The 52,986-nt window shown below is 34.7% G+C and overlaps 1 protein-coding gene across 1 annotated transcript; it reads right to left on the reverse strand.

Annotated features, from left to right (window-relative positions):
* Positions 1 to 3,818: 3,818 nt before the first annotated feature.
* Positions 3,819 to 52,403, reverse strand: LOC144282982 (transmembrane protease serine 11G-like). Its single transcript, XM_077846634.1, has 10 exons — positions 52,295 to 52,403; positions 32,677 to 32,798; positions 31,220 to 31,338; positions 28,087 to 28,154; positions 27,309 to 27,469; positions 12,283 to 12,321; positions 10,929 to 11,100; positions 9,464 to 9,723; positions 7,854 to 7,996; positions 3,819 to 5,740 (listed from the first exon to the last, which is right to left on the reverse strand). The coding sequence occupies exons 1-10, from the start codon at positions 52,303 to 52,305 to the stop codon at positions 5,579 to 5,581; spliced, it is 1,257 nt and encodes a 418-aa protein (XP_077702760.1). The 5' UTR covers positions 52,306 to 52,403; the 3' UTR covers positions 3,819 to 5,578.
* Between the last annotated feature and the right edge of the window lie 583 nt (positions 52,404 to 52,986).

The following is a 52,986-nucleotide window of genomic DNA, read 5'->3' on the forward strand; positions in this document are numbered from 1 at the left end:
TAGTGCCAGGAGAGCATTCACTACAAGGGAGTTTTGGAGATGATGAAAGTGTTTTATGTTTGTGGGGTGGTTCTAAGGCTGTATATATTTGTCAAAATTTACTCAACTACTCACTGTAGAGGGTGTATTTTACTGAATATAAATTATGCTTCAATACAAATCTATGATCAAAATAGTAAAACCATTTAGTTAGACTATAATAATTATAAATCAACAGTACTTGTCAAAAGCCGGACATTATCATCAATGTTTAATGTTTAACAACTCTCCTTTGGGGTACAGATGAAACCCATTTTACAGAAATAGAAACTGAAGCTCATAGATGTTAAATAATTTGCCTAATCTCTCCTTTGAATGTGGTAAAGATGGCATTTCCCCCTTCAGGTGTCTCTGATTCAAAAAGGCCCTGATCTCTATCAGTTAGATCTACTATATGAATGGCTCTTGATACAAATCTGGCCCTTAAAAATAGATTTCAGTAATTCACTATGTCAAAAAATTGTATACAGTTGTTCATGCCCAAACCTATACTTTTAAAGTTAGAATTTGGGATGCTTGGGTGGCTCAGCAGCTGAGCGACTGCCTTCAGCTCAGGGCGTGATCCTGGCATCCTGGGATCAAGTCCCACATCGGGATCCCCACAGGGAGCCTGCTTCTCCCTCTGCCTGTGTCTCTGCCTCTCTCTGTGTGTCTCTCATGAATAAATAACATCTTTAAAAAAATAAAGTTGGGATTTGTCACAAAATATTCTTACTAAAAAAAGGTTGTCAATGTAATTTAAATTGGCATGCTACTGCTCTCCTAGTGTCTCCTATTGTGCTATTACGTGATAAAAGCTCTTATAGCACATGAGGACTATATAAGGAGGCAATAGCAATATGCCTGCCTTGAGTGAATATTTTTCTTCGATTGATATTTTTGTCCTTTTTGTGCTCAGGGGAAATTACAAAACTGATCCCACTTTTTCTAGAGATCTCTCCTCTTAGTAAGTGCTTGCCCTGATACTCTCAAAATTGATAGTCTGGATTGCTGTGATTAGTTTCTGGAATGAAAGGCAGGTGAATGTGGGGCACCTGGGTGGCTCAGTCATGATCTCAAGATCCTTCTGCTCAGGTCATGATTCCAGGGTCCTGAGAGGGAATTGAGGGTGGCATTGGGGTCCCTCCTCAGCGGGGAGCCTGCTTTTCCCTTTTCCCCTCTCTTCCACGACCCCATGCTTTCTCTCTCTCTCTCTCTCTCTCTAAAGAAAGGCAAGTGAATGCATTGTTTTTAAAAGGTTTTTATTTGATTTTTTAAAAAGATATGTATTTATTTATTAATTTATTTTTATTTATTTATTTATGATAGAATGAGCGCAAGCAGAGGGTGGGGGAGTGGCAGAGGGAGAAGAAGAAGCAGACTCCTCACTGAGCAGGGATCCCAATGCGGGGCTTGATCCCAGGACCCCAAAATCATGACCTGAGCCAAAGGCAGATGCTTAACTGACTGAGCCACCCAGGCGCCCAAGTGAATGCATTGTTAAGGCAGTACAGGGCAGGCAGGGTGGTTGGGGGCCGCAAGACTATAACTTAAAACATGTTTTTCAACTATTCTCTCATTCCACTCTGAGACACCTATGCTCCCTCCATAATTCAATTCAAGAGGGCCCAGTGTCCTAGCCTCTTACTTTTATTATTATTTCCTGGCCAGGAATCCATGTTTGCCTCTTTCTTCTAAAGCTTATCTGATCTGGTTGATTTGGAAGGAATAAGTATCCTATGCTAGTTTATTGTTTTGGTGGAAACAAAAGCTCCGATACTATATATTTTTTTCCTCTTTTTGAGGAAATGAATATGTTTGTGCGTATATGTATATATGTAGTGCATGTAAATATATGCAAATATATGTGTGTGCATATTAAATGACACAATGGTTTTTTAAAAAGTGGGTAGGCCCTTTATAAGTGAATAAACATATTTCTTTATATTTGTAGAAATAGAACAATATTATAGGATATACAAAAATTTAAATTTCTATTACCTCGGGAGAAAATTGGGGAGAGATTGCCAGATTTTTCTATATTCTACTCTATGTTGGAAAATAGCTTGTGTAACTTTAGAGCTTGAATTGCAATTACAATAAAGTATATTTAAAAATTATGTAGACCAGGAGATGGCAGCATAGTAACACATTTGATCTATGTTTCTTTGTGCCTTACAGTGTTTTTAATAAACAGGGATTTGGATCATAGTGATCTGTTGTTTCTACATTTCTTGGATTTATCTACAATGAAACAATACTGACAGATTGTGCAATCCAGTCCCGTTTTACTTGGGTTGGCTTCTTGCTTAACATATTTTTTCCATTTTTAATCTGTGTGACTAAGTTACTTACTTACTTTTGTGTAATAAGCTATCTGTGTGACTAAGTTACTTACTTTTAATCTGTGTGACTAAGTTACTTACTCTGATGCTCCTCTATTATTTGCTACTCTTTTGTTTGGTTACCATTAATACAGTTTCCTGGGTAATAAGAAATTCTCTGTTGACTTAAAAAGCACCAGAAAACTATTTTTGATTCTTTAATATACCATTGCTTGAGGAAGTGCTGGGATCCTTGTCTAAGGAAGGTTAAAAGCCCATACCCATTTGTGACCACTTCAGTCTACCTGTGGGTCTCTGGTGGGCCTGATATAGCTTATACAGAGAACACTCTCTACTAGTGAGCCAATGACACTGGAAGAAGAGTCTAGAAGTCATCATGCTGTACATGGCCAGCCATACTCCCCAAAGGCTTTGCTATTTTCAAGAGCCATTACCAAAGATACTTTTACCTCTTTATATGGTCTTGAGAACAGGACTTTGTTTTATTTTTTTTAAAGATTTTATTTATTTATTCACGAGAGACATATAGAGAGAGAGGCAGAGACACAGGCAGAGGGAGAAGAAGGCTCCATGCAGGGAACCTGACGTGGGACTCGATCCCTGGTCCCCAGGATCATGCCCTGGGCAGAAGGCGGCGCTAAACCACTAAGCCACCCAGGCTGCTCAGAACTTAGTTTTATATACAATTGCATACCCAATGTCTAGAATATCCAATGTCTGACACAAGAGGTTCCAGAAATGTTTGTTAGATGAATGAGTATGTGGTTTATGTGTTTATACAGTGCTCTAGGCCAGTGATGTCCATAGAACTTTGATGATGATGGAAATAATGTATATCGGTGCTGCCCAATATGGTAGCCATTAGCCTCATGGGGCTATTTTATATTAGAAATGATATTAGTATGACTGAGGAAATGAACTTTAATTGTATTTAATTTTAATGAATTTAAATCTAAATAGTCCCTTGGCTGGTGACTACCATATCGGATAGTTCAGTTTTTAGTGGATGTGATGCCATCCACTTCCTATTCTCCACTCTGCAGTGCTAGTGGAGGACTGACTGAGCCATTCTGCCTTAGCTGAATATGTAAATCTCTTTCCCGGCAGTATCTATTTATACATTCTGAGAATATTAAATAGAATATACATGGTATGATTATGCAGGATTTAGATATTTGACAAATCTCTAGAGAGAAATTTATATAGATTCCTATATATCCATACACATCAATTGAGATCTACCTATAGATAGATTTCTATCTCAATAGATCTGTATAAACAGCCTCCCAAACAGGTTCAGTTTCCAAATGATCTTAATTTGGCTAGGATTGTTTAGATATAAGTGTGATCATGATGGACGATCTTTTAGAACTCTCAACACATCAACATTATAAAAAAAGGTGGGGGGAGAAGAAAGATATTCTCAGACATTCCATGTAAGGAAATTGTGGTTGTAAGGTTTTTAATAATGATTTTTTCCTCTGACTGTTGATACAATGGCAGTGGTTCTTAGGGGGTGATTTTGCCCCCCTGGTAGACATTTGACAATATCTGGATACGTTTATGGTTGTTACAACTTGGTGGGGATTACTACTGGCACAGTGTATAGCCGTAAGGAATGTAGCTAAATATTCTATGATTCACAGGATAGCTGCCACATTCCCTCACAATAAAGAATTATCTTTGACTAATGTCAGTAGGGCAAAAGTTGAAAAAGTATAATGCAATATAGTCATGATTCAAAGAAAATTAGTTTGAGTTTATTATTATAAATATATTTTAATGTATACAATATAATATTATGTATGTGGGACAAGAGAGACTCTCAGCTGATATAAAACTCAGAAGAAAATCTTAGCGCAGCAGTTATTTCATTAGCCAAATTAATCATGATGGAGAGGGGGGAGCAAGGATTTAGAAGCACAGAAGAGGTTTGAGTTTTGTTCCATACTAGTCCATAGTCATATACAGTGTCACAAAATATACACTTAAATACATATGAAAATGACTGTTTTATCATACAAGTTAAATCTCTCCAGAGACTTTCTAAATTATTTGAATATTCTCTAAAAATACCATACGTCAAAGAATGCCAGCACTTTCTTAATAGGAAATTTAAATATTAGACAATAAGGTCTTTTTCAAAATCTTGTATCAAATTGTTTGTGGATGTCTAATTTTATACTGGCTTCTCAAGTTATTTACAAATATGTAATTTATACTGATTTCTAATTCTGTGGGTTCCTTACGTGTTCTGAAGTTGTTTGAAAATAAAACCATTTAGAAAATAAAATGCATTAAGATATAATAAAACAGAAGTGGAAAGTAAATTTACATTAGGTTTGGAACTTCTCTCATTTTTAGAGATGGAAAGTAGCTCCTTCTCGAGGAGTCCTTTTTCTCTTCTTGTTTCCACCTAACAATAAGGACAAGAAATTTTGTTTTTTTTTTTTCCCCTAAATATCAAAAAAGCATTTTGGGGTAGCATCGAACAGAACCCTGTGCTAGGCATTGTTTCCAGTTTTGCTGTCTGGTCTACAGATGTATTCATTGTTTCAAGGTATATATTAGGTAGTAGTTTAAAGAGTTTAAAATCTGTACTATTGGGTGTAAATGTAAAAGTCAATGTTCTTCATGTTTCAAAGAGAGGTACGTGTGCATCTGAGGACTAAAGGGAAGGACTCATAGTAGTGCCATCTTGTAAGTCCCAGGTTCCCATCTAGTGCCCCACCACATTTGTGTTAGCATTTGCCAAAACGAATTACCTTGATTTGTCTAGTACCATGAGCCTACAGATTCTTAATGAGGATTATTTAGTGGAGAAGTTAAAAACTGTGGAGTCAGGGAAGGGTAACATGCCCCGTCAGGGAGAAAAATAGAGAATGTTTAGCCAGTGGGTATTTGTCTGATTAAATGGGATTATTCTAAAAAAAGAAGTATGTAGTAGGAACAGGAAGATGAGCAAGGAGATAATGAGAGACACTTAGCAGCAGTGGGCAGATATTTGTGGAGTTGACAGTATCTTGTACGCTCATGGTTAGCAAAACACTTCAAATGATGTAAAAGAATGTCTGCTTTTCTCATGTTTAAGAGGCGTGTTGTCAGATTACGCTTATTTGCATCTTGAACTCAATGACAGTATACATGGCAACACATACTAAACACAATTTCCTAGAGACCTCATTTACACTGCGGATGTAGAGGTGATTGTTGCATTAGATGTTGGTTTTAGATTTAATCCAGTCCCGATAACGAGTTACTCTGGTGTAAAGTCCAGGCTTGTTCTTTTTTCCACAGTCTATTCCCCAGCTTACTATTCCAATAAGATACCAGATGCTTCTATCACGAGCTATAACAAGAGGTCCTCCAGAATCACCCTAGAGAAGAAGAAATGTACACAATGTAATAAATTAAGAGGAGTAAAAAATGCAAATTAATGAGCCTGTGAATATCTACTAAATTAATATTTTAAATTGAATGTATAAAATGAATTCTATTTTTACTTGCCATCAATATTAATGTAACAATAGAGTATATCACTTACAACTCTTTTTTTATCTTAGTACTTTTGCTTATCTGTGTTGATGTCTTCATTTGGAGGGTAGTGTGAATAAAGTTAAGTTTTCTCTTTGTGTAGATTTTAGTTTTGCTCTTTCTAAACAGGAAGCACAAACTGAACCTAAGTCCAGGTATACAATTCTTACATAAATGACTTCAAGGCTCAACTATATGTCACCTCCTGTCCTGTTAGCTAGATATAATCACTTGCTTTAAATTTGAACTGCACGCTATTCCATTCACACTAGTCGATAGGAAACTGTCCTGGATGTTATACTGTTGTTCAGCAATAGGTTTGAAAGGAGAAAGATAAATGCAAAAGGCATCCCAGGCAAAGTGCATTATTTATTACAGACAGGCTTTTGTTTCCAAATGAAGACTTAATCCCTAGCCCTAGAGAACTGGTTTGAAGTGTGTGAATCTTGAGGACTTCCCTGATATCTTTAACCTAAGGTTTAGATTAATAATTTTTGAAATTATTTTTTAGCAATGAACCTATTCATTCGAATGAAGCATCATATGGAAGCCCCTTATAGACTTATTTTATATTTAAAAAAATGATCCTGTTTTTTATTTTTTAAAAATGATCCTGTTTGAAGCAGGCCGGGGGTCCTAGAGTCTTGTGCCTTTAGGTCTCTTCCCTTCCCTTTCCATGCTTCTTAGTACACTTTAGAGCTCAGGGGACAGAGTATGAAAACTCTGGTCTACTGAACACAATGCTCTTCAGCTCCTTTCCTGTAGGATGACATCTCATTTAGGTCCTCAGTATTTTACTTTGCTACTGATGAAGGAAGCAAGGAAGCACAGACCAATGGAAGAGAACATCTGCTCTTGTGTAAATTTATATTCCTGCTCAGATGTAATGTGATCCAGTTGTATCATGGACCACCCTGTTGTTTCTGCTTTTCCTCAGGAAGTAAAGTGAGTGGAAGGAGATCTGATATTCTAGAATATGTAGCCAAATCCTAGGTTTTTGTTCTTTTTGTTACTTGTGTGCTACATACTAGAATGTAAATCCATTGTGAATTCAACATAGGTTTTTTTTTTATGTTTATGTTTCCTTCAGTAATTGCCACATTACCTTGCAACTTACAAAAAAATAAAAAAAAAACCCTGAATGAATAAGTGAATGAATGTTTATTATATCGCATTACAGACAGCCAATGGCAGATCAATAGTGCCACCTACACATTTAGGAAACACAGGTGTACGTATCAAATTGTCAAACATTTCCTAATCTTTTAAGAACTGCTAAACGGTTGGACCCCAAGTCAAAATCTTTAGTATTTTAGTTACTTATTTTTAGTCTTTTAAGTGTCCTGACTTTAAAACTGATATTCTCCTTAAATGCTGAATACTTAAAATTAATGTTTTGTATGGTTTGGGAAAATGCTATTTATTTAGTTAATTTTAAGATATAATTTGTGAAGTGACACTTTAATATGAGTGAGTGTAGATAAATATATTTTTCCCTAATAGTGTAATTCTATCTGAATGTACACTGCTAAAGCCCAAAGGATTAAGCACTGGTAAGATGATGGTGGTCTATTGGCCATGGAGATATCTGCAGACCCCATTCCATAGTGCCTTACATGTAGTAGGGATTAGATACCCAATTGTTATCACTGTGACTTGAAGCAATGATTGTGTGCCTTTCTGGCTTGGTTTATACTATCTGCTTCTAGGATTTTTTTTCCCTCTAATCAAAGCCCTAATTTGCAACTGATGGTCATTTTTTACATATGGTTCTGAACAATAATAGGATGTTAAATGAGGAGCATTTCTTATAGGTCTCCCATTCCCTCTCTTTACATTCTCCTATCTCCTCCACAACTTAATTATATGGAGTCATATGAAGTGACATTGGCCTATGGTCAGTAACGCCACCTCTATTCAACAAATGCACTTTTGTGGATTTGCGTCTATTCTTACCTCACAGGCATCTCGTTTTCCTGTTAAAAATCCAGCACATATCATTCCTGATGATACGGCACCACCATATACATGAACTTGATTACATATATCGTTACTTATGATCTCTACTTCGACTTGTCGCAGAGCATTGGGAAAGGGACCTAAAGAAGAAAAAAGTAGATGAAGAATTTTCATGTTATTGCTTATGATAATTGTTGTATCTTACAAATGATGGATCAGTGATAAGGCATATGTCTTGAAGTTGTAGGACTCTGAGCTTAATGACAATGCTAAGGTTAAAGTTATATTTCTTGTATGCCTTCTATGTGCTAGGTACCATTTTGGCACATTTACTTCCACTGTCTTACTTAATCCTTGCAATAACCAACAAAGTTAGATACGAATATCCTCTTTTTCAGATGAGAAAAACAAAATTTACCCAGTTATGACTCATTGATCACATAGCTAAATGGGAGATGACATTAAATTTAAGCTCAGGGCTTTTCTCACCACCTGGAATAATCTGTGATAGTTCACCTTACCTTACCTGCAAATCTACCACATTACTCTAAAAAGAACACAACTATACTGGGAATTGAGAATCCTTTAGGAAGAGCAGTATAGAGCAAGGTTGTATCGTAGAAAGTCATTGTAATGCTGAATAAATGGAATACGCTTGCTTCATCAGAAGAACCATGTCTACTTTGATCTCAAATGCCTATCCAGAACTAATTCCAGGGTAAGTAATAAATACCAAGATAAGGAACAGATCATGTTTTATTAATGACCCACACATTTATTGACTTGTTATATATGAAAAATACTTTTCATTGCATATTTATGTTTTTATCATTCTGTTCTCCTCATTACCTCTTAACAGCTTTTATTTTAAAGACTGTATTAGTTCTTCATATGGAGATGGGTATTCTGTTTACAACAGGTTCAAAGACAATTGAGAAGAGGAAGAAAGGCTGTTAATAAAACATGATCTGTTTCTTAGGTAAACAATTTACATATAGTTTCATCTGCCTCTGAATTTCTGATTCTTGTTCCAGACTCTTACTAAAATGTAGTCTTATTTATGTACTTGATCTACCAAGTCTTTGCCATTTCATTTTTATAGGAATCTGCTTCCCTTCAATAGGTACTGTCGAATCCCAAAGGATTTGATTCCCGTTTGTACTCATTACCATTCCCTATAGAACAAAACAGACTCCCAGAGACAAGGAAAAGAATTCTCAGATTATGACAGTATAACAACCTGCACCCAATGTCAGAATTTTGAAGTACATACTGTTTCAGAAAGAAAGCAACAGAAAAGAAAGGATGTGAAGAAACATGCTTTAATAATTTTTGAAAAGAGAGTTATAACTAGTTTCCAAAATAGCCCATAAAGAAGACATTAAACATAGATACTGTGTAACAGCTATAGCCAGAGTTTTCATAAGTCACCATATCTGGGTTTTTCTGTTTGTTGTTTTGTGATACTTTTCATAGGACATCTTGATTTCATCTCTTATTTTCAATATGTGATTTTGAATCTTACTTTATGTCTCCATTCAAATGGAAGATGGGTTTGCATTTTTTGCTTAGGCTTTTTTTTTTTTTTTTTTTATTGAGATACTCACCATTAGCTTTTAATGCTCCCCATCCAGTGACAAACACTGGACTCTGAGACAAGACTTCAAAAGTAGCATCTGGGAGGCAGACTCTGCCCACATCACTGGAAAATAGGACTGGGGTGGAGAGCTTCACCACAGCGATGTCATCGTCATGATTATGGGCAGCATAGTTTTCGTGAATGATAATTGATTGTATCTTTCTTCTCATCAATGGAGGGCTGAGAGTTGTTCCAAAACTAGCCGTCCAGAGTTTGGGGTTTTTGTAACTGATCACAGATGAAAAGGATTAGGGTTGATTCACTGCTGATTCAAAGTTGCCCAGGACTCTGAATCAGCATGGGACATAGGGGCAGTAGAAGGACAAATTGTTTAAGGTGATAGTTGATGGGTCTTCCCACTTTATTTGAGGCTTCTCCCCCCAGGACTGCTTTGCTTTATTTAGCAGATACAAATACCCCCATTCTAAGGTAGCTTCAATTACTCCTCTTGAGGAGGAGTTTGTATTTTCTAAAGGAAACAATATTATTGTTATTTTGATTATAAAAGTAATACAGATTAGTTGAAGATAAATAAATAAAATTAGACATAGGTATCCACATATGTACATGCCCACACACATATATACCCTCATACGCATGCAGTAATATAAACATCTGTATAGCTATGGAGGGAGAAAGAGAGAGGGAATGAAGAGAAAAGGAGAGGGAGAGGTGTCACATTGGAGCCATACATTATATATTGTTTTCTCATCCTTTCTTTTTAGTTAACATTTTACCTAGAATATTTCCCATATTATATGAATTTCACTAGAGCTATTATCTCTTTATTATCTCCACATATGCCTTATGTTAAATCTTCAAAAAAGATATAATAATAACAGTGCAGCACTAAATATATTCATATGGGATAATCTGATGTAAGTTTGTGGGTCAGGATACTATATTAGAAGAGTTTTTTTTTTTAATCTACAATATATCTTAGGAAAACTGGTGACTGTGTTTAACTTTTGACAGTGTTGACTTGTTCTTAAAGTTAGGATTGCTGGAGAATATATTTTCAGTTGGAGCTGAAGATTCTCTAACTTTTCTGCTACTCTTTAGTATCTGTCATTTGTCCCTAAACCTGCTTCACAGTCATGAGTTCCAGTGGGAGGCCTAGATGCTCATAAAAGAATGAAAAAAGTAGAGGTACCTGGCTAGCTAAAAATTGGTTAAGCATCTGCCTTTGCCTCAGATCATGATCTCAGGGTCCAGGGGTTCCTGAGATTGAGACCCTCATCCATCCCCTTGTTGAGTGGGGTGTCTGCCCCTCCCCCTGCTTATGCTCGCGCTCTCTCTCATCTCTCTTTCTCAAATAAATTAAAAATCTTTAAAAACAAAAAACGAATGAAAAGGGGATGACAGTTATAGGAAATGGAGGTGAGAAAAGGAAGTGAAATTGGTGATCCTGTTGATACAGACTGAGGACTTACATATCAAAGCAATGAGCAGCAGTCAGGAGCCACTCCTCACTGATCAAAGAAGCTCCACAGAAATGAATGCCATCTATTTGCAGGCTGGCTTGCCATGGCCAATCAGCTTTTTTTGCAGGATAACCCTCAGCAATTCTTTCCATGGAAGGAAACTCCTTCCCTCTTCCACAACCTGTCAGAAGGAAATAAGATAGTTATTTATATATTTTATTTTATTCATTTATTTTAGTTGACACACAATGTTACATTAGTTTTAGGTGTACAACATAGAGATTCAACCTCTCTATACATTATGCTACGCTTGCAACAAGTGTAGCTATAGGATGGTTATTTTTAAACAGAGTTATAAACGTGTAGGCATATTTGACACAGAGTTAAAGATGGAAACATTTGTAGGTTTGCCTTGCCTTTGAAAAATTAATCAAAATTATATAATAGAATGATTATTCAAATTGAAAAATGATTAATTTTTTAAAATAAACTATGTAATATTCTCCTTGGTACATTTAAAGCCGCTTCAGCTTAAGATTTGTTTTTTCATATATTTTAGGTTATTTTATTATTTACGGCAAATTATTCCAGGAATATCTGACAATTTTGAATGTCAAATGTACACTATTAATTGCAGAAAAATATCATTTGTACACTTAAAATACTTGTCTAATATTATAACCATTATCCTACTATACTTTGTCAAAATTCACATAATTAAAATTAGTGGGTGTCATTTAATTTTTTTTTAAAGATTTCTTTTTATTTATTTATGATAGAGAGAGAGAGAGAGAGAGAGGAGAGGGAGAAGCAGGCTCCACGCAGGGATCCCCGGTGTCATTTAATTCTAAGCAGAATTTTCTACTTTAACAAAGTGAACCAAATAAAAATAAATATGATAAGATGATAAGGGAGATGGCCTGGGTAGCTCAGTGGTTGAGCGTCTGCCTTTGGCTTAGGGCGTGATCCTGGAGTCCCCAGGTCAAGTCCCACATCAGGCTCCCTGCGTGAAGGTTGCTTCTCCCTCTGCCTATGTCTCTGCCTCTCTCTCTCTCAGTGTCTCTCAAGAATAAATAATTAAAATCTTAAATAAAATCTTAATAAAATAAAATAATGATAAGGAATTGTTAAAAGAAGTAATCAATGAAACTTACTATCAGGAATAACAAGTTATTTCTAAGGAGCCCATGTACATATTCCCAATTATTAATAGTATTTTTTTCCTTATAAAAAATTAGGTCATGTATCTATTCAGAAATATATATTTTTGTAAAATAGTAAACATGGAAATAGAGAAACTCTAGCATTATTTTGAGTTTTAGCATTTGATCTACAAACATTACACTGATATTCTCGAACTTACAGCTGTTCAGAATGTGCTCTGCTTGTGCTTCATTCATATCTGGAAAAAACAAGAGGACTGCTCATCAGAGGAACAATTATAATTTAAAAATATTATGCCTGCATACATGAATGTTTCTGTTTGGAATGAAATGAATTATTTAGGAATTTCTTAATTTAAAGGCAATATAATAAAATCTTACAAAAAGGAGAGGCCTGTATATAAATCAAAGCCTCCTTCTAACTATCTGTGGACTCTAGGAAAATCCTGGTTTATTATTTTAAAATCATTGGCATAGAGAAAGATATTACTTGTCACAAAAGAGGACTACATCTAATTAATTTATCCATGACAATTTATTAAAATGCAAGTTAAGCAGAGGAGTCTAGGACTACTTTCATGTATGTATTATTTTATGGTGGACACTATTTCCTTCTGTCCTCATTCATACATTAGTAATATGATAAAGATACCCAAAGCATCTTAGATGCTTGACATCTCCATGGAGGCTCCCAGTGAAATCCACCAATGTACTAACAAATCTTCAAAACATGTTAGTCATTTTATCATAAACTAAAATAGAAGAAAATATGATCAGTGACTATTCCCCAAAATTATATGAATTGTTTCTTATGCCAGATACTATAATGAGCAACCCAGATCCACATTTTTGTTAAGATAAAAACCAGTATAGAGTTTTGGTAAGCCTGCAAATTAATGAATCTATCAGTCAGACTCTATAGAGGAACATTGTGTTCATCAGCAGGGAACTATGCTTATGTTTATTATTATATTTATTAGAATAAATCTCTTAGAATTAGGTTTTTCCAATAATAACAATTCTCTAGTGGCTTCCCTGATATTTGTAATGAATCCACCTGGACTTTCTGTTTCTTGACTGTGCCAAGGTGCTCTTATAGTCTTTATTCCAGTTGTCCCTTCTGGGAGAAATGCTCTCCCTTGACCGTTCTCGTGGTTGGTTCCTTGTTAACATTAAGATCTTAGCTTAAAAATCCTCTCCTCAGAGAGGCTTTCCATGACAACTCAAAGTAGCCTTCCACTCTCTATTCTTTGTATGTAAATTCATATTATTCGATATTACTTTGTTTATTTACTTATTTAGTAGACCATTATCTTTTTATTCCAGTTGAAATGTTCTATAATTTCACTGGCACAACTAGGTTCTCAAAATATTTGCTTAATGAATAATGAGCAGTAGTGATAATTGATAATTTACTAAGTCCTATATACCAGGGACTGTACCAAATATTGCTATATCCTCACAATAATATTATGAAGCAAGGCTGTTAAGGACATGATTTAAATATTTCTTAAGGTAAAATCTTATCATACAATCCTTTCACTGTAAGGTCAATTAAAGTCTAATGTCACATTCTGTAGGTTATGGATCAGTGAGAGGGGTGGAGTTATGGTTACTTCACAGGTAACTTTAGCCTAGTCTCATTTCTATCTGTAGAAACTGATGATGAACTTCCATGGTGATGCTATATCCCATATTTGTTTGAGTGTGTCTGTCGATTCTTCCAAGTGTGATCCATAGGTAATACTGTTCTAGATGCATAGGAGAGAAGCTAATTGCTTACATATAGTGAATGCCCCGGGCATCTGATAAATGATGGGAGATAATAAATTATAAGGACTTGAGCTATGAGCAATGGTAGTATTAATAAAGGACAATATGGTGAGTTTCCTAGTTTTCTTTTCATCTCACACATACTCTGAACTGGGGACAAAGAAAGTCCTGCAATCTAAAACCATCAATAGGCATAAACAAGAAATCCTGAGAAAAGTCTGTTCTGTCTCTCCAAATACTGGGAACAAAGCAAAACAAAGGCCTAGTGAGGAGCCGAAACCTTCTGCTTCACAACACAGGGCTGGCTATCCATTGTGCCAGTAGCAGTGACAGCAAGAAAATCTTGGTCATCCCAAACCCCACTTCCCAACCAGGGCACCAGCTTGTACACTGACACCTAGAGGGACAACATCAAACTTTATATACCTAGTGACATTAATAGGTTCAGGCCCACTACACCCCTCCACAGAGGAAGGCCCAGGAATACAAAGCAGCCTAGAAAAGCCTATTCTACTCTCACATGGGAGATAAGAGGAAGCAGAAGTTGAAAGGAAACTCCAGAAGACTAGAATAGTGGTACAAGGACCTTGAAAACTAACTTTTTATTGAAACATTGAGAGTTGGTGAGAATCTATGCTCCAAACCTAAATAATTAAACTACCTGCTAGAATAAAAGAATAAACATGATCAAGAGTCTCCTAATATGATAACCAAATGTGTAGAATACAACAAAAATTATTTACCATACCAAACCCCAGGAAAACCAGAATCTATATGAGAAAAGACAATCAACTGATGCCAATACTGAGATGAATACAATGTTGGAAGTATCTGATGTGGATTTTAAAGCAGATGCTAGAAAAATAATTTAGCAATCAATTTCAAATTCTCTTGAAACAAGTGAAAAAATAGAAAATCTAAGCAAAGATATAGAAGTTATAGAAATCAAATGGAAGGGCGCCTCAGACTGTTAAGCATCCAACACTTAATCTCAACTCAGGTCTTGATCTTAGGGTTATGAGTTCAAATCCCATGTTGGGCTCCATGCTGGGTGTGGAGCCTACTTTACAAAAAGGAAAAATATAGGACTGAAAAATATAATAATAAGAGTAATAAAACAAATGCTGCTAAGTGGTCTTAACAATAGAGTGGAGATGGGGATAGAATCAGTAAACTTGGATGAAATTAAATAGTATTTATTCAGAAGAACAGAGAGAAAAGAGACTGAAAAAAATTAGAAAATCTGAGATTTGTGTGATAATAACAAAAGACTTAACATTGTATATTATCAGAATTCCAGAAGGAGAAGAAAAAGAGTGTGAGACTGAAAAAGTATTCAAGGAAATAATGGTTGGAAACTCCCCAAATTTGGATAAAGACAGAGGTCTATGGATTCAAGAAGCTGAGAAAATCTCAAATAAGAAAAACTCAAATCTACCCCAAGACCTATTGTAATTGTTACTAAAAACTAAAGACAATGAAAAAAACCTTAAAAACAGAAAAAGTGATACATTACCTATAAAGTAACACCAATTCAAATAACAGCAGAGTTCTCATCTGAAACCGTGGAGGACAAAAGGAAGTGGCATAGCATTTTTCAAGTTCTGAAAGAAAAAACTATCAACCATGAATCCTATATCCATTGAAACTATATTTAGAAATAAATGTATTCTAGGATGAAGAGAAATGAAAAGAATTAGTTTCTAACAGAGCTACTCTTGGATAATGGCTAGAGGAAGCTCTCCAAACAAAAAGTAAATGATAATAGGAGAAGGCTAGTACCTTCAGAAAGGAAAGAGACAGAATGTGTAAGAACAGAAATAAGCATAATAGACTATTTTTCACCTTATAGGTTTCTTTAAATATATTTTATGGTTGAAACAAAAGATGCAGTGCCATCTGATGTGAATATATAGAGAGGAAATACTTAAGAAAAATGTTTCTAAAAAATGGGGGGGGGGGGGCAAAGAGACCAAAATGGAAGTGATACAATGTTGACACCAGTAGTCTATGATGTTATGTATGTTAATATCTAGAACAGCCACTAGGGGAGCTATACCTCGTGATAAACTCAAAAGCATTACAAATAAATAAAAATGGAACCCTAAAACAAATGTTCCTGCTACCGACAGGGAGGGAGGAAAAAAGAAACAGAGGAACAAGACACAGCACAAAAGAAATCAAATAATAAAATGACTTAAGCTCTAACATATCAATATTTAATATGTGAATGGTTTAAGTACCTCAATTAAAAGACAGAATAGCAGAGTATAATTAAGAAAACATGATTCAGCTATTTGTTTTTTACACTGAAATTTCCAAATTGAAAGTAAAAGGATGCAAAAAAATAGATCATACAAATATGAATCCAGAAAAAAAAAAAAAGCAGTGGTGGCTCTATTAATATCAAATAAAGTGCTCTTTGGAGAAAATAAATTACTGGGGACATAGAAGGACATTACTTGATGATAAAAGGATCGATCTACTATGAATATTTAATCATTTTAAATGCATGTTTACAAATAGCAGAGCTTCAAAATACATCAAGCAATAACTAAGCGAGCTGAAAGAAGGAATAGACAAATTCACAATTATGATTGGGGACTTAGAATCAACAAATTGATAGCATTACTAGGCATAAAATCAGCAAGGATATATAATTAACGCTACCAACAAGACCTAATTGACGTTTATAAACCACTCCACCCAACAATAACATAAAGCACATTCTTTATAAACACCTATGGAACATTCATTAAAAATGACCATATCTTGTGTCATATTTAAAAGAATTGAACTCAGAATATGTTTTCTGTTCATAGTGGGGTCAAATTAGAAATCAATAAAGAAAGGTAAGGAGGATCTGCCCCCGGGCCCAGCGGTTTAGCTCCACCTTCAGCCCAGGGCGTGATCCTGGAGACCCAGGATCGAGCCCCACGTCAGGCTCCATACCTGGAGCCTGCTTCTCCTTCTGCCTGTGTCTCTGCCTCTCTCTCTCTCTCTCTCTCTCTCTCTCATGAATAAATAAAAATAAAATCTTTAAAAAGAAAAGAAAGGTAAGGAGAAAAATCTCCGAACACTTGGGAATTAAACAACAGACTACTAAATAATACATGGGCCCAAAAAGAAGTACCAAAGAAGTAAAAAATTACATAGAATTGAATCAATACAAGTGTACAAACATAGCAAATATCATGAGATGCAGGTAAAGTATTACAGAGAGGAAAATTATAGCACTAAATGTTTATCTTAGAAAAGAAAAGATATTCTTGAGTTCCTAACTAAAAAAAAAAAAAAAAAGAAAGAAAGAAAGAAAGAGAAAAAGAAAACTAGAAAAAGAAGAGCAAAGTGAGCCTAAAGCAAGGAAGAGGAAGGAAATAGTAAAGAAAAAATCAATAAAGATCAAAATTTCAATCAAAATTAGAAACAGAAAGATAATATAGAACAATCAATGGGACAAAAAACATTCATTGTAAGAAAAAGTCAATAGAATTGATAAACTTTTGGAAGATTGACAAAGATAAAAAGATAAACTTCTAGAAGATTGACAAAGACACAAATCACCAATGTCAGCAATTAAATGAGGGGATATCACAAAAGAACCTGAATAAAGAAGAGATGATATATATACAATGGAATATTGCTCAACCATCAGAAAGAATTAAATCTTGCCATTTGCAATGACAAGGATGGAACTAGAGGGTATTATGCTAAGCAAAATGAGTCAGAGAAAGACAAATACCAAAATACCATATGATTTCACTCATATGTGGAATTTAACAAACAAAATGGATGAACATAGGGGAAAGGAAGGAAAAATAAAATAAGATGAAAGTTGAGAGGGAGGCAAACCATAAAGGACATTGAACTCTAGGAAACAAATTGAGAATTGCTGAAGGGGAGGAGGTGGGGGAAGGGATAATTGGGTGATGGGCATTAAGGAAGGCACTTGATGTAATGAGCACTTGGTGTTATATGCAACTGATGAATCACTCAATTCTACCTCTGAAACTAAAACAAACAACAACAAAAAAAAAACCCAAAAACCCAAAAAACAAAACAAAAGTTATAGGATTACCATACTGTCCTGTGAGTATATGCATACGATGATTTAAAATAAGTGTTCACACGAAAACTTTTTAAAAAGTAAGAAATACTTTGAACAACTTTACATTCATAAATTTGACAATTTAAAGAGGACAAATCCCTTAAAAACCATAAACTACCAAAACTCAACAAAGATGATATAGATAACTTGAACATTCCTACTATTAAAGAAATTGAATAAAAGATTAAAAAAAAAAATCCTTAGGCCTAAATGGATTCACTGGAGACTTTGGCAAAACATTCAAAGAATTAACAGTACTTTTATACAATCTCTTCTAGGAATTATAAGAAAGCATTTCCTAGTTCATTTGATGTGGCCAGCATTTTCCTGCTATTGAAACTAGATTAACAAAGAAACAGACTAATATCTATCATGAATTTAGATGCAAAATTCTCAACAAAATTTTAACCAATTGAATCCAACAATATATATAAAGAATAATACAGTGATGAAATGGGTTTATTTCAGGTATGGAAGGTTCAATGTTTGTAAATCAATTAGTATAATCTACCATGTCAATAGGCTATAGGAAAAAATTATATGATTATGTCAATTGATACAGAAATACATTCAGCAAAATTTGGCACCTATCACACCACCACACAGACCTATTACACTCACAAAAAAAAAAAAAAAAAAAAAAAAAAAAGTAAAGGAAAGGGCAGCCCCTGTGGCGCAGCTGTTTGGCACCGCCTGCAGCCTGGGGTGTGATCCTGGAGACCCGGGATCGAGTCCCACGTCGGGCTTCCTGTATGGAGCCTGCTTCTCCCTCTGCCTGTGTCTCTGCCTCTCTCTGTCTCTATGAATAAATAAAATCTTAAAAAAAAAAAAGAAGGAAAGGAAAATAACAAGTATTGATGAGAATTGGGAGACATTAGAACCCTTTTACACTGCTAATGAGAATATAAAATGATGTAGCTACTGTGGAAAACAGTCTACTAGTCCTTAACAAGTTAAACATAGTGACCATATCGCCCAGCAATCCCACTCCTGGGTATATATCCAACAGTATTGAAAATTGGTATTCAAATAAATACTATATGCCAATATTTATAGCAGTACTATTCACAATAGCCAAATAATGGAAACAGCACAAATGTCCATCAGCTGATGACTAGGTAAACAAAATGCAATATATCTATAAAGTGAAATATTATTCAGCCTTAAAAGGAATGAAGTATTGATACATCCTAAAACATGAATTCTGAAAGATTATGCTAAGTGAAAGAAACCAGACACAAAAGTCACAGATTACATGGTCCCATTTATATGAAATATACAGAATAGGTAAAACCATAGAGACAGAAGGGAGAATGACTTTTTAATTGATATACGATTTCCTTTGAGGCCATGAAAATATCTTGAAACTAGGTAGAGGTGATGGTTGCACAACATTAGGACCTAAATGCCAGCAAATTGCACACTTTCAAATGGCTAGTGGTTAATTTTATGTTATGTGAATTTTACCTCAAAAAGTACTCAACATACTAAAGATGTCAATTCTCCTCAAACTGACCTATAGTCTAGCGAAATTTCTATAAAAATCTATTAGCTTTTTTGTAGACATAGACAAAATTATTCTAAAATTTTAGAAAGAAACTAGAGTATTTAATATAACTTTGATAAAGAAGAGTAAAGTGGGAGACCCATTCTTCCCCAATGTTAGACTTGCTATAGAGCTGCAGTAATCAAGAGAATATGATCCTGGTGGAAGGATAGACACATAAATCAATGGGATAGAATGTAGAACCTAAAAATAGATCCACATAAAAATGCCCAGTTAATTTTTGACAAAGGAGCAAAAGTAAATTCAGTGGAAGGTGGGCAGCCTTTCCAATTAACAGTGTTGGAGCAATTGAATATCTATTAACAATAACAACAATAAAAAGTCTCACAGCTTATGCAAAAATGAGCTTGAAATGGATTTTAGGCTTTAATGTGATATGAAGCCATAAAACTTACAGAAATAAGTATAAAATGTTAAAAAATATAATATGTACAAGTATAAAATTTACAGAAAAGAACATAGGAGATCATTATCAGGGACTCAGGGCTAGAGGAAGAGTTAGATTTATTACCAACAAGATGATCCATAAAAATGAAAGTTCATTTGAGTGCATCTCATCAAATTTAAAACTTTTCCTATCTGAAAGACTCTCTTTATGGGTTGAAAAGGCGAACTTCAGACTAGTGGGAATTACTGCAAACTGCACATCTGACAAAGGCTTCATACATAGAACATATAAAGAGTTCTCCGTATTCAGCATTTAAGAAGAAAAAAATCAACTCAATTAGAAAACACGGACACATATATTTTGCCATAGAGGATGTATAGATGGCAAACACATAAAAGGATGTTTGATGTTATTAGAAATTGGAGAAAATAAAATTAAAGCCATAATGAGATAACACTATACAGCTATCAGAAAAGCCACATGAAAAATAGTGATAACACCAATTGTTGGCAAAGGTGGAGAGAAACTAAATCACTCATACATTGCTGATGGGAATGCAAAATGTACAGCCACTCTGGAAAGTAGTTTGGTAGTTCCTTTCAAAACCCAAAGTCTAAAGAAAACCCAAAAATGACCCAAAATCGTTTTATCAACCCAGCAATTGTACTCTTAGATATGTCCCAGAGAAATAGAAACATATTTTCTTATAGGAACATAAAATGAATATGCATAGAAGCTTCACTGTAATAGCCAAAACCTTGAAACTATCAAATGTTCTTCAAGGGATGAGTGGTTAAACAAACAGTGGAATACTATAGACTACTACTCAGCAATGAAAAAGATCAAACTATTGATGCACACATCAACATGGATGAACCTCATGGAAATTATGTTGAGGGGAAAAGGTCAATTTCAAAAGGGTACAAAATGTATGATTTACATGACATTCATGAAATGATATAATTATAGGAATGGAGAATGGATAAGTGGTTGCCAGAGGCTACAGATGAGTAGAAGAGATGGGTGTAGTTATAAAGAGGTAACACAGGGGAATCTTGATATGGTACAATTGAATATATTGATTGTGGTAGTAGTTATGAAAGGTTACATATGTGATAAAATGGCACAGAGCTATACCTACCCATACACATACATGCACACACACAAATGAGCTCATATATAACTGTGAAATCTGAATAAGCTCTATGGATTGCATCTATGCCAATTTCTTGGTTTTGGCACTGTGCTGTAGTTGTATAAGATGTTAACATTACCAAAGGCTGGGGGAAGTATGCAAGTGCATGAGATTTCTCTCTAGATTTCTTTGCAACCTCCTTTGAATCTATAATAATTTCAAAATATTTTTAAAAATCAAGCATCCTATATAAAATAAATGCACAGAAATCAGTTGCATTTCTATACACTAACAATGAGACTGAAGAAAGAAATTAAGGAGTCAATCCCATTTACAATTGCACCAAAAACCATATAGTATCTAGGAATAAATTTAACCAAAGAGGCAAAGGATCTGTATTCAGAAAACCATAGAACACTCATGAAAGAAGAAAGAAGTGGAAAAATATCCCATGATCATGGACTGGAAGAACAAATATTGTTACAATGTTTATGCTACCTAGAACAATCTATACATTCAGTGCAACCCCTATCAAAATACAGTCAACTTTTTTCACAGAGCTGGAATAAATAATCCTAAAATGTGTATGGAGCCACAACAGACCCTAAGTAGCCAAAAGAAATTGAAAAAGAAAACCAAAGCTGGTGGCATCACAATTATGGACTTCAAGCTGTATTACAAAGCTGAAATCATCAGGACAATGTGGTACTGGCACAAAAACAGACACATGGATCAATGGAACAATGGATCCTCAACTGTATGATCAATTCATCTCTGACAAAGCAGAAATGAATATCCAATGAAAAGTCTCTTCAACAAATGGTGTTGGGAAAATTGGACAGCCACATGCAGAATAATGAAACTGGACCATTTTATTCACCATACACAAAAACAGACTCAATATGGATGAAAGACCTAAATATGAGACAAGAATCCATCAAAATTGTGGAGAAGAACACAGGCAGAAACCTCTGTGACCTCAGCTGCAGCAACTTCTTCCTAGATATGTCTCCAAAGGCAAGGGAAACAAAGGCAAAAATGAACTCTTGGGACTTCATCAAGACAAAAAGCTTTTGTGCAGCAAAGGAAACAGGCAACAAAACCAAAAGACACCTGACAGACTGGAAGAAGATATTTGCAAATGTCTTCTCAGATAAAGGGCTAGTATACAAATCTATAAAGAACTCATCAAATCCAATACCGAAAAACAAATAATCCAGTCAAGAAATGGGCAGAAGTCATGAACAGACATTTCTCCAGACATACAAATGGCCAATACACATATGAAAAAAAATGCTCAACATCACTCATCATCAGGAAAACACAAATCAAAACCACAATGAGATACTACCTCACATAAGTCAGAATGGCTAAAATTAATAGGATAGGAAACAAAATGTTGGTGAGGATGTGGAGAAAGAGGAACCCTCTTACGCTGTTGGTAGGAATGCAGGCTGGTGCAGCCACTTTGGAAAACAGTATGGAGGTTCCTCAGAAAGTTGAAAATAGAACTATCCTGTGACCCAGTAATTGCATTACTAGGTATTTACCCAAAGATATAAATGTAATGATCCAAAGGGGCACCTGCACCCCAATGTTTATAGCAGCAATGTCCACAATAGCCAAACTGTGGAAGGAGCCCAGATGTCCATCAACAGATGAATGGATAAAGAGCATGTGGTATATATATACAGTGGAATACTACCCAGCCATCAAAAAATGAAATCTTGCCATTTGCAATGACATGAATGGAACTAGAGGGTGTTATGCTAAGCGAAATAAGTCAATCAAAGAAAGACAATTATCATGTGATCTCATTTATATGTGGAATTTAAGAAAAAAATAGAGGATCATAGGGGAAGGGAAGGAAAAAAAAAGACAAAATCAGAGAGGGAGACAAACCATAAAAGACTTTCAATCATAGGAAACAAACTGAGGGTTGCTGGGAGGGAGGAGGGTTGCGGTAACTGGGTGATGGACATTAAGGAAAGCACTTGATATAATGAGCACCGGAGATTATATAAAACTAACGAATCACTGAACTCTGCCTCTGAAACCAATAATGCACTATATGTTAATTAATTGAATTTAAATTAAAAAAATAAATCAAGCATCCCAGTGGAAAGTCTAAATTATCTTTCTATTCTTTTTTGTAGAATATTATAAAACATTGTCATTTGAAGAACTAATCAGAGAATGCAGTCCAAAAAATGTAAGGGGAAAACAGTAAAGTATTATAGGGGTATACCAAGAAATTATAAAAATAATGTGGTTTTTTTTGGATTGTATGATATTTAGAGTATTAGATTTTTAAAATTTGTGATCTTTTTGTGATTTGTTTCTTATTATTACTAAATATTCACTTTTCTACCTAAACCAAAATTTATTTCAATAGGATGGGATATTGGATCTGATTAAAGAAGATAGTATAGTTTTTTAATTGGAAATAAGACACAAAATGTGTTAAATGAAATAATGAAGATAAATCCTTCTGGTTTACTTCTTATGCTAAATAAAACTTGCCACAAAATATGCTATGTACTAAATTTACAAGGTAGAAGCAGTACTGGCTTAAAACTTTGAGACCAGCAAAACCATTTTTAAATGTTTAAAAAAATTTAAATTAAGCTAGTATAAAGTAAAGGTGATATCACATATTATTTGGCTTTTTTTTTTTTTTTTTTTTTTTAGAAAAGCATTGTACAAAATATTTTATTTATTTTATTTTTTTTTTCATTTTATTTTTTTTTATTGGTGTTCAATTTACTAACATACAGAATAACACCCAGTGCCCGTCACCCATTCACTCCCACCCCCGCCCTCCTCCCCTTCTACCACCCCTAGTTCGTTTCCCAGAGTTAGCAGTCTTTACGTTCTGTCTCCCTTTCTGATATTTCCCACCCATTTCTTCTCCCTTCCCTTATTTTCCCTTTCACTATTGATCTGAAGTAATTCACAAAGACTTTGAGGCAAAGTTTACACATTTTAAAAACATCATGAAATAAACATAATTGACATAAAAGATTTTTTCAAAAATCTACCACCTACACCCTCTCCTAGAATGTGAGGAGCATCAGATTATGCCAATCCAAAATATGCCTCTTTGGCATATGAATTCTTTTGGGTCAAAGGCAATTAGGAAGCAGATACAAGAAATTCCTCTTGCTCTTCCCCAACTTATCTAAAAGTAGAACATAAATTTACAAAGGTGTTCCTCCTCTTCTCTTTGCCAGGAATGAGAAAGGTTAATCCCTAGAGACCATTTTGGACTTTATCAGCCTGGGAAAGGCACCAGAAGAATCCTCATAGCACTTTACTAACCAGCCTTTATCTCTGCCCTTAGAAGCCTATATAAAACTGCTCTCCTTTGTCCTGTCATTTCTCCACAAATTTATTGTTCTACAAGCCAGATTCTAAGCCATCTCTTTGAGCTACTCATTTTCACTTAGTTATTTCCCATGTTAATAAACTTCTGTTTCTTTTTTTCTTGGTAACATCTTTATTACAGGGATCTTTTTTATAGTCAAGAACTCAGAAAGGTAGAGGGAAAATTCTTTTTCTTTCCTACAGGTAAATTCCATGTATTTTTCTTTATATTTTTTTGTATTTAAATGATGAAAGGAAACAGAAATAGAGACATATTTGGGGATCATAAAATAATTACTTAATTTCATGAAAGGTTGTCATAGAGTAAAATCAAAGACTAAAAGTACAGTTTTATGAAACACTGACAATCTTAGGTAACTTGCTCTTCAACTGTTTTCCTTTTTCTTTCCTTCCTTCCTCCTGCCCTGCTTTCTTCCTTCCTTCTTTCCTTCCCTCCTTCCTTCTTTCCTTTTTTTCAAAAATCTATTCACTTGGACTCAGTGGAGAGAATTCTGACTTCTATATAATGAGAAGAAATTTTCACAAAGCTAGACATTTTAGAAAAAAGTCACCTAATTATATCCATGAGCATTTTAAATTCTGCAGTTGTAAAAAGAAGATTTACATAGGCAACTATTTCTCAAACTTGCACTTATTGACTTTGAAAGCTAAACTCAAAGCTTCCCTTTGAGCTTTATTATGATCCTGTATAAATTACTTTTGAAAGATTATCAGAATTGTTTCTTCTGTGTTAGACTTAAGATATTAACCAACTGACTCTTCCAATATTTGTGTTTTGGGGCCATCTGTGTGTTTTAGTTTTTCAGCTACCTTTTTCAAGACATCCTATCAATTATCCAACTTCCTAGAATCAGAATTGCTAAAGATATCTGAAAAAGTCCATATAATAATGCATTATATTAGTGTATTTATACTAGTCCTTTTCAAAGCATTTTTAAGTTTTTCTAAAAGATAAGTTTCACCGTTGCTACTGTTTTCATTTTGCAAAACAGGAACTGAGACAGTTTCAGCAACCTACCCCAGGCTGAACTATTGCTGAGACACAGGTCTCCTGAATTCTAGCCTTGAGGATCTTCCCACCACTACCTGCAGAGGCTCCCATAGAATGCACTCCATGCATTTTCTTTTTACTGTATATACTGAAATGATTTCTCTTGCCCTATGAAACCCAAGATATGTTTTTAAAATTTTTTATGTATTCCCATGTAATTCTAAAGCTCTACATGGAAAGAGGAATGATTTCCTCAGTGTTCTGTGGTGTTTGTTAATTTTAAGACTGCTTTTGTTTCCTGCCCACTTTCAAGAGTATGAGTTCATTTACAGAGTTAAAGATAGAACATTTTACAAATACCAAGTTCCTGCCCTGTGCTGAATTCTGTGCTAATCTTGGGATGTGATTGTAACTACAGAAGACATATTTCTTATATTCAAGGAATTATCAGTCTTTTGCAGAAAAAGATGAAATTTTTAAAATATATGCAAATTAATTTCCAAGCATCCTTAGCAAGCACAGAAGACTCAGGATGAATGATGAATCTGAGGAGACGTTCCATGTGAATGAGTAATGTCTTAACAGTAACTTGCTCTGATAGGCTACCAAAGATCCGTTGATGGATGGTTTGCCAGTAGATGCCTGAATGGACCCATCCCTCACTCTGATCCAGCAACACTGTGAAGGACCTAAGTACCCTAACATAACAAAGTGGGGGTCAGGGTGGGCAGATAGATCCAGGAATGATGGAGTTTAAATTTGTAACATTTGGCTTAATGGGAGCTCAAGATTAAATTAATTTAAAAAAAATCAGAGTTTCACACATACTTACTACATCCTTCAACAAAACGTTTTCTTTAGAAAGTCTTGTCTCTGCTATCTAAAGCACAGTGCATTGGATTCAGAGTCTACTCTGTTCTATCTGCACGATTAACAGAACTGAATGTTGGGCATTACTCACAGAAACTTCAAGTTCTTCAAGCTATTTTTTTTCCTTTTGACTTTCACCAAACCTATAATGCAATTTTCTCTTCTGTTAGCATATTATAATATATCTGCTCTAGCCCTCTGGAACAGTTTTGAGGGAAAATGCACCAAGGGAAACCTTATTGGTAACTGTAATTATTTGTCAGCCTTACAGTCTCTTTTCATAGTTTACACATATTCTTGTACAATACAGTACCTTCAAAGTTAATATATACAAGGCTAGCAATAGCCTTGAAATTATGAGTTTTGTTTAATCTCACACCCCAAACATTTATCACCTAGTTCCTTATGCCTGTGTTGCAAATGACATGGTACCTTTATGCCAGAGACAGGTATCATGAAGGTATGGCATTTTTCTTCTTCTGTCTCCTCTATGCCCTGGGCCAATCCTATTCTGCATGCTGTAGGAAGGCTTATGATTGTGTCAGAAAAAAAATTACAAGTCTCCTTTCACAGGAGACCAAATCATGTTTGTGCCCCACATATCATGATTTCTGTGTCCATACTACCCTTACATTCCGGATTCTTACTGAAGAGAGTATTGCAACAGAAAGAACCAGGCACTATAGTTACTATATCAGTAGCTGAGTGTAGTTTTCTTTTTTTTTCTTATACATGCTTAATTGATTCAAACAACTCCACCAAGAGTTCTTTTTAAAAAAGAAATATTATTATATTTGGGTTATCCTACAATTTTTGTTTCATAATTATTTCCATACTAATCAAAGGAATATGCTCTTTGCTGTTGTGTGGGGATTTGTTTACTATCAAGTAGATGAGAAATTCAAAAATGAAAAGTAATTTCATTTTATGGTGAAATGAAGCTTTCTCTATAGATAAGATCATTAAAATGATAAACTCTAAAAAGGAAGGAAAATGGGATTTCTTGCCTCTAAGATAAGGTAATGAAGTATCTATCTTCAAGAAGCTTTCATTTAATTTCAACTTCTGATGCAAAATTTTGTCAGCTTGCCTTTTTATCGTGTCTGCATTGTTAGAAGCAAACTGAAACTTAAGCAATACATCTGTTTTCAAACCATCATGACTTGACCTGAAAAAGAAAAACACCAAAATAAGTGAGATCATAACCATAGTTATGATTATTTTATATCTTAGTATTTAAATACTAGCTATATCTTCAAGAAAATACAACATATTTTATATATTTTATTGTCATGGATTTCTCTCCTTCCTGTATCATATAGACGTTAATACCCAAATTATTCCCTGCTTATAAAACTTGATTATAATCAGAGAAAGCTGAGTATCTAACAGTTCTATAATTTCTTTTCCAGAAAAAAATGCATCAAAAGTGCTTGTTAAATTAATCAACTCTATTCTTGATTTTTTAAAAATTTATAATATCTATTGTTAAAAAATAAAGTAAGTAAAACGGAGAAGACTGTTCAAAGATTGTAAGATTCTTTAACTGAAATGCAAAAGTCTTTAAGAGGACAACCAGTAGAAAATATTGTATCACTACCAAGCTAAGAAATTCTCTCTATATAGGTACCCTGTACAGGAGGAATAACAATTAAATGAAATAATATTAAAATATTTTTGCTCTTGGTAAATCTAACATTTTTGAATACTATCCATAAATCAAACAATGAAAAATAAGTAATATAAAGTTTCCTTTCATCATAAAAATTAATTAATTGTGATTACCTAAAGTCAACAACATGAGACTTGATGTAATGATGATTTAAACTGGATCTTCGAAATATCTTATCTATCTGAGAAAAGAAAAAAACCAACAGTGTAGAACTTTTTGAGATTTGAAATCACACATTTCAACATCTCACATAAATGCCTGTATAAAACCTGCAGTAATAACATTTATTTCTAAATTTGTTTGCAGCTATCCTCAGAAAGCTCATTTGGACATAGTCCTGTTGTCATAAAGGTGATCTCTATACTCAGATGCTGATATTTGAACAACTTGTCACATGAACAAGGATCGCTGATATACATCAAGAGTTGAATTAAGCTAGATATTTCAGTAGCCAATATAAAATATACTTGGAGATGGAGGTGCTGAGACTGAATTTCTTTGAAAATTGGTTGTGTATGAAATTATCAGCCATTATCATTCAAGCTTAGTTATCATCATCATGGGTATGATTGAAGGATCAGTTTTGTAGGCTTTAGTGAAATGTTTTAGGTCATGTTTTGATCCTGTGGTAAGTGAAGGAGAGAATATATATTTGTCAGGTATTTTCTTAAAAAGAATATACTTATCAAGAAAAATACATGAAATGATTACTTAGAATAAGACAAAACTATGTGCCATTTGTATGCCATTTTAGACTTCCTCAATGGGATACTTTTTCTGTAGTATAAAATCCTAGAAGAAATTATTTCTTATTAAAACCACAGCTTAATACAGAATCTGTGGTTTTACAAACCTGTTTATTACCATTGACTCATCAAGGTGGCTTCTTGAAAAACAGACTGACCATATGTCAAACCTTAAGTAAACCTGAGTCTCAATAATTAGTTTCAAAAATCAGGAGAGCTGCCAAATTTGAAACTGGTTGTGTGTTGAATATATACTTTTCACTCAACTAACTTGATTTGTCATTTTTTTCCTGGTAAAATGCCATGTAAATATCATATTGGATAGGTTGGTGAGCATGTTTATTAAGAAGTCAATAGGTTTTAAAAAATGAATGACCACTTGATTTCCTTCTAGCTGATTATGAAAGGAAATTTGTTTTTAAGGAAATAGTTTTATATACACATGTACATTTTTTGACAAAACAAATACATGTTCATTGTAAAAAGTTATAAAAAGCAACCAATACAGCAAAGTATAATGAAAAGTAACAAAATCATTTCTAAATTGCTGTATAGAGAACCTGCTATTTGCATTGTTGGTTATGTACTTCCATATTTTCTACATTCATTTATATATATATATATATATTATATATGACCTTTATAGATCTTATATATAATTGTAAGTTTTCTGTCTGCCTCCTTCCATTTTCTTTCCGATTTCACCACTTTTTTGTTATTTCTCTAAAATCATAGCTTTGTAAACTATGTATTACCCATGGCAATTTAGCATATAAACATTTGAGATTATTGAACTCCACACAAAGTTTCTAAAATCCATTTTAGGCATGTTTTTAATAACTTATTCCAGGACAATATTTCCTAGAACTGTAACTTACAGTCTAAATCAGGGTCAGCAAATTATAGCCTATAGGGTAAATCTAGACAGCCACTGTTTTTGCCTGGACCATCATCTAAGAATGGTCTTCACATTTTTTTAATAGTTGAAAAAATAAGAATAATAATAATGTTTTGTGATATCTTAAAACTTAACAAAATTCTACTTTCAGTGTCCATAAAGAAATTTTATTGAACCGTAGCCATACTCATTTGTTGATGTATTGCTTATGGCTGCTTTTGCACTACAAATGACGGATTTGAATAGTTGCAGAAACCAAATAGCTTGCAAAGCTGAAAATACTATCTGGCATCTCACAGAAAAAAAAAAAACAAAACGCTAACTTGTGGTCTAAATTACTGTACTTCCCTTATTTATGTTGTCTCCATTTATACTCTACAGGAGAGGGCCAATTCTAGTAAGTTGGCCTTTTGTTTATGGTTATCTTCTTGAAGTGTATTTTTATGGTCCTACCATGTGGCAGACAGACATTGTTACAGGCACCAGGAATATAAGAATAAATAGGCGTAGCCCTTCACAAATTCAGAGGGGCACTGACATACAAAATAATAATGATGTAACAAGGTGGTAAGCGCTTTAGCATAGGTGTATGAAAGTTCTGTGAGAACACAGAAAACGGATGCTTATATTTATTTGGATATAAATTTTATACTTTTATTCACAACATACCATTTCTCAGAATAACTGAGAAGTAGGTAAAGTTTTGTAGTTGAAGCTTTGAAGGGTCAAGTAACTTTTCCAAAGCTCATAAACTATCAAGAAGTAAAATTTGAATATGTATCTAGATGTCCTTACTTCAAAGTTTAGACTGTTATTCAACATACTGCTTTATACAACATAATACCCTGCCCTGATCGTTTTTTCCTTAATCAAAATTTCCTTTGGATGTATTTTTTAAAAGACATGCTAACCCTACTCACTTGCATCCTTTAACTCATTTCATTAGCTTCTGCTTTTGGTTGGGAAATGGATTAAGAGATATTTGTGAACCTGGCAAGAATGATCTGTCATCTTTGGTCAGTGCTAGGCTTGGTAGAAGCTATGTGCACAACTGAAGCCTTTAATGGAAGAGCTAGTCTGTATGGTTCTGTGGTATATTTTCAGGAATAAATGTTTAGTGTAAGTTGCCTAATGGGAAATGTATCAGGGTCATATACATATTAGGTCACATACATGGTAATGTTGTGCCTGAATGATGGAGTTATGTTTTCAGATAACTCTAATGATTTTATTTTTTATATTTGAGCTATTCACTTTTTCTGTCGGTCTTCTATTATTTGGTCTTTGGTGCAATTATTCTTTGTCCAATGTATTTCTCCAATTATCCTGAGATAATGTTGGTTAGAGTTGCCAGGATTAGTAGACAAAAATATGGTTCAGTTTTAACTTCAGACAAACAATGAATAATTTTTCATATAAACATGTTTAAAACACTGAATGAAATATATTTTGGGGAGGATCTGTAATTAAAAGTTAACTGAGCATTCTGTATTTTATCTGGCATCACCAGCATAGGTACAATTTGATATGTTCTCAACTCATCTCTTTATTTTAACCTTCTTCACCATGGTATTGTCAGAGTTGGAATGATGACAGACTTACCTCATCACTGACTTTTTGTTTCATGTCTCGTCTCATTTTTGAGTGTTCAACTGAAAAGTCAGGATTATATTCAATACTGGGGATCGGGAACGAGGTTTGGTAATAGTAAAATTTCTGATCTGGAAGGGACAACAAACACGGATAGTTTCTCTTTAATTCAGTTGAGTTGTATAAATATCAAAGTAGAAGAAATAACATGCAAAAAAGTCCTATAAGGATGAACTCTTGGGAATTAAACATACAATAGCTGTGGCCAATACCTCTCTCTAACCTTTTTTTTTTTTTAAGTAAAATGTGTATATAACATTATATTAATTTCAGGTGTGCAACATAATAATTGTATATACTCCATATATGTGTGACATATGTATATGTATATGAATATATGTCACATATATATACATATATATCACATCCTCTTTATTCATCCATAGATGGACACTTAGGTTGTTTTTATATTTTGGCTGTAGTAAATAGTGCTGCAGTGAACTTTGGGGGTGCATTTATCTTTTTGAATTAGTGTTTTCATTTTCTTCAGACACCCAGAAGTAGATTAGCTGACTTATATGGTAGATCTATTCTTAATTTTTTTAGGAACTTCCATACTGTTTTCCATAGTGGCTGTACCAATTTATATGCTCACTAACACTGTACAAGTTTTCCCTTTTTTTTCACATCCTTGCCAATACTTGTTTTTTTTTTTTTCTTTTCAATACTAGCCACACTAACAGATATGGGGTGATATCTCATTGTGGTTTTGATTTGCATTTCCCTGATGATGAGTGATGGTGAGCATCTTTTCATGTGCCTATTGGCCATCTGTATGTTTTCTTCGGAGAAAGGCTTATTCAGGTCTTCAGCCTATTCTTAAATTTGATTGTTTGGCTTTTTGCTATTGAGTTATTTGACTTCTTTATATATTGTGGATATTAATCCATTATCATATGTATGATTTGCAACTATTTCTAATCCATTTTTAAGATCACATATTCTCATAGTCATGTGGTTGTCAATTGTTTTATGATAAAATTATTACTTATTAGTGATAATTCATAAATTTAAGCTGTTAATTAGATCATGATAGAATGCAATATATTCTCATAAATTAACCTTGAAGTCAGAATTGCTACTAAAATGTTTTTACTTTCAGTACATTAAACATTATTAAGCCATATAATAACATAAGATGTATTGCATTATTTAAGAGATAATATTATGTGAACCAGTTCAAATTTTAAATGCTGAAAGTTATTTTTATACAAAAAGGATACTCATTTCCCAAATGTAGAGAAGTTTATGTAAATTAGTACTGCATTATGCAAAATTTGCATACATTTAAGCAAAATATTATTGCAATGAAAATTACACTCCAAAATATTAGAGAATATTATTAGGTTTTGAAATAAATTGAGTAGATCTTCAAATTTTCAAAAGAATACAATGAGAAAGATTCTTACCAAATGCCAAAAAATAAACAAGGAGACCGATGATTATTGCTAGAACCAACACAACAGCTATGACAATAAGGGCTGTCATCCATGGTCTCAGTGAACTTGTCCTTCTACCCAGTATTGTAGGCCTTTTGAGAGAGAGAGTTGTATATTAAAGTCAAACAAAACTTAAATACTAAAAACTTAGTTTTGCATAGTTTTGATATAGAAAGGTTGGTTTGGTTTTTTTCCCTATAATTCATGTTTAGCCCATATTGCATTTGGTAACATCTGAATATATTGTTCTATAAAAAAAATATAAAAATCCTATCAATGAAAAATATCACTGATTGGTATTTGACTTTATATTTTTAAAAAGTCAGAATTATACTATAGTTGACTACTGCTTCATAGACTTCCTGGTTCATTATGCTAGTATTCTGAAATATTTTTTTCTTTGTAAATGAACTAACAATATATATTTGGTTCATGTGCTTCAAATCTAAAAAACCTCAAAGAATGAGGGCATCTGGGTCACTCCTCACATTCTAGCATGAACTAACAGAGGCTCAGAATGATTAGTAAAACCTCCAAGTTGGACACAGTCACTGATAAGGTATTAGCAATGTAATGGCACAGATGGTAGCTATACTTGTGTTGAACATAGCATAATGCATAAACTTGTCAAATTACTAAGTTGTACAAGTGAAAATAATATAACATTGTGTGTCAACTATACTCAAATAATAATAAAGATAAAACCTCAAAATTGAATTTTGGGAGATTTGGAACTAGATTTTGGGCTTTCGGGACTTTTTTCAGAACTCTACACTTAATCCTATAATCCCCATGTTATAAAACAAGTAATCTGTAATGCATATGAAGAGCATCTAAAATAAGACAGTTTGAAGAAAACAGAACTGTAAAGAAGAAATAGTAAGTAAACCAAAAAGATTATTGATATAATGAACAAGCAAATAAATAGTGACCCTCAGAGCTTTGGACCCAGGAACTTTGTGATATGAGAACCACTGATGTATTTTATGTATATCTATTTCATAGGGTTATAGGATTTCAAACCTGTGATTTTTAATAGATGGTATTAGATGCAATAAGGCTATATTTACTTGAGTAAATAAGGAATCAATTAAAGGAAAAATGCCAAAGCAATAACAGTACCAAAGTATGTAAGTATGGCAAAAAGCATGAAAGACTAAATCTGAACAATTACAGAGTTGAGGTAGGCTAGAATGAGGCTGACTGGCATAGGTTGTCTAGGAAGATATCATCAGGAGAAATGGGCAAGAATATGGCTCTGAAAGTTAAAAGTAGCAGTTCTTGATCTGTTAAAGTTCTACATGGAAAAGCAGAAGAAAGAATCACCTTCTCTGGATTGGTAGCTGGTTGTGGTAAAGTAGAAAGTAGATCCCCACTAAATAATTGAAGATATCAACTGAGGGTGGGACTTTTGGCATCAATAATCTGGAAAAAGTAGGGATACTTCTTTATTCCTATATCTGGGCAAAGCAGCTACAGGCAGTTTCCTCACCCCAGAACCATCAACCTGAGCTCTGATAACTACCTCAATCAGTTAGTACTAATTCTGAGTCCTGCTGTGTTTCTGGAAGGATCCAAAGTGCTTACCACTCTTTGGTTCATAGTAAGACATGAGTCTTAAAATCTGCAAACATCTAAAGTATCGTTAGAAGAGCTGGGGTCCTGCTGGGGTAAGGAAATTGCTGACGAAAATATTCACCATCTTTATTAACGGAAGATCATGGATAATCATGAACTCATTCGGTTAACATTTACCAAGTTTCTTCTGAGTTTCTTTCTGCTTGGGATTCAAAGATGAATAAGACATAGTCTCCTATCTTTAAGAACGTGTAATCTAGTGGCTAAGTAACTAGTAAAATTCAAGTGATAAATGTCATGACAGAATTATCCAATAAGCTATGAGAAATGAGTGGTACAAATGGTTTTACCTTAAAGAACTTATCCTTTGAATCGGCTTTTGGAGGCAGAGAAGGAGGAATCAGCAAGAATGATGGGTATGACAGGCAGAGGAACAGCATAAACAAAGGTAAAATAACATAAAACAAGGACAAGGATTTCTCAAGGACATACATGAGAAAGTAGAATTTATGCATGAGAATAGAGGTAAACTTAATTAATGCATGTGCTCATTAGTTAACTCAGTAAACATGTATGGAATATAATGGAATATAATGCAGAATCTTCAATAGCTCTTCCTCTCAAGGAACTTATAGTCTTATAGGGAAGGAACAACACAGTGCATACAAATTGCTACTAAAGTTGCGGAGTAATTCTAAAAGAATTTCAGAAAAGGACTAATGATTTCTCTTTGGAGGAAATAATAATTGGAAAATAATGATAGTTTTTTAAAGCTTGAAAATAGGGGGCCCACCTTCTCATTGTCTTCTCCTCTGAGTCAGATATGGAAAAACATTCATAGAAAGGAAGTTTATGTCACAACAGAATTCTCATTATCAAGAGGGTGTGGTTTCCTGTTGAACTTCTAACACCAGGAACATCACTGTGACTGAATTATAGTCTTATGTATGCGTTGAAATTGAAAAACTGATTGAGTACATTTTCTTAATTATAGAGACATGCTCTAAAATATTTAATCCTAGATGTTTTTTTAAAAAATAAAATAAGTTTTCTCCCTGATTTCTTTTCAGTACTAATCTAATTTTAACTTACACACTGATGAATTTCAATGGCTGATATCAGTGGTTATTCCAGATTGGTAGAGCCTGCACCTCATAGGTACTTGGTAAATATTTGTCTACTAAATAAAATAGTGTGTCGTAAAAGAGGAGGCAACCCTAAACTATTTCTAACACAAAACTCTTTTCAGCCGAGAGTTTTGCTAGAGATGAATTTCTTCAGTTATGGCAGGAGGGAAAACGAGCTTAAGCACTCGTTTTCCCTCCTGCCCAAGACACAATTACAAATTTTTAAAAAGATTTTTATTTTTATTATTTATTCATGAGAGACGCAGAGAGAGCGAGAGAGAGGCAGAGACACAGGCAGAGGGAGAAGCAGGCTCCATGCAGGGAGCCCGACGTGGGACTCGATCCCAGGTCTCCAGGATCAGGCCCTGGGCTGAGGGTGGCACTAAACCACTGAGCCACCCGGGCTGCCCCACAATTACAAATCTTACACAAAAATCTCTAAAGGACAATTCTCTCCTTCTCTTTCCTTTCTGGCTTCTCCCTCATCCTAATCCTTCTAATTCCAAGAATTTAATTTTGGTCAGACTTATTCCATCCAGATGACAAAACAGATTCACTGTAGTATAGGAGAATCCAGCCTCAGAGAAGCCTTTGACACTCAAACAAACAAAAACTATAAGTGACCTCACCATTGACGTATTTGTGCCAAAGCAAAGCTGAGCAGTGTCTAGGAAACTTTTCACAAAGAGTCAAAGCATTTTTGATCTTTCCTCTACCTTTGGTTACATTCAGAGTGGCTCATTATCCAGACCTTCATGGGGAGGTATTTCCTGAACTAAAGCTCAGCAGAAAGGAATGAGTTCTTCTTGCTCTTATCAGTGTTAGCCAATGTCACAATTTTTTACCAAGGTATAGATTCAAGTCCTTCCCTTTAGACAGCTCTACTGGCATCTATTATTTTTCCTGGAACTTTTTAAATGCTTTATATGACCAAAATATTTTTCCTCAGGGATTAAAAGATGAGAGATAAAGGGATTTCTTTCTGCCAGAGCCATGGCCACATGATTTGAAGGGTTCATTGTCTCTGAAAGAGGTTGTTCATAGTAGTTAAGAGTGTGGGTTCTAAAGAAGACATACACAGGCCAACAAGCACATGTTGAAAATGCTCCGCATCACTTGCCATCAGGGAAATACAAATCAAAACCACAATGAGATACCACCTCACACCAGTGAGAATGGTGAAAATTAACAAGGCAGGAACCAACCAATGTTGGAGAGGCTGTGGAGAAAGGGGAACCCTCCTGCACTGTTGGTGGGATTGTGAACTGGTGCAGCCACTCTGGAAAACTGTGTGGAGGTTCCTCAGAGTTAAAAATAGATCTGCCCCCTGACCCAGCAATTGCACTGCTGGGGATTTACCCCAAAGATACAGATGCAGTGAAACGCCGGGACACCTGCACCCCGATGTTCATAGCAGCAATGTCCACAGTAGCCAAACTGTGGAAGGAGCCTCGGTGACCACTGAAAGATGAATGGATAAAGAAGATGTGGTCTATGTACACAATGGAATATTCCTCAGCCATTAGAAATGACAAATACCCACCATTTGCTTTGACATGGAGGGACCTGGAGGGTATTATGCCGAGTGAAATAAGTCAATTGGAGAAGGACAATCATTATATGGTCTCATTCATTCGGGGAATATAAAAAATAGTAAAAGGGATTATAGAGGAAAGGAGAGAAAATGAGTAGAAAATATCAGAGAAGGAGACAGAACATGAGAGACACCTAACTCTGGGAAACGAACAAGGGGTGGTGGAAAGGGAGGTGGGCAGGGGGATGGGATGACTGGGTGATAGACACTGAGGGGGGGCACTTGACAGGATGAGCACTGGGTGTTATGCTATATGTTGGCAAATCTAACTCCAATAAAAAAAATATACAAAAAAAAGAAAAGAAAAAGAGTGTGGGTTCTGTAGCCAGCCTACTTGGTTTCTTATTCTGGTTCCCCTTATGTGGGACCCTGGACAGTCATTCCACCTCTTTGGTAAAGATTCCCTTTACCAAATCTTTACCAAATGGGGGTAATAATACCCATCTTGTAGGATTATTGTAAAGACTAAATGAGTTAATATACATAAGAACACTTAGAATAGTATTTTTTTTTAGAATAGTAATTAAAACATGGTGAAGACTTAGGAGTTTTGGTTATTTTATTATTTTTATTATCAAAACCTGCAGAGAAAGGATACCAAGGAGTTTGTACATAGATGAGGTGGAATGAGCTGATGAAAGTGTGTGCTGGATGGTAGATGTGTTGCTTACAAAGGAAAGAAATAAATACTGGTGCCAGGACCTTGGGCAATAACACAGGCCAGAAACTATGCACAGACTGGGAAGTCCCTTAAGACTTAAGAACCTAGCAAAGCCCTGAAAATTTCCATGGAGAATTCTGGCAGATAAGAAAATCTAAGTTTGGGATAAGGGGGGCTACCAGAGCCTTCAGGAGAAATCTCAGGTTTCAGAAGTAGGCATTATCAGATAATCACATTTTGGAACATCCGTAGGGAAAGAACTACAATAATGAGTATGAGAAAGTTTAAGACAAGACAAGAAGGGTGAATCATCTGGCTGGATTTTTAATCCATTGCCCAAGGAAGGTAGAATAACTCTGGAAGAAAGCTGTTGTTATGCAAATATCACAAGGTGGTGGTGTTATTATTCATAATAACAGTGGCTTAGCAGTGATGATGATAATGATTTAATTGTACCACCAGATATGATAAGACTTACATAAAATCTGTGATGTGAGTAGAAATACTAACTAAAAGTTGTGCAAAAGATTAAATAAGGAGATTTGTGCTTGCTTTTATGTTTCTTGTTCTGACAAGCTGTGTGTCTTGTTTCCGTAACTCCACATTATGCAAATAAGAAAGACGTAATGTTTCATAAATGAAAAGTTGACTGATGTCATAATTAAAATAACTGGTATTTTGGCTGATAAAAGTTCAAAAGGGGATAATAAGGTCAGAGAGTGCTGCTCTTCAAATCTCTGCTCATTAACACAAATTTACATGGTGAGGTCCATGGGAAACTATTCCTTGAAGGAAATTTTAGATGTATTGAAGTAATCAAAACCTGATAAGGACCAAAAAGAATGCGTAGCCCATTGACAAGGGCCATTGAAGAGAAGGTGATTGGCCAGAGCAGTACTGCACCCACTTTGGCCAATACTGCTTCAGTTTTATTGGTACATTTTCCCTTGTCTTACTAATATTTTTAATTAAGCTTCATTTATCCTTAGTCATCTCTTTTCCTACTGCTATTTAGCAACAACTTTTGACCTCCACAAGAAAGCAGGACTTGTTTTGAACATTGAAGCATGCACAGATATATTAGCTACAAATTTTTTCTAATGAACAAGTTCTACTGTCACTGTATCTGACCAGTGAGAAATATAGGATTTCACTCATATGTGGAGTTTAAAGAAACAAAACAGATGAAATAGGGAAAGGAAAGGAAAAATAAAATAAGATAAAGACAGAAAGGGAGGCAAACCATAAGAGATTCTTAAATATAGAGAAAAAACTGAGGGTTGCTGGAGGAGAGTTACTGGGGGATGGGCTAAATGGATGATAGCCATTAAGGAGGGCACGTGTTAGGATGCACTCAGGTGTTATATGTATGTAGTAGATCACTAAATTCTGTTCCTGAAACCAATACTATACTATGTTAATTAACTGGAATTTAAATAAAAACAAATAAATAAAGTAAAATTTAAAATGTGAAAGAAAATGAAGTAAAGCCTTTCTTGAGTCATAGGAACTATTGAAAGAAAGATGTGAAACTGCTGGAGAAGTCACATGAGTGTCAAAAGGAAAGGGTAATGGTAGGAAGGTAATTTTGACAGGTTCAGTGAACAATAACTTATAACTGTCAGGAGTTTTTACATTTAATCAAAACATACTTTGAGCTTCCAGAGTCTTTTGGAGTCCTCCTTCCTTCCTTCCTTCCTTCCTCCCTTCCTTCCTTCCTTCCTTCCTTCCTTCCTTCCTTCCTTCCTTCCTTCCTTTATTGCTTTAGCACTTTTATTGAGATATAATCCATATGCCATAGAGTTCACTAATTTAAAGTGTTCAATTCAACAGTTTTTAGTATATTCCCAAAGATGTGCAACTATCACTATAATCGTTTTTCAAACCTTTTATCACCTCAAACAGAAACTCTGTACCCATTAATAGCCCCTTTCTATTTTTTCCTAACTCCTTGACTCTAGGCAACCACTAATGTACTTTCTGCCTCTACAGATTTATTTATTCTGGACATTTCACATAAACTGAATCATATAACAGATGATATTTTGTATTTGTCTTCTTTCATTTAGCATAATATTTTCAAAATGTATTGACGTGATAGCATTTATCACCTCCATACTGTTTTACATAGGGAGAGGTAAGACTTCATTTGTTTTTATATTTGTCTTATCCATTTTATGGATATGCTATATTTTATTTTGTACATTCATCAGCTGACGGACATTTGGATTGTTCCTACTTTTTGGGTATTATGAATAATGCTGCTCTGAGCATTCATGTTCAAATTTTTGTATGGAAATGTGTTTTCATTTCTTTTTCATGTAGAGCTAAGAGTGGAATTCCTGGGTCATATAATAATTCCATGCTTAACATCTAGAGGAGCTGCTAAACTTTTCCAAAATGTCTGCACCATTTTACATTCCTATCAACAATGTAAAAATGTTATAATTCTTCCACATTTTCACCAATCTTTTCTTTTTTCTCTTTGCCTTTCTTCAGTGGCTTTTGATTCTCTTCCTTCTACTTGTTTCTTTGCTTTGTTCTTATTGTATCGCCCTCTTTCTACCTTAATTTGTTTGTTTCTTATTGTACTCTTCTTTACTTCCCTTTACTTTTTAAAATCACATTTTTAAAAAGGAAATATATGTGTTAATAAGATGATCTATAATTTTCTAGATTACCCACTCTCTAAACTTCGACATCACAGGCCATCTCCCTCTGCACAACTGCTTCACAAAGTCAATCTACCTCTGAATTGTCTTTTCCATTTGGGCCCTTCTTTGCATGTCCTTAACACCATCCTACTTCAGGCATTCAGTGTATTTCATCTGGACAACCACAGTGGCTATTAATAGATCTCTTTATTGCCAGATAATTTCCCCTCAAATACATTCTACAGCATTGCTTCCAGAATTATTTTCCAATTATACAGTTCTAATAGTGTGATTCTTTCATTCAAAAACCCTCAGATATTTCTCATTATGCAGACCATAAGTCTTGAGTTAGTATTCATTCATGCATCCAATCATTTATTGAGGAAATATTTATAGAGTTCCCATTATGTGCTAAGAACTGATTCTGCTGCTGGAAAAACTGTGGCAAACAAGACTGGCAAGTTCCCTTCTTTAATGAAGCTCACAGGCTAGTGGAAGGAGAAATAAAAATAAAACAAGCCAAAGAATAAGTTTCAACTCATGAAAACAAAACAATAGATAGAGAGAGTGACTAGAGGCTGGGGAGAGAGGCTGCTTAATTGAGTAGCAGAGAATTATCCCTGAAGAGACACCATTTCAGCTGAGAGGTGAATTGTGAAGATGAATTGAGAAATTAATTGTGAAGCTTCTCAAAGAACTGGGAAAGAGCAACCAGATGGCAGCAAGTTCCTAGAGATGGAACAGGGTGAGCTTGGCTGAGTTCTTGGGAGAAATCACGCCAGGGTTCCAGATCACAGTGGGTCCAAGAAAGAGTAGAAAAGATTCAGCCAGAGCGACAAGCAAGGATCAAATCACAGGGCCCCTGAAGATGACGATGGCAAAGTGTTGATGACTGGACAACTTTAAATATAGGAAGATCATGACATAATTTAGAATTTTGAAAGAAGGGTCTTTCATTTATGTCTAACTTACTTTTGGGTTCTTCCTTCCCATCACATGTGCCAATCTCTTCCTTTTATTTGCCCATTTCTGTTTTGTTTGCAGCATCCCTGCTGCCTTAAGTATCCTTTCTTCCTCTGTGTTCCTACCCTTCCTTCTCTTGTTGCAGCAGCTGGTATTTCCATTTCTGGAAACCTTCCAATGTGCTTCTCGAATGTCTTCTCCCTCTTTTAAGGGTCAGTTCCTTTCACTGTAATCCCACTCCAGGTAGAAACAACCTTGAAGTTTCTTCTACCTATTTGCCATTTTGTTGTATGGGCCATGTTCTATTTCATATTTTGGCTATCTGTGCCACTCTGTCCTCCTCACTACTTCAGCTTCCCAGTCTTGCACTATGCTCTATATCTTATAGTTACCCATAGCTTCAATATCTCCATAATATAAATTTTAATCATCCAACTCTGCAACTACCCCCACTCTTCTTTCCAGCTCACTGCGTTAATACCCTGACTTCAACCCCCCTGGGACTCATAATCCACTCATCCTATTATCTTTACACTGTCTCCCATCACCATCATGTTGGCATTGCTCTCTTAGTTGGGATAAATCCCATGGTCCCTAAGTATACTCATTCCTTGCATACACCCTCAGTCCTGTAATCTTCTCTCTCTATGTCATAATCATGTAGCAAAACTCCAACCCTGGTTAAATACAACTTTATACCTACTTTGTGTTTATACAAATATGGCTGGGGAAAAAAAGCTTAATTTTGCTTATGAGTCTCATTTTAAATTGTAGGAGCACTACCTCAAATTGGCTTCAGTAACTTCCTAGCCATCATGCCTTCTTATTCTCTCTTTCTCCTACTGTGAGAGATAGATGATTATTTCATACCTTCTCTACTCAAGTCTGCAATACCTCCTCTTTCATCTTCACCCTCAACTGATGGCTTTAAAAGCATTTCACTGAGAAAATAGAGATAATCAGAAGATAGAAGTCACTGACCCATCTGCCATCACCATTGTGCTTTTTTAAAAAAAAATCTCTTATTTCTCTGCCCGTGTTCTCTGCCTTTCTTCTTGTTACAACAGTAATGTAAAACAAAGTGTTTGGCCCAAAATGGGCAACAAATTCTAGTTTGTTCATTGAACTGACATTGCTTTGCTTTCTGCAGAGACAATGAAATTTGAGTGAAGGGCATATGGGATAACGAGTGAAAAGATCGGGTCTAGTCTCATCCTCCTATAATTTGTCAGAATCACTTTGAAAAGAGGAAGTCAAGAATTAAGACATTATCTAGATAATTAGGAGAAAAATCTTTCACTTTCTCTTCAGGACCCAGATGGTTTTCTCAATAGCCCACTCACATGTCTTATCTGGTCTGTATGTGATCTGTCACATATTAAGAAAGTTCTCTGGATAACTTGGGTTGCATCAGACACTATTATGAGTTAGGCTCTTAAGAAGATATTTGAAGACAACACAGTGTTACACTATTTTGTGCATTTTTACATGATATTCCACCTCTTCTAGCCAATCCTGCAAGTATCACATAGTCTTCAACAGAAAATTAGCAATATTTTTCTCAAATTATTACTATTATTTTTTTAAAGGTTTTTTGGTCACAGCAGCCTCACGAGCTCTCTGAAGAGAGCATGTGAGGGTTAGAAAGAGCCTTAGTTGTTTTCAGACAAAATGCCTTTGCACTCACTAATCATGTGAACTCACCTCATTTATTACAGCCTGAGCTTATTAACCTCTAAAATGCAGATGACTCCTATGGAGGTATGAGAATGAAGAGATAGCAAGTGTTCGCTTGAGGTTAGCAATTGCTATCAGGCTTGAATGAAGCAGACTGGCTGACCCTGCTGAACAAAATGGGATGGTTTGAAAAGTATAAAGAAGAAAAAGAAAGAGAAAGAGAAAAAAGAAAAGTGTAAACACTCTGCTCTGACCAACGCAGTCTAGCCACTGCATAGAAGTTGCATTCATTTGGGAGTTCCTGTCTTTATGATAACCAAGTGTACAGATAGTTCTCGTGGCCCCAGTTTCCTATTACTCATCATCACATTGCAGTGGCAAAATACATGCCAGAGAGTGACTATATTACTTCAGTTCAATATAAATGGCATTCATATATATCTGATAAGCTGTCTTAATTGTTGGGAGCTCTTTCTGTCTGTGTTTGATAAAACTTACATAGTGTAATCAGAGCCTCATGGGTCCCTAAGAGTCTTAGGGCCCCTATGAAGATAAGGAGTGATCCTTTACTCAAAAATGCCCCACCTTATTTCAAACAGGTTTGAAAGAACAAAGGGTGCAGTGGAAGGGTAGAAGGGTGAGGCACAGGTCAATTGTAACAATAATAATAATGATGATAATAGCTTTCATTTATACAGCACTTTAGAGTTTTTAAAGAGCTTTAGCATACTCCGTAACACTTGATCCACCCCACACACACTATGTAAGGTTCTTGTGGTAAATATGATTTGCCCATTTTTCACTTGAGGTTATAAGGATTTACTCAAGAAGATAAAAGTGCTAATGATTTGAGCCCACCTAAGTTCCTTGCCTTCTACTTATGAACATTTTCCTCTGTGGAGCACAGGTCCTAATCCAAAATTACTACAGCAATGACCAATAGGGCATGTTAGTAAAACAAAGCTTGGGAACAGGGAAGTAAATTTTGCTGAGTGGAATTTTACTAAAAAACAATTTTATTTTCAGTCCAAGTGTGAGAATCTGGAAGAACTCCAAAACTCGGAGAAGTAGTACATGGCAATTAAGTGTTTTGAGTATTTTGTGGAGTAACCATGGCAACCAAAGACTTATAGTCAAACCATTCAGCAGACCATCTAGGAGAGGCATTCCTGAATCATGTGTCTCAAGATAGTGATGTCACTGGCTATCTGGGCTATCACCTTTAGAGCACCCCCAAAAGAAAGAGAGGACAGAAAATTATTATTATTGTTGGAGAGACTTAAAATCCTTTGGGGAAGAGACAATTCATTTATAAGTAGGACACAATAAACCATTCTATTAGGTCTGTTTTCAGAAACTTGAGTAGGAATCCAAGTCAGAAAAATATAATAAACCCCTAGAAAATCGCCTGGTCATTTGTTATACAGTTGCATTTGGCACTAGAGTCATTATCAAATCCTACTAGTACATTCTCTCTCTCTCTCTCTCTCTCTCTCTCTCTTTTTTTTTATTCGAGAGAGAAAGAGAGAGAGAGAGGCAGAGACACAGGCAGAGGGAGAAGCAGGCTCCATGTAAGGAGCCTGAGTGGGACTCGATCCCGGGTCTCCAGGATCTGGCCCTGGGCTGAAGGTGGCGCTAAACTGCTGAGCTGAGCCACCCGGGCTGCCCATATTCTCAATGGCACCTTCACTGGATTCCATTAACAGTGATAACCATTTACATTTGTAATCTTTTATAGTTTTCATGGTGTTTATCTCAAATATCAGTACAGTGGTAAAAACAGATCTTGCATATGGTCTAATGATACATAGCTATTAACTAGAGGAATCTTTATTCAGGTGTTCGGATGATCTCCAACCCGATGCTTCTTCCATGCTATTTGCTCTAATCTGGTATTTATTTTGGAATGGGAGTATTTCAGTAATCTGGATTTTAATGTATTAGTTCTTCACAAAATAGAGAATATTTAGAGAGAACAGATTATTTTGCCAAAAAGTTGGCATTTGAGCTTGAATTACAAGAATTACAGAGGATTCCGTTTGATAAACTTGAAATGATTGACAAGTTCAGGTAGTTACTATCAAAGCAATATTTAGTTGTTGTAATTATAAAAAGGAACAACAATGAAACTTAAAAGTCAAAACTTTCCCTGGCTTGCTTATCATTTATTTCTCTGAGTGCTGAAGTGTATAAGTACCCTCCATAATAATCCCATAAAATGAGAGTTTGTTTTAAAAAGTAGGGCTTCTAATTTGCATTTTCTTGAGGATGTCAACTTGGGCAAAAACAGAACAAAACACCTATTACATTAACGAAGGAAGCATTCTTCATTGTTAAAGATACCAGTCTAGAATTGCCCTCTCTCACTTCCCTGTTTACATAATATGTACTCATCTTTAAGACCTTATTCAGCTGCTCTATTTGAAGTGCTTAAATTTTGTCCTGTTTACAATTAATTCTTTTTCTGAGTTGTTTTCCAAATTTCAATTGCAATCATTATCATTTTTTGCTGTAAGCACTAATATAGGTCAATTTTGTAATTCAATTTTCTTAAATTTTTAAAACGAAATATTGTAGCCCATCTCTAAGCAGTAATATCCACCTAATACTGAGTTTGATATAGTAGCTGTATTTTCTCTCTCATACACTAAAATAAATACTACCTAAAGTCATTTCATATATCACCAGCACGAGTACTAGTCTATTAGGTAATGCTGCTGAAGTACATTGATTATATCTGTACTTAACATTTATTGAATCTTAAATTGCATTACATTTGTTACTATTTATTGTTTTCTCAATCTTCCTTTTACCAGGAATCGGGTTTTCTTTAACCTCCTACCATGTACCCAGTTACAATTTTAGTCTTTGGTAGGAGTTGAGTATACTCGTTGTTATTGTTGAAATAAAATAAAATTGAGTTCATCTTATTATTACTTAGATTCTTGGTCTGCATAAGATATATTCTCAGTATTTACTCACTATTCCCCCTATGCATGAGTCTGAAATTCTGTGTCTGGTTCATTTACTAAAACTGAGGATTAAGACTGCATTTTAACTCAGTATTATGTCAAAAGCTAGGAAATTTGGAAGGTACTTTTTCTGAGATGGCTAGGAAACTTAGAAGCAGCATATGACTGTGCTGTGAATTCATGCAATAAGATCAATTGTGGATAGATTGGGCAATATTTACTTTCAGACTACAAACTGCTCTTTCATAAGTCTAAATAATAAATAATTATTGCAAACTACTTATTTCTTTAAAATATTTCTACATTTAAAATATTGTATATGCAAAAAACTATTCAAAAAACTAAAAACAAACAAACAAACAAAACAACATTGTATTTCACTTAAATGCCGCACCAGGAGGAGAACTCTTCTTTTAAAAATTTCCTTGTCTATATAAATTTTGCCTTTTTCACTATTTTAAGTTGTTTGATAATAACATTTGATAAAAATTGATAACTTTGCTTATAAACTTCTTGGAGCTAAGAAAATTAAAGTTTATAAACTTCTTGGAGCTAAGAAAATTAGATCCGTTCCACATGATCTTGACTGATTTTCATTTTTTACTTTTGTGTTTTTGGATGAGATATTCACAAAATGACCTGCAGAACTAGACATCATCAAAGAAAACACAATAATTTGACAACTTTTTCTTAAAAGGAGATGGAAAGGCTTATGAGAGATCAAATCTGTTTATCAATTTTCTGTAAGCAAAATGAAAGTGGGATGGCAAATAAAGTTTATATGTTACAAATATGAAAAGGAGCAGGTAGGTTAACTTATAATGAATAAATTACATTCAGTATGCATTCCTTTTAATGTAGCAGTTTTACTTTACCATTTAAAAATAATTTCCATGTTTATATTAATGCCAGGTACTTCTAGTAACTGAGATTATAGCAGTGAGCAAGCCAGGTACTGTGTCAAATCTATTATTGTATTTTTAGCACCTGGAATATGGCAGGTGCTCAAGATTTTTCTCTATCGAAATAATAGGGAAAAAGGTAGGCTCAGAGAGGAATCCTAAAGAAGACTAACGTTTAAGATATGGGCAAGGAATAAAGAAGTCCGAAAACCACAGAGGAAAATAAGAAGGAAAGTAAAGGGTGATATAATAATGAAAGATAGAGGATATTCTAGGAAGGAGTGATCCATAGTGTTATATACTGTTGAGAAATCAAATATGATAAAAATTTAGATTAAGTAGTAGTGAATCATTGGTGACCTAGGACAGGAGAAGGAACAGAGTAGTGATATTATAAACCAAATGTCAGTGGATCTGAGGAAAAATTGGGACTGAAAAGACAGAACAACAGATATAAACCTTTTTTTTTTTTTTTTTTTTTTTTACCAAGAGTTTGACTCTGGATGGAAAGAGAGAGATCAGTCATCAAGGCATATGGGGTGGATGGAGAAATTTTTTCCTTGTGAATGGGACAATTTTGAGTATACTTAAAATGGTGTTAACCAGTCACAGAGATCTTGTGGTTGGGGGGATATTTGAAGGGTCCTGGATTCTAAACTATGAGGTTCTCACATACGAAATTGCCATTTGTAGAGGTCAAAAGTGGTCATGAATTGACATTTTCCTATGGTTAAGCCTAGTAGATCCGGGAACTTGGACACACTATAGGCATCCTCTTAGAGTATGAATGGATATAGGCAGGTTTGTTGGTTTGCTGTCAGGAAGTTGAAGGAGTTTCCATCTAATTAATGAATCACATTAGTAGAAACATGAGAGGACAGGTGGTGAGAATTGAAAATTTGAAGAAGCTGAAGGAGTGGAAATAGTCATTGTGGCAAATGGGAGTACAGACTAAGGGGATGTAATAGGAATGCTGATTAGAGCTCAGTCCTCAGATGAACTGGCATCTCTTGGAAATTTGAGAATTTTCTGTAGCATTCCTCAGTGGTCTGAGCAGGGATGTGTCATTTTTCAGATAGTCATAGACTCTCTAGAATTTATCGAGGTATGAACGATGAAAGAAACACAGGACAGGGATCCCTGGGTGGCGCAGCGGTTTGGCGCCTGCCTTTGGCCCAGGGCGTGATCCTGGAGACCCGGGATCGAATCCCACATCAGGCTCCCGGTGCATGGAGCCTGCTTCTCCCTCTGCCTGTGTCTCTGCCTCTCTCTCTCTCTCTCTCTGTGACTATCATAATAAATAAATAAAATAAAATAAAATAAAATAAAATAAAATAAAATAAAATAAAATAAAATAAAAGAAACACAGGACAGTTGAATTTAATGGAGTTTGGCATCATTAAAAAATTTGTTGAGGATCTCCTGGACGGCTCTGTTGGTTAAGCATCAGCTTTTGGCTCAGGTCATAATCCCAAGGTCCTGGAATTGAGCCCTGTGTCAGGCTCCCTGCTCAGCAGGGACTCTGCTTCTTCTTCTCCCTTTTCCCCTCTCCCCTGCTCATGCTCTCTCAAGTGCCCTTTTATCTCTCTCAAGTAAATAAATAAAATGTTTTTAAAAATTTGTTGAAATCATGAACATAAAGGCCATTAAAAAACAAAAAAGAACATGTGTGTGTGGGTGTATGTATGTTTTGGGGGTGGCAACTAATGGGTATAAAGAATTCATGGTAGACCATGTGACTCTTATTCTCAGGATTATAAATTTGGGCCCCACGTTGGGTATGGAGATTATTTTAAAAATAAAATCTTAAAAAAAAGAATTTACAGATTAGAAGAGCTAATGAATAAAAAAATACTCTTACACATTAGAAGTAACTAAAGCTTTAAGAAGGAAGGTTAGGATAGAGATAGTTGTCCAAAGTTATGATTCAGAAAGAGTAATTCCAAGTCATGACAAAGTCTAGGGTGTGGACATGAGAGTAATATTTGAAGAGAATATTATAGAGATTAGGAGATCAAGGAAATAAATGACTAGAGTGTTGCATATCAAGCACATGGGCACTGATGTTACCTAGAGTAGATGTGATACTTGAAGTAGAGAAAGATGGGAAAGCAAGTACCAGTCTTCAATAAAGTGGGGGGCATAATCATAATCATAATCATAATCAGATCCATAAGAACTGCCATGAGGAAAGAAAGAGGACAGAGAGTAAATTGTGTGAACCTCAGAGGAACAAGGAAGTTTGCAAGGGCATTTACAGGGATGTGGAGAGTAATGGTCCCCGGTGGCATTAGAGAGTGAGGAGGATAAAGACTAAATCTTCAGTAATAAACCCTTAGTTGAGATGATTGTAAAAAATAAAGTATCGTATGGAAAGAAATATATTTCAGTTTTCTAAGGGTATAAGAGAATATGCAAAGAAAAGAATTTAGGATGTAGAGCAGTTTGCTAATCAAGGAACGCCATTCCAGAAATTGTGAAAGTGCAAAAGATAACTTATCCTAAGGAAACAATTTTGAATGTGTGCCAAAATCAGCCAGAAGGATGTTCATTATAATAGTGTTGTTTACAATATATCTGTCCATTTTACCAAGATTGAAAAATAAAAAAATAGAAGTTTAACAATAATCTAGCACGCCATTTTCCTATAAAAATGTTTAACCATAGAAAAACAGATGTTTGTATCTTATTAAGTCTTATTTTTAAAAAATATATCAAAAAGAAAATACAAATGTATATCCATGTATATTGTGTGTGTGTTCCAATGAAACTTCAATTGCTTTTTTAAACTTGGAATTATGCTACTTCAGAGATATTAATTATTCCTTCTCAGATTAGGGGCCATCTGTTGTCTCATTATTTTTCTTTTTTTCTTTTTTTGTATCGTGTCCTTGTCTTACACTGATAGTGCTGAATTCCTAGAGCCCCAGGCACTATTACAGAAAATAGGGACATATGCCATTTAAATGACAACTTTAGTTTCCAAATTAAAAATCACCGGACATAGTCTTTTTATGCTTATTGTATGAAACACAGACTTGATTTAATGTGGGAAAGAACTTAAAATCCATCAATGGTTATGAGTATATGAAAAGAGACTCTTGGTGGTTGCCAGAAGCAGTAAGGAAGATGGGGAGAAATGAGTGAAGGTGTCAAAAGGTACATACTTCCAGTTATAAAGTAATTAATTCATGGATATATAAATTACAGGAAGGCAACTATATTGTATGTTTGGAAGGTGCTAAGAGAGTGATCTTAAAAGCTCTTATCACAAGAAAAAAGTTATAACTGTGTGGCGGTGGATGTTAACTAGACTTATTGTGGTGGTCTTGTCATAATATAGACAAATATCAAATCATATTGTGCACCTGAAACTAATGCAATGCTATATATCAATTATATCTCAATTAAAAAAGACTAACATCTCTGTGAGGCAAAGAGAAATGTAAAATTATTCAAAGCCTCATTGTAGGAATATGATAATCCAAGGAATCTATTTCATAGTTACTCGGTTTTAGGAAAGAAAACAATGACTAAAAATTATAAATGTATTAACACCTATTTATATCACTACATCTAAATACAGAATGGCTTACTAGATGGGTAAACAAAATATTTCTGTGTAAAAAAGAATCTCTGAACATGATATGAAATCCAATTACATTCCTAGCATGGATGCTGATGTGGGGCTCAATCTCAAGACCCTGAGATCATGACCTGAGCCAAAATCAATAGTTGTACACTTAACTGACTGAGTGAGCCACTCAGGCACCCCAGTACATAGTAATTTTTGAGGAAATATAGGATTATTAAAGAAATTGAAGAGCAAAAAGAGGGGAAAATAGGATTAATGGAATTACCTTTATTGTATGGAATCACCACTTTTTTCCCTACAGAATGGGGATACTTTTAAGTAAAAATAAAAATAATATTAATAATGATCATCATCTTACTTCTGTTACATTCCATTTAAAAAGTAATCCTAATATGTTTCAATTTTAGAAATAATATCAATTAAATGTGAAAAGTTGTTTTTGTTCCTTTATTTTGTTCCTTTGCCTTTTAACAAGATAAACCTATTAGCTTGTGGATCTATGGTGAGGAGCCAGAAAGGGGAACATTTTGAATGATTGTAGAGAATTAAATCTGTTGGGGGATTGTGATTCAGAAATCCACACATGCTTAATTGAGTTTTATAAATAACATCCAATTATTACCAACAAAGGATATAGTGGAACTCTAAACAACATTAGAAAAGACTTTTGTAATTCCCTCATTATCTTGAGTTATTTGTACTAATTGACTCATATTTTTACAGAAAGAATTAATGTTCAAAATATTAAAAAATACAGAATGGATTAGATGGGAGTGGGAACAAAAAATATCTAAGATTTATTTTCTATAGACTTCATTCTAAGTCTATTAAAATACAAAAATTTTAGGATTATTTATTTGCCCTTACTTTCTTTTGATATTCTTACATATAAGTTGTTCTTATATTGTTCTTTAAGGTTTTTTTTAAAAAAAATTATTTAGTTATTTGACAGAGAGAGTGCACATGTGCACAAGCAGTGGAAGCAGGAGAGGGAGAAGCAGGAAGCCCCATGCAGGGATCATGACCCGAGCTGAAGACAATTAACTGACTGAGCTACCCAGGTATCCCTCAAGTTTTTATTTTATTTTATTTTATTTTATTTTATTTTATTTTTTAAAAGATTTTACTTTTTTATTCATGAGAGATGCACAGAGAGAGGCAGAGACAGAGAGAGAAGCAGGCTTCCATGGAGAGCCTGTTGTGGGACTTGATCCTAGGACCCCGGGATCAAGACCTGAGCCAAAGGCAGACACTCAACCACTGAGCAACCCAGTTGCCCTAAAGTTTTATTTTTAAAAAGCAAAGGACTTCTCAAAGGACGTTAAGATTCTTATTCATTTTTTGGAGTTTTAATGTTTATCAATTTCAGAATCAGGGTAAAATACAATACTCCCTATACAGTTTGTATATTTCCACTCTCTTCAATGTGTCAATTAAATGTAAAATTTAGAGAGATCACAAATGGCATTATATATCCTAGAGTCTGGATTACCACATCCTTCCACTCCTACAAACTTCCATAATGTTACTTCAGGCTCTGTTTTTCCTTTCTTTTCCTCTCTGTGATTATCTCATTTTCACGTTAAAAATTCCAATTAAAATCCAACTTTTTAAATTCTTCAAATCCTAAGTATGAAATTGTTAGCATGGATACCTGAAATAAAAAGATTACTATGACTAGTAATAATCATACTAGTCAATCATTATTACTAGTAGTAATAATGACTACATTATTTTCTTTAACAGCTTATTAAGTTAAATTTAATTTTTAAAAATCTGTTAAATTCCCAATTCAGGATAATTTTCAGAATTAAGGACCACAACCTAAAACAACTTTTTCAAACAGGAAATCAAGTTAAACTTACTGATACATCATACACTGCTGGGAACGCAAACTCCTCCACTTCAGTGTTGCTTGTGCTTTCTTGTCAAATGAATGGCATCCTGGGCATTCCTTCAGATTTGTAAGCTGACTTAAAAAATGCTTAAGGATTTAGAATAAACTAGTTTAACAAGTTGGGATGGGTAAATTTTAACCAATCGTAGAGTTTGGAGCAGAGAATCACTTGATAAGTCTTTGTTGCAGGAACTAAGAATTTCCTGGTTCTGGCTAATGAAAATAAATGAGAAACAATATTGCGTTCAAAACCTAAGCAACACCCTTGAAAACTTGGATTTGTCTTTCAAGAGATGTCACTCTTTGTTCTGAGTCACAAGTCTGGTCTTCAGGCTCTGTGGTTCATCTTGAAAGGCAAGCATGAAATACACTCAGAGGTTTCTATAAAACATTTGTTAGTCTTTGACTTCTTTTTCTTAGTGCAATAGTATCTGTACTACTATGTGTGGCCTAGTAGTTCATTTTGTGTACTCGAAAAGGGGTTCCAGCTTTAAGGTAGGAAAATGAAAATGTATTTGAGCCAATTGCCATTTTTAAGGGCTTCACCAGCTAATTATCTTCTCTCCATAGGCTCTCCTTTGTAGCTACAGAGGCATCTAACCTTCTTTGACTTTGGGTTTTCTTTTCTATCTATACAGTCCTTTTCTCCCCATTTGTCTT

Source organism: Canis aureus, chromosome 14, assembly GCF_053574225.1.
Source record: "Canis aureus isolate CA01 chromosome 14, VMU_Caureus_v.1.0, whole genome shotgun sequence".
Classification (NCBI taxonomy): Eukaryota; Metazoa; Chordata; class Mammalia; order Carnivora; family Canidae; genus Canis; species Canis aureus.

Coding starts and splice junctions, on each gene's coding strand:
- LOC144282982 (XM_077846634.1), bottom strand. Junction 7,997..9,463: donor GGGAGCATTAAAAGCTAATG/GTGAGTATCTCA, acceptor TTTCTTCTTTAG/GTCCCTTTCCCAATGCTCTG. Junction 5,741..7,853: donor GAAAACGAGATGCCTGTGAG/GTAAGAATAGAC, acceptor CTTCTTCTCTAG/GGTGATTCTGGAGGACCTCT.